This window comes from Mobula birostris, chromosome 12 (assembly GCF_030028105.1).
Source record: "Mobula birostris isolate sMobBir1 chromosome 12, sMobBir1.hap1, whole genome shotgun sequence".
Classification (NCBI taxonomy): Eukaryota; Metazoa; Chordata; class Chondrichthyes; order Myliobatiformes; family Myliobatidae; genus Mobula; species Mobula birostris.
Genome location: NC_092381.1, coordinates 17820197 through 17892285, shown reverse-complemented (window position 1 = coordinate 17892285; position 72089 = coordinate 17820197).

Sequence of the window (72089 nt, the reverse complement as noted above, 5' to 3'; positions counted from 1 at the left end):
CATTTTGAGCCGAGAGCCTTCATCAGGACTCAGGGAGGAGGTACAGGAGCCTGAAGACATACACTCAACGATTCAGGAACAGCTGCTTCCCCTCCACTCTCAGACTTCTGAACTTCCCATGAATCTATGAACACTATCTGACCATTCCATTTTTTGCACCATTTATTTATTTTTCAATTATTGCAATCTTATGTCTTTACGTTGTACTGATGCTACAGAACATCAAGTTTCTCAATGTGGAAGATGTGGCATTAAACCTAGTGCTGATTCTAAGGGTTAGTAATGTGGTCAGTAACCCTCTGACCAAAAGTGGAGGGGGGAGGGGGAGAGGGGGAGAGAATCATTCATATGATCACATACAAAATCCTGATGAAGGGTTTCAGCTCAAAATGTTGACTGTTTATTGCTCTCCATAGAAGCTGCCTGACCGGTGAGTTCCTCCAGGATTTTGTGTGTGTTAGCCTGCATTTCCAGCACCTGCAGAATCTCTTGTGTTTACAATCACTTACTAAATGTCTTCTAAAAGAAAGCTTCCTAACATCACCACAATTAAGGTCTTCTGCTACCTTTATACAAAATCAAAAATTCAAAAAATTCATAAGCACAAGCATAAGGTTTGTGTCCTGATAAAGGGTCTCAGCCTAAAAGGTGGACTGTTGATTCCCCTCCATAGATGGTGCCTGCCCAGCTGAGTTCCTCCCAGCATTTTGTGTGTGTTATTGCAATAAACTGAAATGTTATTTTACTTGCACCAGGAGTTAATTTATGTATTGCCTGCTCATGTTATTTCCTGGTGGTGCGCAGAGAATAATTTCAGCAATCCTGAAGCCTAAACCAACTTGTTTTTTCTAGCTCCTAGAATGTAGAAGAGACAAAAGGGAATGAGCAGGGTGGCAGGTATATCTTGATTACACATTTTACTTCCTGTTCCAAGGAAGATTCAAATCTCACCGAAGTATTAGGATTTAGGATATTGGCCTGGCAGGGTAATAATTGGCAGAAGCATTAACCTTTTCTTTGAAAACACAATATTAGCAACTTTCTTTCTTTGCCAGGGCAGAAATTATGCCATACGGTGCTCGGCAGGTTAGCAGTAGGCACACACGTGGTCAATAAGATCTTCGGGAGTAGTTTTTAATCATTAGAAGAATTTCAACATTCAAGGTTCAAGATGGTTTTATTCATCCTTCAGTGCACCAGTATAAAGGAGAACAAAATGATTGATATTCCCAATTTGATGCAGCATAAAAAACACAATAAGCATAAAAAAACAATTAAAAATACAAAAAATATTGAAGAAGTCCCTTAAAACATCATGTACAAGTAACTATATTGTATGTACATTAATTGACGCTAGGTGATGGATACAGTAAGTAGTGATGGTGGGAGTGGGTTAATGGGTAGAGGTGATCATCAGCCTGATGCTTGGGGAAAGTAAGTATTTCTGAATCTAGTGGTGCTGGCCTCTTCTCTGTTGGGAGAGGGACAAACAGTGGGAGGGATCCTTCATGATATTGCTGGCTTTTCCTGGCATCTTTCTGTATATGCTCTATGTCCTTGATAGCAGATAGACTGGCGTCCATTTGGAGTGGAAAGTCCCTAGGATATTTTTCATTGCCCATTTGTGTGTGTGTGTGTGTGTGTGTGTGCAAGTGTGAGGGGTGGGGATGCAGGGGCTAAGTTTGTGATTAAGAAATCTTAGCTCATAATGCAACAGGCATCACAAGTGTGTTGTAGATTTGGATCAGTTTGTCCTTTTCTAGCCTGACATTTCAGTATGTCTGTGACTCGATTAAAATCTTTTGGCAATGTCTTTTCTGTCTTATTTATAGGAATGCACAGTCAGGCAAGGGAACCCATAAGCAAAGATATTTCTCATTTACTCTATTTCAGATTCAGATCCAGATTTATTCATCAAATCTATATCTCGAAACATACAGTGAAATGCATCATTTGCATTAATAACCAACACACCCGAGGGATGTGCAAGGAGCAGACCTCAAGTGTTGGCATACGTTTCAGCACCAGCATATCATGCCCACAGTATTCAACAATAAGCAACCAAACATCAACAAAAAAAACAAGCCCCTTTCCTCCCTCCCAACCACCCACACAGGCAGACAGTCATAGAAACATAGAAAATCTCCAACACAATACAGACCCTTTGGCCCACAAAGCTGTGCCGAACATGTCCTTGACTTAGAAAATACCTAGGCACACCCATAGCCCCCTATTTTTCTAAGCTCCATGTATCTATCCAAGGGTCTCTTAAAAGACCCCATTGTATCTATCTCCACCGTCGCCGGTGGCCCATTCCACATACTCACCACTCTGTGCGTAAAAAACTTACCCCTGACATCTCCTCTGTATCTGCTTCCAAGCACCTGAAAACTGAGCCCTCTCGTGCTAGCCATTTCAGCCCTGGGAAAAAGCATTAGACTATCCACACGATCAATGCCTCTCGTCATCTTATACACCTCTATCAGATCACCTCTCATCCTCCGTCACTCCAAGGAGAAAAGGCCGAGTTCACTCAACCTATTCTCCTAAGGCATACTCCGCATTCCAAGCAACATCCTTGTGAATCTCCTCTGCACCCTTACTATGGTTTCCATATCCTTCCTATAATGAGGCGACCAGAACTGAGCACAGTACTCCAAGTGGGGTCTGACCAGGGTTCTATAGAGCTGCAACATTACCTCTCAGCTCCTAAAGGTCCTCCAGTCCCAGGACAGGCCTCTAGGCCTCAGCCATTGGGCTTCAACGTCTGGACTGCCAATTAGCCTTCGGGCTCTAATCTTTAGTATTCACTCCCAGACAGGACAATGACAGTATCCCTGACTCCAGGCTCGAACTCCGGGTGTGCTGACTGACCAATCCTTGTGCCTCCTTCTTGCATGGATATCCGGTCCTGGGCACACTGACTGGGACAGTCCAACGTCAACGTGCTTATTCTGCCGTCCAAGATAAAGGCGTTAATGGAAACGCCGGTATTTACTGTCCATCTCTAATTGCTTCTGAACGGAGGAGGCAGTTCAAGTTCAACTACATTTTTCACTAGAGATTTTTTTTCATATCACACAGTCCTGCAGACTACAAAAGTCAATGAACAGCGGCCCAGTACATCACACCTACAGGCTAAGAGTGCAAATTTTATATTAAATAGCAGCAGTAATATTTAACTCAGTCGCCACTTTGTTAGGAACAGGAGTGGAACTCATAGCTGTAGCCCATCCACTTTGTGATTCAACGTGTTGTGTGTTCAGAGATGTTATTCTACACACTGCTGTTGTAACATGTGGTTATTTCAGTTCCTTGTCAGCTTGAACCAGTGTGGCCTTTCTCATCTGACCTCTCTCAGTAACAAGGAGTTTGCACCCACAGAACTGCCACTCACTGGATTTCCTTTTTGTTTCTCGCTCAGTTCTCGGTAGCTGTGAAAATTCCAGGAGATCAGCTGTTTCTAAGATACTCAGACCATTCCGTCTGGCACCTCCAATCATTCCACAGTCACACTTCCTCCCCATTCATATGCTTGGTGAGAACAAGAATCGGACCTCTTGACCATGCCCGCATGCTTTTATACATTGAGTTTCTGGCACAAGATTAGACAATAGACAATAGGTGCAGGAGTAGGCCATTCGGCCCTTTGAGCCAGCACCGCCAGTCACTGTGATCATGGCTGATCATCCACAATCAGTATCTAGTTCCTGCCTTATCCCCATAACCCTTTGATTCCGCTATCTTTAAGAGCTCTATCCATCTCTTTTTTGAAACCATCCAGAGATTTGGCCTCCACAGCCTTCTGAGGCAGAGCATTTCATATATCCACCACTCTCTGGGTGAAAAAGCTTTTCCTCAACTCCGTTCTAAATGGCCTACCCCTAATTCTTAAACTGTTGCCCCTGGTTCTGGACTCACCCATCAGCGGGAACATTCTTCCTGCCTCCAGCGTGTCCAATCCCTTAATAATCTTATATGTTTCAATAAGATCCCCTCTTAGCCCTCTAAATTCCAGAGTATACAAGCCCAGTCGCTCCAATCTTTCGACATATGACAGTCCCGCCATCCGGGAATTAACCTTGTGATCCTATGCTGCACTCCCTCAATAGCAAGAATGTCCTTCCTCAAATTTGGAGACCAAAACTGCACACAGTACTCCAGGTGTGGTCTCACCAGGGCCCTGTACAGCTACAGAAGGAGCTGCAGAAAGATTGGCTAATTAGAAATTTGTGTTAGTGAGCAGGTGTACAGATGCATCTAACAAAGTAGTCACTGAAAAATATTTCATGTTCGCATGAAGCTCACAATATAAACAGTATACATGCTAATAATAAAAACAACAAACACCAAAACAACGGATTGGTGCAATGTATAGTAACACCAACTAATGTCACCATCAAAGCTTCCAGTTCTGGGTGAACCTCTCGCATTTCCCACCAGGAACTGAAGTTCTTTATTATGCACACATAATAATACAGTGATATAATAGACAAAGTGACATTAGAGGTTCAAGGACAGGGCAACTCCAGTGGAAGTAGGGTTGAAAGTGATGATTAGTTCAGGTGTCTGATAGCAGTGGAGAAGAAGCTGTTCTTGAGTTTGGTCATCTGGGCTTTCAAGCTCCTGTATCTTCCAGAATGTACATGGGAAATGGGCAGAGTGGTAGGTATCCTTGATTATACCATGACCATTTCTGAAGCAATACACTGTGAAGGAGGAGTGAATGATGGAAGGTGGTGACGAGACTCTGATCGACAGGGCAGTGCAGGTTCTGATGGTCCAGAGCAGAGCAATTGCCACGCCAGACTGCGATGCAATCTGTCAAGATGTTTTCTATGAGTACCAGTTCAACAGAATCCTCGTGGACATGCTGAATCTTTTCAAAGTTCAAAGTTCAAAGTAAAATTTATTATCAAAATATATATATATCACCATATACAATCCTGAGATTCATTTTCTTGCGGGCAATCATAGTAAATGTAAGAAGTGCAACAGAATCAATGAAAGATCACACCCAGCAAGACCAACAATGGCCAATGTGCGAAAAAAACCCAATCTGTACAAATAAAAAAAGAAAGAAAAAAGAAACAATAAAAAATAAGCAATAAATATCGAAAACATGAGATGAAGAGTTCTTGAAAGTGAGTCCAGTTCAATGGTAGGACGGGTGAGGCTGACTGAAATTATTTCCTCTGATTCAAGAGTCTGATGGTTTACGGATGATAACTGTTCCTGAACCCGGCTGTGTGGGCCCTGAGCCTTTTATACCTTCTTCCTCATGGCAGCAGTGAGAAGAGAGCATGATGGCTCAGAGAGCAAATGGACTGACATGCTTCCTTGATTGCCACAGAGATATGGAAGGAGAAAATTGATGATGATACAGGTGCCAAGGAACTTGAAGCTGTTGATCACCTCCACATTAGTTTCATTGAGGAGGACAGGGTTGTGGTCCCACACATTCCCACCCCACTCCTCCACCCCCCCCCCAACCACCAACTCTGGTTCCTTAGGTCAATAACGTTTTTATCTTTAGTCATTGTTCATAAGACCATAAGATATAGGAGCAAAATTAGGCCATTTGGCCCTGCAAATTTGCTCTGCCACTCAATCATGGCTAATTTACTTTCCCTCTCAATCCTATGCTTCTGCATTATTCTCTTAACCTTTGATGGGCTTACTTATCAACTTCTGCTTTTAAAATCCTTTATAACTTGAGCTCCACAGCTACCTATACAATGAATTCCACAAATACACCACCATCTGGCTAAAGAAATTCCTCCTCACCTCTGTCCTTCTATTTTGTGGCTTTGTCCTTTGTGGCTTCTATTTGGATCCCAGACTCTTCCATTATTGGAAGCAGCCTCTCCGAATCCACTTTATCTATGTCTTTCAATGTTTGATATCCCCCCTCTACTCCCATGCCCTATTCTTCTTAACTCCAGCAAATACAAGACCAAAGCCATCACATGCTACTCATAAATTAACCCTTTCATTCCCATGATCATTCTTGTAGACCTCATCTGGACCTTCTTCAGTGCCAGCACACCCTTTCTTAAATATTGTCCTGACGTGATGAGTCAAGGTTTGCAGTCTCCTTCTAGTATGCAAGAGACTGCAGATGCTAGAATCTGCAGAAAAATCCACAAACTTGGCTCGTTGACTAGCATTTGTGGGGTTGGATAGGAATTGCAGATATTTTATATTGAGATATATACCAATTAAAGCAGCATTCGTTCTCGCATCAGGGCACAAAAAGTAGAAGGCATGTACCACCGGACAGCTTCTATCTCATTGTCATCAGATTTTTGAACGTTCTCCCCATATGCTGAAGAACAACTCTTCCTCTCCCAGTCCACCTCCTCGTGGCCCTTGCACTTGTCTATCAGTACTGCACTTTTTCTGTAACTGTACCACTCCCCTGCATTCTGTTTTTTCTTTCTGTACTACCTCTACTTAAAAGTAGGGCATGATCTCAGAACCATAGAGTGATACAGCATAGAAACAGGGCCTTCGGCCCAATTCTTTCATGCTGACCGTGGTGCCCAGCAAGCTGGTCCCATTTGCCAAAGTTCGGCCCATATACCTCTAAGCCCCTCCTATCTATATACTTTTCCAAATGTCTTTTTAAGTGTTTCATCAGGTTGTACAATATATAGTTCCATACAAATTCAAATTAATATTTATTATCTTTATTCATCCATTGTATTTATTTGCCATCCAATTCATTGTTAAAGTGGAAAAAAAATCATATTAATCTGGAAAGTAATTGAAAAGCAGAACAATACAGATTGCAGAAGTCTGAAATAAAGCAGAAAAAACTGGGAATACACAACAGGTCAGGCAGCATCAATGGAGTGTTAAACAAAGTCAACATTTTAGTTCACAGAGTACCTGAGAAACAAAGAATCAGAATCAGGTTTAATATCACTGGCATATGTCATGAAATTTGTTGTTATGCAGCAGCAGTACAATGCAATACATAATAATTAAAAACTGTGAATAACAGCAAATACATGCATATACAGTATTTTAAAAAGTTAAATTAAATGAATCGTGCAAAAAGAGAAAAATGAAGTCGTGAGGTAGTGTTCATGGATTTAATATCCATTCCGAAATCTGATGGCAGAGGGGAAAAATCTGTTCCTGAGTCATTGATTGAGTGCCTTCAGGCTTCTGTACCTCCACCCTGATAGTAGGAATGAGAGGAGGGCCTGTTCTGGGTGATGGGGGTCCTTACTGATGGATGCCACATCTTTGAGGCATTGCTCCTTGAAGACATCCTGGATGCTGGGGAGGCTACTGTCAATGATGAAGTTGACTGGTTGAGAGAATTTGTAACAACTACCTTCCGTAGTTCATAGGCGCACTGGTTATTCCCATTCTAAGCATAAGCTATCGAAGAGAAGCACAGTCAGGAGCTGCATACCAATGCAAGGTTAATTTCTGCTGCAACCACCCACCCCACCCTTCATTCTAAGCTTCCCTCTCCAACCACCCATTCAACATGAACTGCGTATTGTACACTTACACTTGAGGATCAATGTCATATAGTAGTGCACCAATAATCTGCCAACCCTTCTAGCCCACCACCCTACCACTATTCCCTATAATTATTGCCAAGCTCTGACAGTGGACAGCTGTACATTGTTTATCATCCACTCCTACCTGCCCCACCAATCTTATGGGTACAATCTTTGACCATGTTGACAGACCTTAAAAGCTGTGGAGTATGGGGGGGGAGGGGTCAAAGCAAATATTAAGTTACTGAGATTGGGAAATAACTTTGGCGTGTCACTGCATTGAGGTCTGAAACCAAAATGGGTAAAGGGTGCTCATATTGGCCATCCACCATTGGCAGGATGGTTTTCAGTGGATATCATTGGCAAGGGTTGGACCAGTATTTGAGAATAAATAATAAGATAATCAAGGAAAATGCAATTGGGCATAACTATTCTCAAAGCTAGCATCTTCTTGACTGACTCAAAATTCTGATCTGCAAGTTTCTACAATTTTAGACCATAAGACCATAAAATATAGGAGCAGAACTTGGCCATTTGGCCCACTGAGTCTGCTCCGCTATTTCATCATGGCTGATCCACTTCGCTCTCAGCCCCTATTTCCTGCTTCTGCCCTTATCCATGTCTAATCAAGAATCTATCAACCACTGTCTTAAACATACCCAATGACTTGGCCTCTACAGCTATCTGTGGCAATAAATTCCACAGATTCATTGTTCTCTGGCAAAAGAAATTCCTCCTCATCTCCGTTCTAAATGGACGTCCCTCTATTCTGAGGCTGTATCCTCTGGTCTTAGAGTCTCCCACCAGAGGGAACATCCTCTCTGCATCCACTTTGTCAAGGCCTTTCAACATTCAAAAGTTTGGTCAAAAACCATTCATCTTGGAGTCATTGTACTACAGCGTGGAAACTGGCCCTTGGGCATGGGCCTAACTTATCCATATCGACCAAGATGCCCATTTAAGCAAGTTTTTCCCATATCCCTTTAAGTCCTTCCTATCCACGTACTGTCCAAGAGTCTTTTGAATGTTGTTATTGTACCTGCCTCAACCACTTCCTCTGGCAGCTCATTTAGTGAAAGTCTTAAGCAAATCCAAACTCAACAACCACACTTGTTGTCCAGAAGATCTTGACTCTCTGAGAAAGGAAATATTCACATCTGTGGCTTGTTTAAAATGCTACACAGGGGAAGAGATTTCCATTTTGATTCCCTACACAAACAAAAGTACATTTGTGTTGTATTTTGCTCTCAGAATCACACACTGGCGCCAATTAAAGGAGAAATTCTGCCCTGCTCGGTCCCCAAGAAGAATTTAATTAATCAAGCCAACTCCCTTACTGATTTGAACTGTCAGTGGGAAAAAAATTTTAATAATTGACTAGTCTTTGGAGCTTAATCAATGTTCTTTTTTTCCCCTTGAACCTGCTTCGTGTGTACAGCGAACTGTGTGGGAAAAATAGCTGCAAGTAAAGACTAATATTGTAAAAGTAATTAAAAAGCAACAGGGTGAAGCAGTAATGAGAATGTTATATTTACAGGTTAATTAACCAGCACAATCTGATCAAAAAAATAACATGATTTATAGGAAGTATATGAGCTGGAAATGAAAAGCATTGTTTGTGATTAGTTTGATTTTAATTTACAATGCCTGTAATTATTTATTCAGGTTTTATAATATCCCTGTGTTTCCTTCAAGCACTGTGCTAATTTTCTCTTTTTGAAACATACTTCATGATCATCGTGATTGTATTAACAATAAATACGATGAGTGCAACCAAGATTGTCAACAACAACTTCTCTGTCTATGGAGCTTATCGTGCATACATAAATAACTCAATGCACTCTGTGTTAGGAAGAAAAGCTATGGGTATTCCATTTTGGAACAGGATTAACCTCTCATAGTCCCAGAACATATCCAACATAGTTAAGAGAGCTCACCTCTACTTTATGAAGAAGCTTAAGAGAGTTGGAAATAAGGTCAAGGTGGGCTGACTGTCCTCCTTCCGTGTAGTTAGCTTCAATAAAACTTTCCTCTACTTCTGAAGTTCTTCTTCCTTCATCCTTGGGAGTTGTTGTTCCTTGGAAGATTCTTCTTTCTGGGAGTCCATAACCGTAGCTGTTCACTTTACAATTTCAGGACAACTCACACCATTCACACCCCTCTTTATATCGGCAGTACACCCTTGGAAACTGCGAGTGGTTTCAAACTCCTGAGAGTGCACATCTCACACAACCTCCCAAGGTCCCAGAACACATCCTACACAATCAGGTCCACCCTCCTTGTTACTTCCTCGAAGAACACTAACAGATTTGTCAGGCAAGATTTCCCTTTATAGAAACCTTGCTGACTTTGACTTATTTTATCATTAATCTCCAACCTTCACCCACTAACACACGCCATCACCACTACTTTATCATTTCCAGTCATTGTCGCTTTATTACAGACACTCCTGTGCCTAGTGTCACTTTATGTATATACAACAAGTCTACATATCTTACATATTTATATTTATTGTGTGTTTCAAGGTATTCTTTATGTTTATTGGGTGCTTCTTTTTTGGTTCAATTTGTTCAATAGGTTCAATAGGTACATTTAATGTCAGAGAAATATATACAATATACATTCTGAAATTCTTTTTCTTTGCAGACATCCACGAAAACAGAAAAGTGCCCCAAAGGATGAATGCCAGTTAAAATGTTAGAACTCCAAAGACGCCCCCCCAACTTCCCCTCCCACGCACAAGCAGCACCAAGGCAATGACCCCATCCACACCCCAACCAGCAAAAAAAGCATCAGCACTCTCTACCAAGCACTCAGGCATGCAGCAAAGCATCAATAGAGACACAGACTTGCAGTACCCTTCAATTACTTGTTCACCCGGTAATTTGACATACCACAGGCTCTCTCTCTCTCTCTCCCCAATAAGTGAAAAAGAGGTGTCCCCATTTCACAGCGAGAGGGGAGACATAACAAACAACTCGCTGATTTATGACATTAAACGTCTGTTGTGTCACTTTTTCCGAGCTCTGCACCCGGAGAGTTGGCACCAATAATACACAGCTCTCCGGGCGCACAATTCCCGGCAGCTAACCCACTGCTCTTGGTGTTCTGTGATCTCTCGCAACGTTTCAGTCAGGGGCTCCAGCCTAGAATCAGCACATTTCCCGAGACACAAAAACACGGAACCCTAAGGGCGCATTCATCCTCCAGGCAGTGAGATATCAAAAAGCGGCCGGTTGTGAGGCCCCGAGTGCAAGTCCCATTCCCGCAAAAAACCGAAGTCAGAATGTAACTCCAGGTCAGCGTCTTCAAGAGAACCTCCCACACTCTGAAAAGGGGAAAAAAAGAGATATCAAAGATAGAAACAGAGCTGTTCTGAAGACGCAAGCAAAGGAGTTGCTGTTTAGCGCCATCTTGACTTTGCTCACCCTCAGATCAGTGCATTGGACCCAGAGTAACAATCACTTTGTTCTCCTTTACATTCAAGTACTGGCAAATGACATTAAACAATCTTGAATCTTGAACCAGAATAGTTATCTTTTTTTTTGAAGTTTGCTTTTCAGGACATGATTGTCACAAGCATTCATTGTCATACCTGATGGCCTGAAAGTGGTGGTGAGCTACCTTCATGAGCAGTTGCAAACTCCACTGCAGAGTGCACTAAGGTAGGGAGTTCCAGGACTTAGACCGAAGTTTGCTAGCTGATGTTAGAGGGCAGGTAATTATCAACCATACTGAAAATCACCAATTGCAGAGGACAACATTTTATGGTGAGAGGAAAGAGGCTTAAAGCAAACAGAGTCATAGAAGAGTCAATAATGTAAAAAGAGAGCAAAATAGTCTGGTAGCGGTCATGCATTTATGGACCATCTTGAAATATGATGGTGGAGGGGAAGAGTCTGTCTCTAAAACATTGAGAGTGCATCTGGAAAAAATATAGTTATGAAAAGTGATTGATATGGGTTGAGGTTGTTTTCTTAGGAACATGAGAGACTCTGGGCTACAACATTGAGAGACCTCAGAAGGAATCATTTCCCATAGCAGGATGGTTGATAGCTAAGAGACAGCATTTCTAAATTAACATCAAAGTTGCTAGTGAACGCAGCAGGCCAAGCAGCATCTGTAGGAAGAAGTGCAGTCGACGTTTCAGGCCGAGACCCTTCGTCAGGATGTCCTGACGAAGGGTCTCGGCCTGAAACGTCGACTGCACCTCTTCCTACAGATGCTGCTTGGCCTGCTGCGTTCACCAGCAACTTTGATGTGTGTTGCTTGAATTTCCAGCATCTGCAGAATTCCTGTTGTTTGCATTTCTAAATTAATTAGAGGAGATGAGGAAAATTATTTTTTAAACCTGATGAGTAATGGGGGCTTGAAACTCACTGGGATGGAGACAGAAATTTTCTCATCATGTTTACAAAAACCCAGGTAGGTGTGTGATAAGCCACAGTCTACAAGGGTACTAAATGACTGGGAAATTGGGAGCAACCTACATATCTGTATTAAATAAGTAAATACTAGAGGTTCCATGGTGAGGAGATATCGTGATTTCCTGTGTTCATTACAAACAAAATTAACTGGTTATTGAGGACTCTGCTGTTTGCAAAATCAAACTGTGTGCAAATTAATTGCTGCATTTGCTTACATAACAGTTATTTTATCATCATTAATTATAAACTCATGTATTTCTGAGCATGGTGATGAGGCATTGCCTAATTACACTTCAGCAATATAACTGGCTTAAAAATCCACAGCTTAGGATATGTTGGGATTGCACACTGTTGACAGAGCAGGAAGGGGCCCGGGTAACCAGAAGGTTTCAGACTGCTGTTATTCAGATTCCCAGATGTAGACAGCGATATCAATCAGGCTGATAGAGTCTGAAGCACACAGCAATCCTCACTGAAGGGACCAGTAGTGGAAAGGGTGAGCAGTTTCAAGTTCCTGGGTGAACATCTCAGAGGACCTATCTTGGGCCCACCATATTGAAGTGATCATGATGAAGGCACAACAGCAGCTATACTTCATCAGGGGTATGCCACTAAAGACTCTAGCAAATACCTACGGGTGTACCACGGAGAACATCCTGAGAGGTTACATCACCATCTCATGTGGAGGCGCCAGTACACAAGGTTCTGAGAGGCTTCAGAGGTTTGCAGACCCAGCTAGCTCCATCATGGTCTCAAGTTTGCTCACCATCAAGGACATCTTCCAAAGGCGGTGCATCATGAAGTTGGCTTGAAGGACTGTTGCCATATGGGACTTGCCCTCTTCACAGAGAGGAGGTACAAGAATCGAACGACTCTCAGCTTCTTCCCCTCTGCCATTAGATTTCTGAATAGTCCATGAACCCATGAACACTACTCACTATTCCTCTTTTGTACTATTTATTTGTAATTATGAATGATAGTAATTTGCAATGAATGTACTGTACTGCTGCCACAAACAACGAATGCTCCTGACAAATATGTTGGTGATGATAAACTTGGTGCTGATTCCATTTCTTCTCAATTTTAATGTCTGTTTTGGTTTGGAGGTTGGTGTGGTTATTGGTTTCTGATAAAGGTTACACCAATGGGAAAGAGAACCTGAGAGCCACCTTAGACAGCGTAGTCCATGAGAATCATAAATCTGATTTTGCCAGGTCCATGGGTTGGCACCTGGCTGGTAAGGTTGGTAGATCCATATGCTGCAAAGGCTTAGCACTCACACTTTATTGGTCAGAATGCATAAGCGAACTCCTGGACTTGAAGAAGGATCTTGGCCCAAAAAAATCGACTATTTTGTGCTTTCCATAGATGCTGCCTGCCCTGCTGATCTCCTCCAGCATTTTGTATATGCTGCTTTGGACTTCCTTGTGAAATCAGATTCTTGTCTCTGAACTTATAAATAATAAAATACCAGCAGAACGCCATAATATCTCACAAAAAATCCTGTCATAGAAATTCAGTTCATCACCATCTGTTCATAGGAAGGCTTGTAAACATAGAACATTCAATTGTTAATCTGTTTCTTACTTTACAATATTTAATTTATAGAAACATGGAAACATAGAAAACATACAGTACAATACAAGTCCTTCGGCCCACAAAGCTGTGCAGAACACATCCTTACCTTCGAACTACCTAGGCTTACCCATAGCCCTCTATTTTTCTGAGCTCCATGTATCCATCCAGGAGTCTCTTAAAAGACCCTATCGTTTCTGCCTCCACCACCGCCGCCAGCAGCCCATTCCACGCACTCACCACTCTCTGTATAAAAAACTTACCCCTGGCATCTCCTCTGTACCTACTTCCAAGAACCTTAAAACTATGCCCTCTTGTGCGAGCCATTTCAGCCCTGGGAAAAAGCCTTTGACTATCCACACGATCAATGCCTCTCAATATCTTGTATACCTCTCTCAAGTCACTTCCATCCTCTGTCACTCCAAGGAGAAAAGGCTGAGTTCACTCAACCTATTCTCATAAGGCATTCTCCCCAATCCAGGCAACATCCTTGCAAATATCCTCTGCACCCTTTCTATGGTTTCCACATCCTTCCTGTTGTGAGGCGATTAGAATTGAACACAGTACTCCAAGTGGGATCTGACCAGGGTCCTATATAGCTGAAACATTACCTCTTGGGTCTTAAACTCAATCCCATGATTGATGAAAGCCAATACACCGTATGCTTTCTTAACCACAGAGTCAACCTGCGTAGCAGCTTTGAGTGTCTTATGGACTCGGACCCCAAGATCTCACTGATCCTCCAAACTGCCAAGAGTCTTGCCATTAATGCTATATTCTGTCATCATATTTGACCTACCAAAATGAGCCACCTCACATTTATCTGAGTTAAACTCCTTCTGCCACTTCTTAGCCCAGTTTTGCATCCTATCAATGTCCTGCTGTAACCTCTGACGGCCCTCTACACTATCCAGAATACCCCCAACTATTGTGTGATCAGCAAATTTCTTAACCCATCCCTTCACTTCCTCATCCAGGTCATTTATAAAAATCACAAAGAGTAGGGGTCCCAGAACAGATCTCTGAGGCACACCACTGGTGACTGACCTCCATGCAAAATATGACCCATCTACAACCACTCTTTGCCTTCTGTGGGCAAGCCAGTTCTGGATCCACAAAGCAATGTCCCCTTGGATCCCATGCCTTCTTGCTTTCTCAATAAGCCTGGTATGGGGTACCTTATCAAATGCCTTGCTAAAATCCATCTACACTACATCTACTGCTCTACCTTCGTCAATGTGTTTAGTCACATCCTCAAAAAATTCAATCAGGCTCGTAAGGCACGACCTGCCTTTGACAAAACCGTGCTGACTATTCCTAATCATATTATGCCTCTCCAAATATTCATAAATCCTGCCTCCCAGGATCTTCTCCATCAACTTACCAACCACTTTTTATGCACTTCAGTTTGTTATTTATATATCATTCATCTGTAGATTTTACCTTTATCTTCCTAAGTTATTGCATGTAATACGTGTTATATGTACTACTGTGCATTATACCCTGGTTCAGAGAATCGTTGTCTCATTTCTATTTTCATTATATGGTTATATACATTAAATACATGTATATAGTTAAATGAGAGTAAACTTGTCTTGACTTGTTACTTTTTCTCTGCTGATGCTGCCTGACATGCTGAGGTTTTGCAGCATTGTGTTTTAAATTCAGGTTTCCGTCATTTGGAGATTTTTGATCATTACACTACCCCTGGTGCGGTAGCATAGTGGTTAGCACAATTCTTTGCAGTGTCAGCAATTACTGATTAGAGGTTCAATGCCCATAGCTGTCTGTAAGGAGTTCTTCCCATGACTTCGTGGGTTTCCACCAGGTGATCCCATTTCCTCCCACTTTCCAGATATGTGGGTTAGGGTTAGGGTTAGTAAGTTGTGGGTATGCTATGTTGGTGCTGGAAGCATGTGATATTTGTGGGCTGCCCCCAGCACATTCACGGATTATGTTGGTCGTTGATGCAAAGCAGCACAATTCACTGCACATTTCAATGGTTTGATGTACTTGTAACAAATAAAGCTAATCCTTTTTTTTATCCTTGGTCATGTTAACCAGTGAAGTCTTGTAATCATGTAGAATTTATTTTAAAGGCAGTTCCAATATCTGCCACTCTAAATATTTATTTATAGTTTAATCAGAAGAAATGCTCTCAGTGAACACTTTATTGGTTAAAGGAGGTACTTAATGAAGTGGTCTTCTGCTGCTGTAGCCTATCCACTTACTGTTCGACATATTGTGCATTCAGAGCTGCTCTACTGCACAACACTGTTGTAATGTGTGGAAATTTGAGGTACTGTCACCTTCTTGTCAGATTGAACCAGTCTGGCCATTTTCCTCTGACCTCTCTCATTAACAAGGCATTTTTGCCCACACAACTGGATGATTTTTGTTTCTCGCACCAGAATGTCAACTCTAGAGACTGTTGGGCATGAAAATCCCAGGAGATCAGCAGATTTTGACATACTCAAACTACCCTGTCTGGCACCAACAATCATTCCACAGTCAAGGCCACTTGGAACACATTTCTCGATCCACATGATCGTGTGGATAGTCAGAGGCTTTTCCCCAGGGCTGAAATGGCTGCCACAAGAGGGCACAGGTTTAAGGTGCTTGGGAGTAGGTACAGAGGAGATGTCAGGGGTAAGTTTTTTTACGCAGAGAGTGGTGAGTGTGTGGAATGGGCTGCTGGCAACGGTGGTGGAGGTAGATATAATAGGGTCTTTTAAGAGACTTTTGGATAGGTAAATTAGAAAAATAGATGGTTATGGGTAACCCTGGTAATTTCTAAGGTAGGGACATGTTTGGCACAACTTTGTGGGCTGAAGGGCCTGTATTATGCTCTAGGTTTTCTATATTTCAATGTTTCTTCACCATGCTGATATTTGGCCTGAACAACAACTGAACCTCTTGACCACATCTGTATGCTATTATGCATTGAGTTCTTGCCATGTGATTAGATATTTGAATTAATGAACCAGCGTACAGGTGTACCTAATTAAGTGGCCACTGTGTGCATTTTCAAGAGAAAAATCTCGAGGAACTTATCTGAAAGAAAATTAAGACAGAGAGAAAAAAATATCAAAATTAAGCCCTTTGACCAGAGGTGGTTTTATTCGGGTATGATCACTGTCCCCACCTGATCCTCCGAGCTTATGGTCCCCAAATCAGAATCAGAATCAGGTTTAATATCGCCAGCATATATCATGAAATTTGTTACCTTTATGATAGCAGTACAATGCAATACATGATAAATAAGTATAGAGAAAAATAACTGAATTACAGTAAGTATATACACAGTATGCCTATTAAATTGTTAAGTTAAACTAAGTAGTGCAAAAAAAAAGAAATAAAGAAGTAGTGAGGTAGCGATAATAAATCCAAATTACTATAATATTAACAGCAAACGTGAACAGGTCATATAGCGTCTGCAGAAAGAAAAATAATGTTAATATTTCAGGAGAATATTCCTTTGTCAAAAATTTCTGACTAAGGATCCTCCACTTAAAATGTTAACTTTGTTTCTCCTTCTCCAGATGCTGATCTGATGGGCTGATTGTTTTATTTCAGATTTCCAGCTTTATTTCAGATCTGCAGTATTTTGGCTTTGGCTTGGTGAGCAGTTTAAAGTGCTGGTCTGGGAGAACACTCACACATGGGAGTTTAGACCAGCCCAGAGTTAATCTACTTACTGTGGGCACTCATTATCCTGTGAAGAAAGGAAGTCCACTAATTTCCTCATCATCTGTAAATTCACATTTGGTGCTGATTACATCTGAGAGCTATTCTGTCACATTCCTCCAGTAAAGAAACAAGAGAAGGTGGAAAGTTAAGAAATTAGAAGTGAGAAAACTTTATTTCCCCAAGGGGTTAAATGAAGTTTTCGGCCTCTGTATGCTCTGACACAGTCTGCTATTCCTGTCTGCCTCTGGGAATGTGATTGACTGTGGCCTGGAATCTCCTGATTACAGGTGCCTGCAGGCAATAGCTTCCCAGTCATGCTGGTAAGGATCATTACCTGATATTATTAGAACATTAAAGGCAATCAATAGGTTTTTAATTTTTTTTTCTGTGACACAATTCCCTCAGCAGAATTATAGCAATGTATTCATGAGACTGCAATAATGAGTATATTGACTCTGGTTTTATATAAATCACTGAACACAGTATCTAGTTAGAACAAGCCATACCGATATGCTGACCTGAATATGCACTCAGTTAAAATATGCTGAATAGGTCCATAATCCATCCAATATTAAAACACCATTATATTTTCTTACACATGGAGGTTTGTCTTTATCACTGTAAAAGGAATTTCCCTTGTGCTCAGTGCAATCCTCCAAGTCATTGTTACCTTGAGACCTGACCAGTCCAGTGTAGTACTGGCTGTTATTCCTTGCTTCTCCCTTCATCAACTTAAACATCTTCTGTGGACTCTACTGTCCAGATTCCAATGACTCTAGTTGCATTCACTCATTACCTCGCATTTGTGGATCTGCGCTAACTCTTGGTTTAGCAACGCACTGATTTTGTAAGTGATAGCTTGAATCTCCTTGCACTGAATGCCATGAGAGATACTATGATGTTCCATAGAACTTAGAAGAGTACAGCACAGTACAGGACCTTTAGTCCACAAGGTTGTGCTGACTGTTTAACCTATTCCATGATCATAAGACCATAAGTCCATAAGATATTGGAGCTGAATTGGGCCATTTGGCTCATCGAGTCTGCTCTACCATTTCATCATGGCTGATCCATTTTCCCTCTCAGCCCCAATCTTCTGCCTTCTGCCGATATCCCTTCATGCCTTGACCAATCAAGAGTCTATCAACCTTTGCTTTAAATATGCATAAAGGCTTGACCTCCACAGCTAGCCCGTGGCAAAGAATTCCACAGAGTCGCCACTCTCTGGCTAAAGAAATTCCTCCTCATCTCTGTACTATAAAGACATCTCTCTATTCTGAGGCTGTGCCCTCTTGTCTTAGACTCCACCACAGGAAACATCCTCTCCACATCCACTCTATCAAGGCCTTTCAACATTCAATAAGTTTCAATGAGGTCACCCTCATTCTTCTGAATTCCAGTGAGTAAAGGCCCAGAGCCATCAAATGTTCTTGATATGACAAACCTTTCAATCCCAGAATCATTTTTGTGAACCTTCTTTGAACCTTCTCCGATGTCAGCACACCCTTTCTTAAATAAGGGGTTCAAAACTTCTCATAATACTCCAAGTGAGGCCTCACCAGTTAGATCAATCTACCTCCTTTCTAAATAGCCCTCCATTTTTCTATCAACCATGGGCCCACCTAGGAATCTCTTAAATGTCCCTGTTGCATCTGCCTCTACCAACTATCTCTGTTAGCATGCTCCATGCAGCCACCATCCTCTCTGTAAAAAAATAACTGTTTCTGACTTCCCCCTATACTTACCTCCCATCACCTTAAAATCATGCTCCTTTGTATTAGCTATTTATACCCCGCGAAAAATTCTCTGGCTGTCCACTCTATCTATGCCTCTTATCATATAATGCTCTACGAAGTCATCTCTTATCCTCCTTCACACCAAAATGAAGAGACCTAGCTCACTCAACTTATCCTCATAAGACATGTTAATCCAAGCAGCATCATGGTAAATCTCCTATACACCCTCTCTAAAGGTTCCACATCTTTCCTATAATGATGGGCTCCTCCGTGTATTTATCAACTGGAAGTCTACTACTGGGAAAAAGATGGTGTCATCACCTTATAAATGATATCACAAAGGAAAATAGACAAGAATCTGGGGGAATGTTTCACATTGGTCACTTATGCCTGTTGACCAATGAAATATGGGTGGCAGGTTTTTTGGCAACATTATAAGCAAAGATCTGTGGCTCTACCAGCTTCACTAACGTCCTTTTCCGCAACTCTCTCCATATATTCTTGTCTCCTCTATAGTCCTGTAAACCCTCCAAACCATTCAGTCATCCAGTTAAAGCCTCTTTCTTCTCCCCAAAGGTCATAATTGCACCATTAGTGGGTGTCCCTTCAATTTCCCAGGCCCTAAGCTCTGCAATGCCTCACTGCCATGATACATTTTCACATGACTTGGTGTGACATTCCTTATCGTTAGAAGCTTGTAAAACTGAGAGGCATCAACAGAGTAGACAGCCAGATTTGTTTTCTCTGATTAGAACCCTTGATATGATAGGGAAAGTTTAAAAGGCATTTTATCTTACACAGAAGATGGTAGGTGCCTGAAATGGTCTGCCAGAGGTAGTAGTGGAAGCAGATACAATAGTGGTTGTCAAGAGGCTTTTAAAGACAGGCACATGAATATGCAGAGAACAGAGGGATGTAGATCACATACGGGCTAAGAGGAGTCATCTAACTTGACACCATGGTTGACAGGCATTGTGGGCCGAAGGGACTTTTCTAGTGCTGTACTGCTCTGTGTTCTATGTGACTCACCATGCAGTGACTTATGGCTGGAGTGTTGCTATACTGATCACTGACCACCTCAGAAAGCAGGGTCTCCTGGTCGCTTCCTATTTCAATTCAACCTCCCATTCCAACATGTCATTCCATGGCCTCCTCTACTGCCACGATGAGGCCAATCTTAAGTCGGAGGAGCAAAACTTCATATTCTGTTTGGGTGGCCTCCAACCTGATGATATGAACATCAATCTTTCCAACTTCCGGTAATTTCTCCCCCACTCCCCCTTTCTTTTTCCATTCCCCATTTTTAGTTACCCACTCACCCCTTCTCTTCTTACCTGCCAATCACCTCCCTCTGGTTCCCCTCATTCTTCCCTTTTGCCCATGGTCCATTGTCCTCCCCTATCAAATTCCTTCTTCTTCAACCCTTTACCTTATCTACCTATCGAATAGGTTACATGGTTGGCACAACATTGTGGGCCGAAGAACCTGTAATATGCTGTAGGTTTCTATGTTCTATCAGCTCCCAGCTTCTTACTTTATTCCCACGCACCTTCCCCCTCATTAAGTCTCGCCCATCTCCTGCCAGCTTGTACTCCTTCCCATCCCTCACCTTCTGATCCTGGCCTCTGCCCCCCTTCCTTTCCAATTCTGATGAAGGGTCTCAGGCTGAAGCATCAGCTGTTTTTGCTTGCCTATAGATGCTGCCTGACCTGCTGAGTTCCTCTATCATTTTGTATGTGTTGTATGAGAATCTCCAATGTGTAAAATCACAATATTTACACAGGATTGCTCAGGACTGGCAAACGGTATATTATAGCATGCCACTTGTGTATTGAAACATCCCATGGTATCACAAAGTATGACAGTGCACCTTTCTGTATGGTCAGTGCTGATGTCAATAATTGTGCAATGGCACCTGCCCTAATAAATTTGTACACACTGTGGAGTGTGGGCGTGAAAACAGGTCTACACAACAGGAAGAGTGCTTATGCCAGAGATATTTAAAGGGCCAGTGAATTGAGATAAGGAAGGAATTGGACTGATTCCAAGAGACTGAATTTTTGAAGTGGCAGCAGCTGGGGAAACTTACAGAACATAGAACACTATGGGCCTATTCGACCTTTAACCTACTGTACTATCAATCTCTTGTTTTCCTTTCATTCATGCGCCTACCTGAGTCTTTTAAATGTCCCCTCTACCACTACCTTCAGCACTGCATTCTAGACACTTGAGGATGTGTATATAAAAAAAATCCATCTCTGGCATCTCCCTTAAACTTTCCTCCACTCACCTTAAAAGGATGTCCTGTGGTATTAGCGATTGTCACTCTGGGAAAAGGGTGCCGGCTGTCCATCCTCCTCAATTAGAGGCTGCCTGATCCCATGAGTTCCTCCAGCATTATATGTCTGTTGCTCAAGATTTCCAGCAACTGCAGAATCTCTTCAATAGGTCAATGGTTCAATTTAACAGCAGAGAAGTGCATACAATATACATCCTGAAATTCTTGTTCTTCACAGACATCTACAAAAACAGAGGAGTGCTCCAAAGAACGAGTGACTGTAAAACGTTAGAATCCCAAAGCCCCCCCAGTCTTCCTCTCCCACATACAAGCAGCCTCAAAGCAATGACCTTCCCCCACAAAAAAATGAGCAGCACCCTCCACCCGCCAAGCAAGCAATAGCAAAGCCCCCAAAAATCTCCCAGAATCTCTTGTGTGTATGTCTGGCTCTTGTTGCTGTTGCCTGAGCATTGCATTGTCAAAATAAGAATATCATCAGACACTTCTGTCTCTGAGTTAGGCTTCACTAATATCGTTTTTATTCAGCATACTGGAGGAGGCCAACAAGAACAGCATCTCCACCACGATAACCAACACCAGCTCCTATAGATAGGTGATGTCACCCGAATGCCTAACTTACCTCTCCTCAAACAAATCCTCTACTCCCAGTAGAAGGAAGGTCAGTGGGCAAAGGTAATACTTCAAAGATAACATCAAAATCTGTCTGAAGAAGCTCAAGATTGCATCCAAAAACTGGAAAGACATTGCACACCTGGAGGAAACCTGTTCAAGAAGGTACTGAAAAAAGAGAGACTGAATAACCAAAAGACCCAACTACTAACCATAGACACCATTTAGCTCTTGGATACACTGCACCTGCATATCTGGGTCCTGGATCAGTTTCTACAGCCAGCTGAGGACCCACCAATTGACAACCCTTTAGGAGAACATCATACTCAACTCCAGTGATCACTCTACTATTATTCAGAGTAATTCTGCCATGGATTTTATGAGTGGTTTTGTGTCATGCTACTGGACACCCACCTCCTTGGTTCCAGTCATTTTTACACATCAGTTTGAAAAGTAAAGGCAGCCTGTACAGGAATGTAACACTATAGAATTAGACGGCATATTCCTTCAGGATTTTGTTGTATTTTCAATCTTTCTTTCATTACATCTGTCCCCTATTATTTTAAAAATGAGTTTTCTGCCAAGTTGCCACATCGTTATTTTAAATACAATCAACATAAAAAAGAAATCAATTAAAATACAATCACATGTGAACTTTTTTTTATCTCCCTTGGCTGTTTTAATTTAAAAGGTTCTGCTCTTACAAGGTCACTGACTTTAAATTTAATTTCTTTTTTTCACAGATGTGTTATCAAGCACACAGCGGGGAATAATTATCTTACAACATCATTAGAGACTGCAAAGAATCACCCATCCAGAATGATGAAGACTAAGGCAAATGCCTTTAAATACACCTAATATATAGCCCCATTTAGACTGGAGCAGGTCTGATAAAGTGTACGGCAAAGATCAGGATCTGAATAGCTCCGTTTAAAACAACACTCAACACTGCACTTTCGACAAGGTGTTCTAAACACAGCTTCAAGATGTATTTGTTATAGTAGCTAGCTGAGGAGATCTAATTTCAAGTTCAAATTTCAAAGTAAACTTATTATCCCACTGTATACCACCCTGAGACACATTTTCTTAGAACCATAGAACCATAGAAACTACAGCACAGAAACAGGCCTTTTGGCCCTTCTTGGCTGTGCCGAACCATTTTCTGCCTAGTCCCACTGACCTGCACACGGACCATATCCCTCCATACACCTCCCATCCATGTATCTGTCCAATTTATTCTTAAATGTTAAAAAAGAACCCGCATTTACAACCTCATCTGGCAGCTCATTCCATACTCCCACCACTCTCTGTGTGAAGAAGCCCCCACTAATGTTCCCTTTAAACATTCCCCCTCCACCCTTAACCCATGTCCTCTGGTTTTTTTCTCCCCTTGCCTCAGTGGAAAAAGCCTGCTTGCATTCACTCTATCAATAACCATCATAATTTTATATACCTCTGTCAAATCTCCCCTCATTCTTCTACGCTCCAGGGAATAAAGTCCTAACCTATTCAACCTTTCTCTGTAACTGAGTTTTTCAAGTCCCGGCAAAATCCTTGTAAACCTTCTCTGCACTCTTTCAACCTTATTTATATCCTTCCTGTAATTTGGTGACCAAAACTGAACACAATACTCCAGATTCGGCCTCACCAATGCCTTATACAACCTCATCATAACATTCCAGCTCTTATACTCAATACTTCGATTAATAAAGGCCAATGTACCAAAAGCTCTCTTTACGACCCTACCTACCTGTGACGCCACTTTCAGGGAATTTTGTATCTGTATTCCCAGATCCCTCTGTTCCATTGCACTCCTCAGTGCCTTACCATTAACCCTGTATGTTCTACCTTGGTTTGTCCTTCCAACATGCAATACCTCACACTTGTCTGTATTAAACTCCATCTGCCATTTTTCAGCCCATTTTTCCAGCTGGTCCAAGTCCCTCTGCAGGCTTTGAAAACCTTCCTCACTGTCTACTACACCTCCAATTTTTGTATCATCAGCAAATTTGCTGATCCAATTTACCACATTATCATCCAGATCATTGATATAGATGACAAATAACAATGGACCCAGCACTGATCCCTGTGGCACACCACTAGTCACAGGCCTCCACTCGGAGAAGCAATTCTCTACTACCACTCTTTGGCTTCTTCCATTGAACCAATATCTAATCCAATTTACCACCTCCCCATATATACCTAGCGACTGAATTTTCCTAACTAACCTCCCATGCGGGACCTTGTCAAAGGCCTTACTGAAGTCCGTGTAGACAATATCCACTGCCTTCCCTTCATCCACTTTCCTGGTAACCTCCTCGAAAAACTCCAATAGATTGGTCAAACATGACCTACCACGCACGTGTTGACTCTCCCTAATAAGTCCCTGTCTATCCAAATGCTTGTAGATTCTGTCTCTTAGTACTCCCTCCAATAACTTACCTACTACCGACGTTAAATTTACTGGCCTATAATTTCCCGGATTACTTTTCGATCCTTTTTTAAACAACGGAACAACATGAGCCACTCTCCAATCCTCCGGCATCTCACCTGTAGACAGCGACATTTTAAATATTTCTGCCAGGGCCCCTGCAATTTCAACACTAGTCTCATTCAAGGTCCGAGGGAACACCCTGTCAGATCCCGGGGATTTATCCACTTTAATTTTCCTCAAGACAGCAAGGACCTCCTCCTTTTCGATCTGTACAGTTTCCATGATCTCACTACTTGTTTCCCGTAACTCCATAGACTTCATGCCAGTTTCCTTAGTAAATACAGACACAAAAAACCTATTTAAGATCTCCCCCATTTCCTTTGGTTCCGCACATAGCCGACCACTCTGATCTTCAAGAGGACCAATTTTATCCCTTACAATCCTTTTGCTCTTAATATACCTGTAAAAGCTCTTTGGATTATCCTTCACTTTGACTGCCAAGGCAACCTCATGTCTTCTTTTAGTCCTCCTGATTTCTTTCTTAAGTATTTTCTTGCACTTCTTATACTCCTCAAGCACCTTATTTACTCCCTGCTTCTTATACATGTCACACAACTCTCTCTTCTTCTTTATCAGAGTTGCAATATCCCTTGAGAACCAAGGTTCCTTATTCCTATTCACTTTGCCTTTAATCCTGACAGGAACATACAAATTCTGCACTCTCAAAATTTCTTCTTTGAAGGCTTCCCACCTACCGATCATATCCTTGCCAGAGAACAACCTGTCCCAATCCACTCTTTTTAGATCCTTTCTCATTTCTTCAGATTTGGCCTTCTTCCAGTTAAGAATCTCAGCCCTAGGACCAGATCTATCCTTGTCCATGATCAAGTTGAAACTAATGGTGTTATGATCACTGGAACCAAAGTGCTCCCCTACACAGACTTCTGTCACTTGTCCTAACTCGTTTCCTAACAGGAGATCCAATATTGCATCCCCTCTAGTTGGTCCCTCTATATATTGATTTAGAAAACTTTCCTGAACATATTTTACAAACTCTAAACCATCTAGACCCCTAACAGTATGGGAGACCCAATCAATATATGGAAAATTAAAATCCCCTACCACCACAACTTTATGTTTCCTGCAATGCCTGCTATCTCTCTGCAGATTTGCTCTTCCAATTCTCGTTGACTATTGGGTGGTCTGTAATACAATCCCACTAATGTGGCCATACCTTTCCTGTTTCTCAGCTCCACCCATTAGGACTCAGTAGACAAGGCCTCTAATCTGTCCTGCCTGAGCACAGCTGTAATATTTTCCCTAACAAGCAATGCTACTCCCCCACCTTTCATTCCTCTGCCTCGATCACATCTGAAACATCGGAACCCTGGAATATTAAGCTGCCAGTCCTGCCCCTCCTGTAGCCAAGTTTCACTAATTGCTATAACGTCATAATTCCACGTGTCAATCCATGCCCTCAACTCATCCGCCTTCCCCGCAGTACTCCTAGCATTGAAATATATACACCGCAGAAGATTTTTACCACCACTCACAACCTTTCTATTAGCGGATTTGCTTGAACTTTTAACATTATTTATTTTCACCCCAGCCACACTGTCAGCTCTGGCACTCTGGTTCCCATCCCCCTGCAAATCTAGTTTAAAGCCTCCCCAATAGCACTAACAAACCTCCCTGAAAGGATATTGGTCCCCCTGTAGTTCAAGTGTAACCTGTCTCTCTTGTACAGGTCCCACCTGAGCCAGAAGAGGTCCCAATTATCCTGAATAATTGAAACCCTGCTCCCTACACCAGTTCCTCAGCCACTTGTTCATCCTCCAGAGCATTCAAGTTATAACAAAGAAATACAATAGAATGAATGAAAAAAACACACACAAATGAAGACTGACAAACAACTAACACTTGAAAAATGCTGGAGGTACTCAGCAGGTCAAACAGCATCTATGGAAGAGAACAAACAGTCGACATTTTAGGCCAAGACAAAAATTCAGGACTTACCCCTTCCTTCTCAGTCCTGAAGAACGGTCTTGGGCTAAAATGTTGACTGTTTGTTTCTTCCATAGATGCTGTCTGACCCGCTGAATTCCTCCAGCATTTTACATGCATTGCTTGGGATTTCCAGCACCTGCAGATCTTCTTGCGTTTATGTTAGCAAACAACCAATGTGTAAAGCTGTGCAAATACAAAAATAATATTGAGAATATGAGTTGTAGAGCCTTGAAAATGAGCTTGTTTGGGGTGGAATCAGTTCCGTGCCGGCAACTCTGACATCAGTTTGATGGGACGCATCTGCTGAGGATTAATTGGCAGCACTCTGAAAGGTGAGGGTTTGAGGAAGGGTCCTAGGTCTGAAGTATTTCTCCATTGACAGATGCTGCCTGACTAATAGCTCCTATTTTTATTTCAGGTTTTGAGTAACTGCAGGTTTTTAATTTTCATTCTAAGTTGATGGGATGGGTCTATCGATGCACAGCTGGCAGACTGATCAGAGTGATTCATATTCAGGTGCCTCTTGGAAGGGATAAAAATTGGGCAGCACAATTCTGTACTGGTTAGTTTAATAGTATTGCAGTGCCATCTTTACTTATTCACTTACTACCTATTAAGCCATTGGTGCTTTGGGCAGCAAGGAAGATCCTTCACCTTTGTCTGTCTTTGGCCATCTTCATACCGCCTCAGACAAATACAGAAGGATTCTTCATTGTTGTTTCTGGAACTATTTTGTTTGACCAGTCTGGGTTGTTAGCCTTGAGCAGAAGCCCTGAACCTGGAGGACTGGTGGACCACTCTTAGTCTGGCCTCTACCGTTTGACCTGGTTGGCATGGGTGATCCTATCAAGAGTCAAATCACAAGGCCCTGATTCCAGCCAACGTGGCTCGCTGGGTCATTGAGGCACGCAGTCCTCCAAACCCAACAAGGTTGTGGTCCTCTTGGAGGACAGTGCCAGAAACTCAGGTTTAATTCCCACCACTACCAGTCAGGAGTTCATACGTTCTTCCCGCGAACGTGTGGGCTTCCTCCAGTTGTCCTGGCTTGACTCCACATTCCAAAGATGTACTGGTTAGTAGGTTTAATGGGTGTAATTGGGCAGTACGGGCTCATTGGAGCAAAAGGACCTGTTACCATGCTGTATCTCTAAAAAAATTTATTCGTGGCACTCTTCAAAGAGATCATTGGAGATCTCCAGTGTCCCTGCCTGTGGTTATTCCTCAGCCACAGTGATAAGTTGCTTAATGAAGAGTCATGTCCCAGAACAATGTCTGTTTATTATTCTCCATGGATATTGCCTGACCTGCTGAGTTCCTCCAGAAATTTGGGTACTCCTCTGGATTTCCAGCATCTGCAGACTCTCTTGCATTTGTGAATAAGATGCCCTTATACATTCATTGTCCCAGTTATAGATAGGAAAGGTTAAGAGGGTTGGGTCAAATGCAGGGATATGGGACTTAGGTGGGCATCTTAGAGACTCAGAATAGTCATAGAACATTACAGCACAGAAACAGCCCTTTGTCCTTTCTAGTCCATGCCAAACTATTGTTCTACCTTGTCCCATCAACCTCCATCCAGCCCATAGTCCTCCATACCCCTCTCATCCAGGTACCTATTCAAAACGTTTTTAAATGCTGAAATCAAACCCTCATCCAACAGATCCACTGGCAGTTTGTTCCACACCCTCACCATCCTCTGCATCAAGAAGTACCTCCCCAGGTTCCCCTTAAACATTTCACTTTTCACTCTTTACCTGTGATTTCTAGTTCCAGTCTCACCCAACCTCAGTGTAAGAAGTCTGTTTGCAATTACCCTATATATACCTCTCGGGAATAAAGTGCCAAACTAATCAGCCTTTCCTTATAACTTGGGTCCTCAAGTCCCGAAAACATCCTTCTAAATTTTCTCTGCGCCCTTTCAAACTTATTGATTGATATTTTGGTCAGCAAGGATAAGTTGGGCCAAAGGGATTACTTCCATGCTGTATACATAATTCTTTAACTGCATGTTGTTGAGAGACATATATATGTGTGTGCAGAATAGTTCCTTCTTAAAGCCATTGACTACACTTCAAAAGCATCGTTTGTGAGGTACTTGTCAGAATGCTAGGCTTATAAAATTTCATTCAATTGTCTTCCTTCCTTGTCATTGTAGAATAACACAAGTTCAGAAACAATTCATGGCATGGGACAAACATAATTGTCTTCATTAGAATGGAGACTTATGACATTGAGGGTCCGGTGGAGGTGGGGAACTAGTTTAGAAAGGCTTTTTCAGAAACTGCAGATAACCCAGCTCTTTGAATCTTTTAACAATTAAGCTCTGATGCAGCTGTTAGGACTGTGACAATTTCCCCAGGATATTAAATTTGATTAGGTTCTCTGAATTGCTCCCGAATTTAAATCGAACCTTTCTTGCATAACGATAATGAGATTTCTCTGCTCATAGGGAAGAGAGGCACATTGTTTAAAAGTTCTGGGCAATTTCTGACTTTGGAGCTGTTAAAGCAAAACAAAGGCTTGATCCAACTTAGAAAAACCAGAAACTTCACATCAATTGCAGCAAAAAAAAGCAACCACTGAATCTATCCTCGGCCCTGTTATGAGCCACATCACACCTCGCTGAAAAGTTCAGGCATTTACCTCTGCACTGTTGTGTACAGTATTTGGGTGGGCTGAGAAAGATCGTACCGGAAAAGGATAAACATATGGGGATCAAGCACTTTATCTGACTCGATGTGAATGTGTAAATGGAACTTGCGCTCTGCATGTCATTGGCTGTGGCATTCCAAAGTGCTTTACAACCACTGATGTGCTTTTATTGTGGTCACTGCCATAGATAGTAAAACACTGCAGCCAGTTTATAGAAAGCAAAAAAAGAGCCAAAAAGGAAACTAAAATAGTCATTTGTGTACATGGGTTCATTGTCCATTCAGATGGCAGTGGGGAAGAAGCTGTTCCTAAAATGTTGAGTGTGTGATAAGGCCTAGATAACCTTTTAATGCTGATTGAGGAATAAATATTGGCCAAAGTGTAAGCAAGAACCTTTTCTTCACAGAACTACAGAATAGTTATATGATACCTCCTTCTGTTAATTATTTTCCCTCCTCCTCCCCTCTTCTTCTTTTTCTTACTCTAGCCCCTGGGTCCCATGCTCTTTCCTTTTCTCCAATGGTCCACTCTTCTCTCCTCTCAGCTTCCTTTTTTCCAGTCCTCTACCTTTCCCACCCTCCTGGCTTCACCTGTCACCTTTTAGCTATCCACTTTCCCTTACCCCCAACTTTTTATTCTAGCTTCTTCTCCCTTCCACTTCAGACTTGAAGAAGGTCGTGGCCTGAAACGTCGACTGTTTATTTATTTCCATTGATGCTGCCTGAGCTGCTGAGCTCTCCCAGCATTTTGTGTGTGTTGATTTCCAGCATCAGCAGGTTTTCTCAGGTTTAGAGCTATAACCTGTATCAGATTCCATCATCTGCAGTCATTTATTGCCTTCCCCTACAACATTCAAGCCTTTGTCACTAGTTCTGCTCCTCCCTTCTCCATCTGTCCATCACCCCTCTTCACCTGAATCCACCCATCACTTGCCCACTCTTACTCTACCCCTTCCCCTCCCCTCTTTTTACCAGCTACAAGTATCTGTGTGTCTCAGTCCAGAGGAAAAGTCCTGATCTAAAACCTCAAATCTGTATTTCCCTCCACAGATGCTGCCTGACCTGCTGAGATCTTACTGTTTCTTGTTATTCTAGATTCCAGCACCTACAGTCTCTTATGTCTCCAAGGCTGCTTGAGGCCACGCCTTGAACTGAATACAAGACCAAAATTCACAGATTCCAGGGGATAAGAAGGTAGACAGATTTTGCAAAGTTTTTATACTTTATGGGAAGAAAATAATAGAAAGGGGTGTGATAGTTTGAAAAATTAGCTACCTTCATTGAGCTGTGGAAATGTTTGCAGTTTGTATGCATGCAAATAGATGTTGGATGAAATACTTCAACTGGAAATGTTTGTAAACAAAGATGTGGAGATGCATAGTATCATAGAGCAAAATATCATGGACACAGACCCTTCAGCCCAATGAGTCCATGCCGACCTTACTGTCCATCCAGCTAGCCCTAATTTCCTGCATTTGGCCCATATTCCTCCAGACCCCTCCCCTCCATGTGCCTATCCAAGTCCTTCTAAAATTATGTTTTTGTACCTTCCCCGCCCACTCCCAGTAGCAGCTCATTCCATGTACTCAGAAACCTTGGAATGAAAAGGTTGCCCATAAAGTACCTTTTAAACCCTCCTTCTCTCCTCTTAAATTTAAACACAAGAGCTATAGTGTCACAGAGTCATAAAAAAGTACAGCACAGAAACAGGTCCTTGGCCCATCTAGTCGATGACAGACCACTTAAACTACCTACTTCCATTGACCTACACGGGAACATAGCCCTTCATATCCCGACCATCCATGAACCTATCCAAACTTCTCTTGAACATTGAAATTGAGCTCACATTCACCACTTGTGCCAGCAGCTCATTCCACACTTCCACAACCCTCTGAGTGAAGAAGTTTTCCCTCATATTCCCCTTAAACTTTTCACCATTCATTCTTAACCCATGACCTCTGCTTATAATCCCACCCAACCTCAGCAGAAAAAGCTTGCTTGCATTTACCCTATCTATATTCCTCATAACTTTGTATACCTCTATCAAATTTCCTCTCAATCTTCTATGTTCCAAGGAATGAAGTCCTAACCTATTTAATCTTCTCAGGTCCTCCAGTTCTGGCAACTTTCTTGTAAATTTTCTCTGTACTGTTTCAACCTTATTTACATCTTTCCTGTAGAAAGGTGACCAAAACTGCACACAATACTCCAAATTAGGCCTCTCCAATGTCTTATACAACTTCGACGTAACATCCCATCTCCTGTATTCAGTACTTTGTTTTATGAAGGCCAACATGCCAAAAGTTTTCTTTACAACTCTATCAACCTGTGATGCCATTTTCAATGAATTATGGACCTGTATTCCCAGATCCCATTGCTCTACCACACTCCTCAGAGCAGTGCCATTCACTGTGTAAAACCTATCCTGTTGGTCCTCCCAACGTGCAACACCTCCCACTTGTCTGCATTAAATTCCATCTGCCATTTTTCAGCCCATTTTTCCAGCAACTCCAGATCCCGCTGCAAGCCATGATACCCTCCCTTGCTGTCCACTACACCCCCAATCTTGGTGTTGTCCACAAATTTGCTGCTCCGGTTAACCACATTATCATCCTGGTCATTGATGTAGATGACAAACAAGGACTCAGAGAATATGCAGATTGTGGAAATCCAGAGCAACACACACAAAATGCTGGAGGAACACAGCAGTCAAGGCAGCATCAAGGAGGCAATGTTTTGGGCCAAGACTCTTCATCAAGACTGGGAAGGAAGGGGGAAGAAGCTAAAATAAGAAGATAGGGGAAGAAAAGAAGCACAGACTAGACAGTGATAGTTGAAGCCAGGTGAAGGGGAACGTAGGCAGATGGGGGGAGGATGATTATGTGAGAAGCTGGGAGGTGAGAACCTGGACAACACAAACACCTATGTCAGGATATTGTTCATCGACAAAGCTCAGCATTTAATACCATCATTCCCACAATCCTAATTGAGAAGTTGCTGAACCTAGGCCTCTGTACCTTCCACTGCAGTTGGATCCTTGACTTACTAACCAGAAGACCACAATCTGTGCCAATTGATGATAACATATCCTCCTCGCTGACGGTCAACACTGATAATCCTCAGGGGTGTGTGCTTAGCCCACTGCTCTACTCTCTATATACACATGACTGTGTGGCTAGGCATAGTTCAAATACTAACTATAAATTTGCTGATGATACAACCATTGTTGGTAGAGTCTCAGGTGGTGATGAGAGGGCGTACAGGAGTGAGATATGCCAACTAGTGGAGTGGTGTCACAGCAACAAACTGGCACTCAACATCAGTAAGATGAAACAGCTGATTGTGGACTTCAGGAAAGGTAAGACGAGGAAACACATACCAATTCTCATCAGAGGGATCAGAAGTGGAGATAGTAAGCAGTTTCACGTTCCTGGGTGTCAAGATCTCTGAGGATCTAACCTGGTCCCAACATAACGATGTAGTTATAAAGAAGGAGACAGTGGCTATACTTCATTAGGCGTTTGAAGAGATTTGGTATTTCAACAAATATACTCAAAAAAGTTTATAGATGTACCATGGAGAGCATTCTGACCGGCTGCATCCCTGTCTGGTGTGGTGGTGGGGGCACGACTGCACAGGACAGAAAGAAGCTGCAGAGTGTCGTAAATTTAGTCGGCTCCATCTTGGGTTCTACCCTATAAAGTACCCAGGACATCTTCAAGGAGCGGTGTCACAGAAAGGCAGCGTCCATTATTAAGGAGCTCCAGCACCCAGGGCATGCCCTTTTCTCACTGTTACCATCAGGTAGGAGGTACAGAAGCCTGAAGGCACACACTCAGTGATTCAGGAACAGCTTCTCCCCTCTCCCATCCGATTCCTAAGTGGACATTGAACCTTTACACACTACCTCACATGTTTTAGTATATAGTATTACTGTTTTTTGTGTGATTTAATCCATTCTATATATATATATACTGTAATTGATTGATTTATTTATTATTATTTTATTTTGTGTTTTTTTCTCTTCTACGTTATGCATTGCATTGAACTGCTGCTGCTAAGTTACCAAATTTGAAGTCACATGCCGGTGATAATAAACCTGATTCTGATAGATGGAAAAGGTAAAAGGCTGAAGAGAAAGGAATCTGATAAGAGAGGAGAGTGGACCATGGGAGAAAAAGGAGGGGTGACAGAGGGAGGTGAAAAGCGGAGGTGCAAAGAGACTTAGGAGTCCTTATGCAGGACTCCCAGTAGGTTATTTCACAGGTTGAGTCAGTGGTAAAGAAGTCAAATGCAACGTTGGCGTATTGTCAAAAGTTTATCTCAGAAATGATGTAAGGATGTATTGTCATTGGAGAGAGTGCAGAGGAGGTTCACGAGGATTACTCTGGGAATGAAGGGGTTAACATATGAGTATTTGTCAGCTTTGAGCCTGTATTCACTGGAATTTAGAAGAATGCATGGGGATCTCATTGAAACCTACTGAATGTTGAAAGGACTAGATAAGGTGCGTGTGGAGAGGATGTTTCATATGGTGGGGGTATTCAGAACTAGAGGGCAAAGCCTCAAATTTGAAGGCTGACCTTTTGGAACAGAGGTAAGGAGGAATGTTTTTAGCCAAAGAGTGCTGAATCTGTGCAATGTTCTTCCACAGACTACGGTGGAGGCCAAATCTGTGGGTATTTTTAAGACGGAAGTTGATGGATTTCTGATTGGTCGGGGCATCAAACAATATGGTGAGAGGGCAGGTATATGTGGTTGAATGGGATCCGGGATCAGCCATGATGAAATAGTGGAGCAGACTTGATGGGCTGAATGGCCTATTTCTGCCCCTGTGTCTTATGGTCTTACGGAGGCCACAGACTGAGATGTCAGGATTGGAATTTAAATGGTTGGCCGCTAGGAAATTCTGCTTGCTGCAGACGGTACAAAATCTATACGTCCTCAATGGTTCATACTGCTTTCTCTTCCCTATGCAAATGTACACCAGTGGGAATTCAGAAGTTAACTGAGTGACTGTGTCAGGAGCTCGAGGGAACCGTTTAGAGGGTGGGTTCTCTGTTATGCTGGGTGGGCTTTGGCTATGTTTAAAATTAAACTATAGCATGCCTGACCCCGAAGTTAAGTTAATCAAGAGCCTCACTAATACTGAGTACGTTTCCAAATAGGATTAGGTTAATTGGTTTTCTAGTTTGGTTTGGCAAAACAATTCATCATTTAAACAGGGAAAAGCCAGTAATAATAACTACTTCCACGGGCTGAATGAACATATGAAGCCAGAATCTGTTAGAGTGCCGATTGTACCATTACTGGCCTGACCTGGAATACTTGGCAACAGCCCAGGGCCTTTATCCTGTCGTAGCAGTTTCTAGTACAACCTTGGCTGATAAGCTGGATGTTTCAATAGGAACAAGACCAGTTCATTTGTGCTTTTGTGAGATATACTGCTATTGAATTACATCATGGTTGATCCATACCCTGGCTCCTCTATCCTGCCTTTGTTCCATTTTCTTTAATTCCAAAGCATCTGATACTTTCAGCAATAAGTAGTTTGCTGGACAAACTCGATGGGTCAAGCAGCATCTCTCGGAAGAAAAAAAAGTTGAGAGTTTGAACATAGAACATAGTACAGTAGAGCATAGGAAACAGGCCCCTTTTGGCCCACAGTCCTGTGCAGAACAGTTGGAACCCTCCATCAGTCCTGGGGAACTGATCCTTAACAGTGGTAAAGTGTGTCACAGCATTCCATTCAGTGGGAATGGGAGCCAGGAATGTAAAATATGACTGCGGAATCATGAGTACCACATTGTGGTATCAATGTTAAACACCTACAGGCTCACTGTTGTTACTCAAGCCAAAAATTAATTTCCCCTATTTTAACTCCAACTAGCTTGTTGGCTGTGCCTTTTGGTAATGTCCTCCAGAAACTAACACACACGTGATGGAGTTGCAGAGTGCTACAAAACAGAAGCAGGTAATTCAGCCCATCTAGTCTGTGCCAAACTGTTATTCTGCCTAGTCGCATCGACCTGCACCTGGATTGTAGCCCTCCATACCTCTCCCATCCATGTATTCATCCAAATTTCTCTTAAATTTTGCAATTGAACTCCAATCCACCATTTCCCCTGGCAGGTTGCTTGATATTCGCACCATCCTTTGAGTGAAAATGTTTCTCCTTAGGTGCCCCTTATATGTTTCACTTTTCCCACTAGTCCTATAACCTCTAGTTCTAGTCTCAATCAACCTCAGTGGAAAAATTTGTCAAAAGCCATTTCCATTTCATAAACTATGTTGCCTCTGTTTCAATGTCCTGTAATGACCTTTTGATTAATGGATCTTGATGACAGATAATAGGCAAACTGGTCTACAGGTTCCTGTCCTCTGCCTCTTCACATTCATGAATCCAGGGAATCTTGGTAAATGAGAGTCACAGAGTCAGTCGCAGAGTATTATAGCAAAGAAAGAAGTTTTTAGGTCCATCCATTCCATGCCACCCTGATCTTCAGTCTAGTCCCATCCACCTGTACCCAGACCATATCCCTCCATACCCCTCTCATCCATGTATCTAACCAAACCTCTCTTAAATGTTTCAATTGAACCTACATCTACCTCTTCCACTAGACACTCAAATTACACTCACACCACCCTCCGACTGAAGAGGTTCGCCTCAAATATTTCAACTTTCACCTTTAACCTATGAGTCTCACCCAACCTCAGTGGAAACGGCTTGCTTGCATTTACCCAATCTATACCCACCATAATTTTGTGTACCTCAATCAAATCTCCTCCTTTCTCTTATGTTCCAGGAAATAAAGTCCTAACCTACTCAACCTTTCTCTATACTTCAGGTCCTCGTGTCCTGGCAATATCATTGTCAGTTTTTATGATGATTAGTAACTCCACTGTTAACCCAAAATTCTCGGTTATTTGTTTATAAGTAGCAGGTCTTACATGGAACAGTTGTTATTGTTCGTCCATCGTTGACGTCGATGAGGACCTCGACACCATTATGATGGTGTCGAGACTAGCGCGTGATTTGGATTTAAGTGAGGGAGAGTTGCGCAGCGTCAGCCTCACTCTCTCTTCCCAATTCCCATCTGGGTCCAGTGGCAAGACAGAGTCTAGACGGCTGGAGATGGGACTAGGCGCAGTGGATGACCAGGACGTCTTCTGTGTCTTGTCCTGCTCGACACGTTCCACGACGCTTACAGAGACCGCCTTCTTGACCGTTGGACCTTCCATTGGTCTCGTCTGCTCAATCCGCCGGAGTCTGTCTTCACATGCTGGGATAGACAACTCCCTATCACATCGAGGGTTTGAGACCCGTCGGCTACCTTCACCTGGTTTAGCCGGCTTGTCAAAGCCGTTGTCCGGGGTGTGGCCGCTGTCGCATGCAAACAGCTATGGGGAGCCACAGGTGAGAGCTGAGTGCCAGGTGGGGACCAAAGGTAGACTAACCGCCCTGAAAAGGACGTGACATGTTCCCCCACCAGAGGTGCTACCCTTCCCTGACACCCCATATACCCCACATGGAACAGTACCAGTACAGAAACTGGCCCCTTAGACCACAGTATCTGTGCTGATCTTATCACTTTTAACTAATGCCATCTGCTTGGTCTATATCTATCAATTCCCTGTCTATTCATGTGCCTGTCTATATGCCTTTTAAATATTACTATTGTATTCTCACTTTCCACCCCACAAGCCTCTGCGTCCAGCACATAATTCTCTGAAACTTCTGCTGTCTCCAACAGGATCCCACCACTAAGCACATCTTCCCCTCCCCCTATCACTTTCTGCTTTCTGCAGGGATCACTCCCGACATGACTCCCTTATCCATTTGTCCCCCCCCCACTGATCTCAGTCCTGGCACTTACCCTTGCAAGTGGAACGGGTGCTACACCTGCCCCTACACCTCCTCCCTCACTACCATTCACGGTCTTAAACAGTCCTTCCAGTGAAGTGACACCTCACCCATGAGCCTGTTGGGGTCATATATTATGTCCAGTGCTCCCGGTGTGGTCTCCTGTTTGTTGGTAAGACCGGACGTAGATTGGGAGACTGCTTCTCTGAGCACCTACGCTCGATCCGCCAGTAAAAGTAGGATCACCCAGTGGCCACCCATTTTAATTCCACTTCCCATTTCCATTCCACTACGTCTATCCATGGCCTCCTCCTCTGTCATGATGAGGCCACACTTAGGTTCATGATGAGGAACAACACCTTATATTCTGTTTGTGTAGCTTCCAATCTGATGGCACGAACATTGATTTCTCGAACTTCCGGTAATGCCCCCCTCCCCTTCGCCATTTCCTATCCCCTTGTCCCCTCTCACCTTATCTCCTTGCCTGTCCATAGCCTTCCTCTGGTGCTCCTTCCCCCCTTTTATTTCTTCCATGGCCTTCTGTCTCTTTCACCAATTTACTTCCCTGCTCTTTACTTCATCCCTCCCCCTCCAGGTTTCATCTATCACCTGGTGTTTCTCTCTCCTCCCCCCACCCCACCTCTTATATCTACTCAAACAACAGGAACTCTGCAGATGCTGGAAATTCAAGCAACACACATCAAAGTTGCTGGTGAACGCAGCAGGCCAGGCAGCATCTGTAGGAAGAGGTGCGGTCAACGTTTCAGGCCTGACGAAGGGTCTCGGCCTGAAACGTCGACTGCACCTCTTCCTACAGATGCTGCCTGGCCTGCTGCGTTCACCAGCAACTTTCTTATATCTACTCCTCAGCTTTTTTCTCTCTAGTCCTGCCAAAGACTTTCAGCCAGAAACATTGACTGTACTCTTTCCGTAGATGCTGCCTGGCCTGCTGAGTTCCTCCAGTATTTTGTGCATGTTGCTCAGACTGCTGCTTTTCTCTTGTTTCTGATTGTATTTGCCTCCATCACTTCCTTTGGCTGACCTTTCCATTGACTTAGCACTCTGTATATAATACAAAATTGCCTCAGATATCTCCTTTAATCTTTCCCTCCCCCTCACCTTAAAGCTATGCCTTGAGTATTGAACATTTCCACCTCATAAAAAAGACTTTGACTGTCTACTCGATCTAGTTCTTGCCCAATCTATTGCCAATTAACACAGTGTATGGAATAGACCTTGATAAGAAATATCCAGAACATGTGAACTTTTGCAAATCCAATACATTTTTTGAACATTTAAAGCAGCTTCAACATCAAGTATGTTTCAAAGAATTCAGTTGTAATTATAATATTTGAAATTATGAGGAGTATTTTCTTCAGATACTCAGCAAGTTACCTTTGAATAAAGCCTCAGAATAACGAGATGTTCATTTGGAACTGAGATGGGGAGAATTTCTTCAGCCAGAGGGTGGTGAATCTGTAGAAATTGTTGCAACAGTGGGCGGAGGAGTCCAGGTAATGGGGTTCACGTGAAGCAGAGGTCAATAGGTTCTTGAGTGGTAAGGGGCTTCAGGGTTACAGGACGAAGGTGGGAGAATGGGGTTGAAAAAATACCTGTCGTGATTAAATGATGGTGCTTCCATTTAAGTTACTTCCAGTATTCTAGCTACCATAACCCTTCATGGTAGAGGATTCCAAAGGTTCACCATCCTCTGTGACAGGGGTTTCCCAACCTTTTTTATGCCATGGACCAATACCATTAAACAACAGGTCCATGGACCCCAGGTTAGGAACCTCTGCTCTATGAGGAGAAATGTCTATGCACCTGAGTTTTAAATAACCAATCCCTTGTCTTGTAACTACGTCCTCTTCTTCAGGACCCTCACACTAGTGAAAACATCTTCACATTTTCATTTATCATTCCCCCGCCCCCGACTTTTAGATCTTACATACATTAGTTCCCTTTAGGCTAATATGTCCTCTGTCTTTTTGATTGTGTTTTATACCTGCATGCTAACTGCTTGTTAGCTTTTCTTCATGTGCCTAAATCAGTGGTCCCCAACCACCGGGCCGCGGACCGATACCGAGCCACGAAGCATGCAGGGGTGCAGTGGTAGCCGGAGCGCACACAGCACATCGTTAAGAAAAAAGCCAAAATAAACAAGCTAATTAATTAGGTGCCACCCAGAAGCCAGTCTTCATTAGAGGGACTGAGGTGGAGAGGGTCAATAACTTTAAATTCTTCGGCATTTAGGATCGACATTTCTCCCTCTGAAAAGTGTCAGAGGATCTGTCCCGGGACCAGCCTGTAACTGTCATTACAAAGAAAGCACGGCAGCACCTATACTTTATTAGAGGTTTGTGTAGATTCAACATGTCACCTCAATCCTGACAGTCCTGTCTTTTCAGCCTGCCTGGGCTGGCGTTTAAATTGACCAAACAATGGAACAGCTAAAGGCTCCAGCACCCTGGAAAGAGGAGTGAACATCACTTAGAGCAAGTGAAATCGGCAATCATCTCTGATCTGGGCCGACATTTACGTGCCGGGCGGCACCTAATTAATTATCTTGTTTATTTCGGCTTTTCTCTTAAAGATGTGCTGGGTGCGCTCTGGCTACCGCTGCAGCCCTGCATGCTTCGCATTTAGACCACTGGCCTAAATCACTCTTCACTCCTTTGAAGTCTCACTGTTTAGATAATAGTCCATATTTTGATTCCTAGTGCCAAAATGCATGAACACAGACAACTCCATTTGCCATACTTCTGCTCATTCACTTGGTCTATATCCCGTTGCCCAGCTAATTCAAATGTCCTCATTGCACCATTCTGTCCCATCTATTTTCATTACCAGCAAACTTGGATACCTCACACTCTTCCCTGTTCTCCAAGTGGTTAATGGAGTTGGAAAATAATTGAAAGTCAAGGTTTGGCCCTTGGAACATTCCAAAGAGGGGGACAGTAATGGTAGCATAGCGGTCAGTGTAATGCTAGCAACCCTGGTTCCATTCTGCTGCTGTTTGTAAGGAGTTTGTATGTTTTCCCCATTGCCTCATGGGCTTCTTCCAGGTTTTCCAGTTTCCTGTCACATTCCAAAGACGTAGGGGTTTGAAGGTTAATTGATCACATGGGTGACGCAGATTCTTTGGGCTGGAAAGGCCTGTTACTATTCAGCATCTCTAAATAAAAGAAAAACAAATAAAATTCCACTAATTGTTCCTTTGTGAGATCCATGTTAGCACACTTCCTCCAACACTATGAGCTCTTAAATGCATTAGCTTTAAATGTGGCACTTTTTCAAATGCCTTTTGTGTATCCAAATATACTACATCGCCAAGAACCTCTCTATTGAGTCTGCCTGTTGTATCCTTGAAGAATTCTAGCAAATCTGTTAAATATAGTTTCAATGCCGCACCGTCTCAGTGCTGGCCCACAAGTACTTTTGTTTTAATATTTCATTCAGTTTTATGTTCTCAGATTAATCACAACATAACTGCTGGATAATATTTCAATATGAGTTTCCTAAACAGCCTCTTTTTGAAAGCAGAAGAAACATTTATCTTGGAGTTCCTAGTTTCCTGCAATAACAGAACTCATTTCCTGGCTTGTCTTTAATGCTATCGGGAGAGACATATGTTTACATTTGACATGCTAATGCACTGAGAGCGATGACAGTGGCTGATATTGTAATCAACAGGAAGAAAAGAACCATGTTGGAGAGGGAGATGCAGAAAGGGAGACCCATTGTCGCTTCGCCTACGCACACATCTTCGAACCATGCCACCAGCGTGTCTGTCAGCTACCATCAGGTCACTTCCCCAACTTGCTGCTCTGACCAGCAACAATGATTAGTTTATCTTGAAACTTTCCACCACAATTTGCTGCTCAAAGCTTGCTTTCGTTAGAATGTCTTTGGTTGAGGTTATTTGCTGAAGGAGGGAACCTGGGCTTTCCTGATTTTCCAAGTCCGTTATCCCAAGGAGTGGCTGAAAGACCTGTTTACTCATGTAGGGTAGAAGTAGCAGTGAGTGCGTTCTCCTCAGTCCTCCTAAAGCAGTGAATGTCAAAAACTGCCTTAAGATGGTCCAGTATAAGACTGCCAAAAGAAATGCAGATAAAATTAGGTCATTCATCCTATGAAGTCTGCTCCACCTTTCCATCATGTCTGATTTATTATTCCTCACAACCCCATTCTCCTACCTTTTACCCTGTAACCTTTGACACTGTTATTAATCAGGAACCTATCAGACCCTGCTTTAAATATAGTCAGTGGCTCTCCACAGCTGTCTGTGACAATGAATTCCACAAATTCACCAATCTTTGGCTGAAAAAGTACTCCTCATCTCTGTTCTAAAGGCTTCTATTCTGAGGCTGTGCACTCTGGTTCTAAACTGCCCTACTATAGGAAACATCAACTTCACACCCATTCTATCTAGGCTTTCCAATATTCAATAGGTTTCCATGAGATCTCCCCTCATTCTTCTAAACATCAGAAGTACTGGCCCAGAGCCATCAAAAGCTACTTATACATTTAATCCTTTCATTCTCAAGAATTTTCTCTGGCAATGCTCCAACAGCAGCACATCTTTTCTTAGACAAGGGGTCCAAAACTGCTCATGATAATCCAAGGGTATCAAAGGTCAAAGGGCCTGATAGGGTATGACTGAGGATAGGATATGATTTTGGTTTCTATGCACCCCACCTCTTCCCTCGACATCCCTTGCAGTGAATAGTATCTTAACAACTAATGACGAAGAGAAAACTTGCAAATCTCACTTAGTCATAGAAGCATCTGCTTTAAAATATAGCAGTTCAATTAAAACAGACCAGACATATTTGAGAAAAAGCAAATAATGGAAATAGGCCACAGAAAAAAAATCTACACCTGTAAAGGATTATAAGACCATAAGACCATAAGACATAGGAGCAGAATTAGGCCATCTGGCCCATCGAGTCTGCTCCGCCTTTCATTCATGGCTGATCCTTTTTCTTAACTCCTCCTGAACTCTAGTTCCTGGACTTCTCCCCGTAACCTTTGATGCCATGTCCAATCAAGAACCTATCAATCTCTGCCTTAAATACACCCAGTGACCTGGCCTCCACAGCTGCATGTAGCAACAAATTCCACAAATTCACCACCTTTTGGCAAAAGAAATTTCCCTGCATCTCTGTTTTGAAAGGACGCTCCTCTATCTTGAGGCTTCAGCCTCTTGTCCTAGACTCTCCCCCCATGGGAAACATCCTTTCCACATCTACTCTGTCTAGGCCTTTCAACATTCGAAAGATTTCAATGAGATCCCCCCTCATCCTTCAGAATTCCAGCGAGTACAGACCCAGAGCTACCAAATGTTCCTCATATGATAACCATTTCATTCTTGGATTCATCCTTGTGAACCTCCTCTGGACACTCCCCAATGCCAGCACATATTTTCTAAGATGAGGGGCCCAAAACTGTTCACAATACTCAAGGTGAGGCCTCACCAGTGACTGCCTTGAATGTAAGTGAAATTAAGTTCCACATTCAATTTCTACCTCAAAAACAAAATCTACAGCTTTCTTTATTTTGCTTTTGACATCACTTGCATTTTCATTTCATGGTTCTTGCCATCTGTTTTGTCATTATTTATTACCCTTTATACCTGTCAGAAGTGTTAGGTTGTGCGTGATATTGGTCTTTTTGTATGCAGTTTCTTCTAATTTTCTGCTTTTCCTTATCTCTTTAATCATTCATCCCTTATTTTTTGCAACGTGAAACTCTTGTTCTTTTAAACTTGTTCTACATGCCAGCATCATCATCATAACATGGGCATTCATGGTCTTATCCATGACCATGATTGATCTTGGCAGATTTTTCTACAGAAGTGGTTTGCCATTGCCTACTTCTGGGGAAGGCGGGTGACCTCAATCATTATCAATCATTATCAATACTCTTCAAAGACTGGCTGTCTGGTGTCAGTGGTCACGTTAACCAGGACTTGTGATGTGCACTGGCTACTCATATGACCACCAACCACCTGTTCCCATGGTTTCACATGACCCTGATCTGGGGGCTAAGCAGGTGCTACACCTTGCCCAAGGGTGACCTCATAGTCATAGTCATACTTTATTGATCCCGGGGGAAATTGGTTTTCGTTACAGTTGCACCATCAATAATTAAATAGTAATAAAATCATAAATAGTTAAATAATAATATGTAAATTATGCCAGGAAATAAGTCCAGGACCAGCCTATTGGCTCAGGGTGTCTGACCCTCCAAGGGAGGAGTTGTAAAGTTTGATGGCCACAGGCAGGAATGACTTCCTATGACGCTCTGTGTTGCATCTCAGTGGAATGAGTCTCTGGCTGAATGTACTCCTGTGCCCACCCAGTACATTATGTAGTGCAGGCTAGTGGAGGGAAGAAGCACCTTACACCTCCTTTAGTAGAGACGGATCCCCACCCTGCCACCCGAAACATGACACTCATTTATATATTTATTTAGCGATACACTGGGCAGCAACCCTCCTATTTAACCCTAGCCTAATTATGGAAAAATTTATAATGACCAATTAACCTACTAACTGGTACATCTTTGGACTGTGGGAGGAAACCAGAGAACCTGGAGGAAACCCACGCAGTTCATGGAGAGAATGTACAAACTTTTTAAAGACAATGTCTGAACTGAATGCCCAAACTCTGATGCCCTAAGGTGTAATAGTGTCATGCTAACCACATCAGCTACTTTGCTTCAATCGCTATTTCTCAACACGTTACTATCAGACTTGGCCTGATCAAACAGAATCAGAATCGGGTTGAATATCACTGGCATATGTTGTGAAATTTGCTTTGATGTGAGAGCAATACACTGCAATACATAATACAAACTATAACTTACAATAAACAATACAGTTATAATAAAAGTGAGGTCGTGTGTATGGATTCATTGTCATTCAGAAATCTGATGGTGCATGGGAAGAAGCTGTTTCTAAAATGTTGAGTGTGTGTCTTCAGGCTTCTGTACCTCCTCCTTGATGGTAGTCATGAGAAGAGGGTGATGGGAGTGATAGGATGTGCTGGCATTTGAGAGGGTCCTGAGGAGGTTCATGAGAACAATCCTGGGAACGAAAAGGTTTAATGTATGAGGAGCAGATGGCTCTGGGCCTGTAGTCACTGAAGTTCAGAAGAATGAGATAAGTCAGGTGACGGAGGTTTGTGTTGGAGAGCACTTTGGGTCCAGTGATCACAATGCCATTAGCTTCAATATAATTATGGAGAAGGATAGGTTTGGAGCCAGGGCTGAGATTTTTGATTGGAGAAAGGCTAACATTAAGGAGGTGCAAAAGGATTTAGGAGTGGATTGGGACAATTTGTTTAATGGGAAGGATGTAATAAAGAAATGGAGGTCATTTAAAGGTGAAGTTTTGAGGGTACAAAATCTTTATGTTCCTGTTAGGTTGAAAGGAAAGGTTAAAAGTTTGAGAGAGCCATGGTTTTCAAGGGATGTTGGAAACTTGGTTCGGAGAAAGAGAGATATCTACAATAAATATAGGTAGCATGGAGTAAATGAGGTGCTCGAGGAATATAAAGAATGTAAAAAGAATCTTAAGAAAGAAATTAGAAAAGCTAAAAGAAGATATAAGGTTCCTTTGGCAAGTATGGTGAAAATAAATCCAAAGGGTTTCTACAGTTATATTAATAGCAAAAGGATAGTGAGGGATAAAATTGGTCTCTTAGAGAATCAGAGTGGACAGCTATGTGTGGAGCCAAAAGAGATGGGGGAGATTCTGAACAATTTCTTTTCTTCAGTATTCACTGAGGAGAAGGATATTGAATTGTGTAAGATAAGGGAAACAGGTAGGGAAGTTATGGAAACTATGATGATTAAAGAAGAGAAAGTACTGGCGCTTTTAAGGAATATAAAAGTGGATAAGTTTCTGGGTCCTGACAGGATATTCCTTAGGACTTTGAGGGAAGTTAGTGTGGAAATAGCAGGGGCTCTAACAGAAATATTTCAAATGTTATTAGAAACAGGGATAGTGCCGAAGGATTGGCCTATTGCTCATGTTGTTCCATTGTTTAAAAAAGGGTTCTAAGAGTAAACCTAGCAGTTATCGGCCTGTGAGTCTGACGTCAGTGGTGGGTAGATTGATGGAAAGTATTCTTAGAGATGGTATACATAATTATCTGGATAGACAGGGTCTGATTAGGAACAGTCAACATGGATTTGTGTGTGGAAGGTCATGTTTGACAAATCTTATTGAATTTTTTGAAGAGGTTACTAAGAAAGTTGACGAGGGTAAAGCGGTGGATATTGTTTATCTGGACTTCAGTAAAGCCTTTGACAATGTTTCACATGGAAATTTAGTTAGGAAGGTTCAATCAATAGGTATTAATATTGAAGTAGTAAAATGGATTCAGCAGTGGCTGGATGGGAGACGCCAGAGAGTCTGGTGGATAACTGTTTGTCAGATTGGAGGCCGGTGACTAGTGGTGTGCCTCAGGGATCTGTACTGGGTCCAGTGTTGTTTGTCATATACATTAATGATCTGGATGATGGGGGGGTAAATTGGATTAGTAAGTATGCAGATGATACTAAGATAGGTGGAGTTGTGGATAATGAAGTAGGTTTTCAAAGCTTGCAGAGAGATTTAGGCCAGTTAGAAGAGTGGGCTGAAAGATGGCAGATGGAGTTTAATGGTGATAAACGTGAGGTGCTACATTTTGGCAGGATTAATCAAAATAGGACATACATGGTAAATGGTAGGGCATTGAAGAATGCAGTAGAACAGAGGGATCTAGGAATAATGGTGTATAGCTCCCTGAAGGTGGAGTCTCATGTGGATAGGGTGGTGAAGAAAGCTTTTGGTATGCTGGCCTTTATAAATCAGAGCATTGCGTATAGGAGTTGGGATGTAATGTTGAAATTGTACAAGGCATTGGTAAGGCCAAATTTGTAGTATTGTGTACAGTTCTGGTCACTGAATTATAGGAAAGATGTCAACAAAATAGTAAGAGTACGGAGAAGATTTACTAGAATGTTACCTGGGGTTCATCACCTAAGTTACAGAGAAAGGTTGAATAAGTTGGGTCTTTATTCTTAGGAGTGTAGGAGGTTGAAGGGGGACTTGATAGAAGTATTTAAAATTATGAGGGGAATAGATAGAGTTGACATGGATAGGCTTTTTCCATTGAGAGTGGGGAAGGTTCAAACAAGAGGACATGAGCTGAGAGTTAAAGGGCGAAAGTTTAGGGGTAACATGAGGGGGAACTTCTTTACTCAGAGAATGGTAGCTGTGTGGAACGAGCTTCCAGCAGAAGTGGTTGGGGCAGGTTTGATGTTGTCGTTTAAAGTTAAATTGGATAGCTATATGGACAGGAATGGAATGGAGGGTTATGGGCTGAGTGCAGGTCGGTGGGACTAAGTGAGAGTAAGAACTCAGCATGGTCTAGAAGGGCCGAGATGGCCTGTTTCCGTGCTGTAATTGTTATATGTTTATACGGTTATATGGTTAATGAGGGAGGATCTCAATGAAACCTATCGAATATTGAAAGGTCTAGATAGAGTGATTGTTTCCTATGGTGAAGGAATCCAGGACCAAATGGCACAGCCTCAGAATAGGACATCCTTTTAGAACAGGTATGTGGAGGAACTTTTTGTCCTGGGTGCTAAGGATTCTTAATGTCTTTTTTGAGGCATTGCCTTTCTGAAGATGTCCTTGATGCTGAGGAAGCTGATGCCCATGACCTTTATGTAATTTAGTCACAGCATAAAAAAAATCAGGTTCTGGAAATCTGAGTTGAAAGAAAGGAATCCTGGAAAGTCTCAACAAGCAAGGCAGCATCAGTGGAGATGTTTCACTTATCACTTGACCCATTCAAATGAAGGATGCTTGAACAGAAACAACTTCTGTGTCTTTCCAGGATGATACTGCCTGGCCTGCTAAATAGTTCCAATACCCTGGAGAATGGGGCGGAACGGTAGCATAGTGGTTAGCACAATGCTTTATTAGTACAGGTTCAATTCCCATCGCTGCCTGCAAGGAGTTTGTATGTTCTCCCCGTGACCGCAAGGGTTTCCTCTGGGTGCTCTGGTTTCCTCCCACAGTCCAAAGACATACCGATTGGTAGGTTTATAGGTCATTGTGAATTGTCCCATGACTAGGCTAGGATTCAATCGGGAATTGTTGGGTGGAGTGGCTCGAAGGGCCGAAAGGGCCTATTCCATGTTGTGTCCCAACAAATAAAAAATAAGTAAGTGTATGAAGTTGCTTTCTACTCTTTATTATTGAACTTCATTATAATGTGATCGCTATTAGTAAAATCTTCGCACAACCATTAAAACCTGGCTTGTTAGTCATGTTGGGAATCAAATATGAATTCTGGTATCTAGGTGAACTTTCTACTCACCTTCAAAGCAATGCTGCAGCATCTTATGTCCTCCTGGGAGATCCTGGATTAAGGTTATCATTTGTGGTCCAGGTGTGGGTCAATGGAACTAGGCAGAAGAACAGTTTGTCATGGGCTAGATGGGCTGAAGGGCCGGCTTCTGTGCCTTAGTACTCTATGTTCAATGTGGTACTTTCTGATTCTTTCTAAAAGACAGTATAGTATTGATGCTATAGTACTCCTATAGAACAGCAATGAAATTTTAACCCGTCATTGTTTAGAACTTACACCAACTATGTCATGGATCGCTAAAAGTGTTACTCACAAGTCAAAATGTTCAAAAGTGTATTGCAGCCAATTGAATCTACATTTACATGAAATATTTGTGCTTTGGTAACTGATATACATTATACATGCCTATGAATGAGAAAACCCTGGGGAAATTAGCATTTCAAAGAGATTTTTTTAACAATGCAAATAAATTGCTGTAACTTCTCTTTTAAAATGAAATTTATATGACACCAAAAATAAATCACGACACATGTGCAGCCAGTTAAAACGTATGAAACTGCCCTTCAGCAGCCCAGTCTGAGTCCCAAAACTCTGCACATTCATAATTCAAAACAGGAATGCAGGTTGGAATGTTCTCTGGTACCTGCTCTTGTTGGGCACAGGTTGAGGCTTGCAAGTGTAAGTATCACGATATCCTCGTCTTCCGTGCCCCTACAAAACAATGCTGGCCTTTCACAACAGCAGTAGAAACCGACAGGTTTGGAGATTGGACTGTTTTTACAGGAACAGGGAATGTCATCACTTGGAATGCTTGGATCAGTGGAGACAAATGCAAGGACTTGTTACAACAGTGGTAATTAGAAGAAATGTAGGAAGAATAGACAGTCAGTATCTTTATCCCAGTTTTTAATGCCTAACATCAGAGGCATGCATTTAAGATGAGAGGATGAGGTGCCAAGGAGATAAGTGGGTCAAGTTTTTTTATGGAGTGGGGTGGGTGCCAGAAATTTTATGACAGGGTTGGTGGTGAAGGAAAATATGACAGGGGCACTTAAGAGTCTCTTAGGCACGTGAATGTAAAGCAAATGGAATGATTATGGACATTGTAAAAATAGAAGGGATTAAGTTAGCTGGGCATTTCAAAGTTCAAAGTACATTTATTTTCAAAGCACATATACTATTTACAATCTTGAGATTTGTCTCCTTACAGGCAGCCACAAAATAAAGAAACTCAGTTGAACTTATTAAAAAAATAAAGACCATCAAACACTCAATGTGCAGAAAAAAAACAGATCGTGCAAATAATAAAAGTGAGCAAATAACATTCAGAACTGAAGTTCACGAAAGTGAGTCCACAACAATGAAGCCAGACAGAGCAGGTCCAGGAGACTGTTAGTAGCAGGCTACAGCTTCCGTTCAGTGCAGAGACGAGTAAACCTCACCAAGCAGCGAACTGAACACTGGCCCATCTGTTGCCTCGGGCCCCGACACCCTGACTTTTTCAGTCTGGCCTAGCGCTTAAATCAGCCAAACAGCTTCTCATTCCTCACTTCCGGGCCCCGGCCATGCTTCAAAACACTCTTAGGCCTGGGACATTGCACTTCGATTCAGCCCATATGTGACCTTTCTGATCGGGCCCAGGCCCTGCTGCCTCAATTGGGCCCATGTACACCACACTGCAACTTTCCTGCACCTTCAAGGAGCAAAGATTAGCATTATGTGTAACAGGTACAGCAAAACATGCAGAGAAATACGTTGTTTTGTGATAAATCAGTGAGAATTGTGCTGGGCAGACTGCAAGTGGTGCCAACATATCATGCCTACAGCACACTAACCCCAACAATACATCTTTGGAATGTGGGAGGAAACCAGAGCACCAAGAGGAAGCCCACACAACCACAGCGAGATCATACAAGCTCTTTACAGAGAGTGGCGGGAATCAATCCCTAATCTTACAGAGGGCTACTATAAAGCATTGCACTAACTGCTATGCCACCGTACTGCTCCATATAAGTAAGCATTTAATAACTTAATAATTAGTTCATCACAACACTCTGGGCGGAAGGGCCTGTTCCTTTCCTTTACTGTTCTATGTTCTAAGTATGAGGCAAAGTGAAACTTTTGATCTTGAACATTACAGTAGGTAAAACATTTCTATTTTGACCATTACAACATCTTTGATGATGGATCTGGATGTCTATCTGAGGAAAACCAAACTTAGAAGGACAGAAAAATGGGGCCAGGACGGATACTTTAAATAGTAGTTAATGGGTCAATTGACCACTAGGAATTGCTGTTAGTATGTAGGTAAGTGGTAGATACTTGAAGTGCAGGTACATAAAATGTAGAAGAGTATAACTCAATACAGGCCATGATGTTGTGCTGATCTATATAAACCTATTCCATGATCAATCTATTCCTTCCCTCCTACACAGCCCATAATCCTTCATTTTCCTTACATCCTTATACCTATCGAAGAATATTTTCAATGTCACTATTCTATCAGCTGGGTGGCATGGTGGAGATACGCCTCTACCAAAGGCGCTCATTTCCTCTGCTAGCCTGCAGGTCACCCTTTGGGCAAGGTGTAGCTTAGCCGCACCCTGCCCCTGATCATGAAGGTATGTGAGCAGGTGGTGGATGGCTGAATGAGCAGCCGGTGCACGTCACAAGTCAAGTCCTGGTTATGTGACCACCATCACCAGGCAATCCCTGAAGAGTAATGATAATGACTGGGGTCATCCATCTTGTAGAGGCACTACTCAGAAGAAGAAAATGGCAAACCACTTCTGTAGAAAAATTTGCCAAGAATAATCGTGGTTACAGAAAGACCAACAGAAGGCAACTAAAAACATCATTAAGGCAAAGATGACATGCAAAAGTAAGCTAGACAGCAATATTAAAGAGGATACCAAAAGTTTCTTCAGAAAGTATAAGAGAGGCGAGAGTGGATATCCCACTGCTGGAAAACAATGGTGGAGAGGTCATAATGGGAGACATGGAAATGGCAGATGAACTGAGTGAGTATTTTGCATCAATCTACACTTTGGAAGACACTAGCAGTATGGTGGAAGTTCCTGGTGTCAGGGGTCATGAAGTGTGTGAAGTTACCATAACTGGACAGAAGGTTATTTGGAAACTGAAAGGTCTGAAGGTAGATAAATCACCTGGACCGGATGGTGTACACCCCAGATTTCTGAAAGGGGTGGCTGAAAAGATTGTGGATGCTTTAGTAAGGATCTTTCTAGAATCACTAGCTTCTGGAATGGTTCCAGAAGACTGGAAAATTGCAAATATCACTCCACTCTTCACAAAGAGAGAGAGGCAGAAGAAAGGAAATTATAGGCCAGTTAGTCTGAACTTAGTGGTTGGGAAGACGTTAGAGTCAATTGTTAAGGGTATGGTTTCGGGGTACTTGGAGACACATAATAAAATAGGCCATAGCCAGCATGGTTTCCTCAAGGAAAAAATCCTGCCTGACAAATCTGTTAAAATTCTTTGAAGAAATGGCAAGCAGGATAGACAAAGGAGAATTGGTTGATGTTGTGTTACTTGGATTTTGAAGGCCTTTGACAAGGTGCCGCACACGACGCTGCTTATCAAGCTATGAGCCAATGGTATTACAGGAAAGATTCTATTAATATGTATATTTAAGGCAGAGGTTGATTGATTCTTGATTGGTCAGGGCATGAAGGGGTATGGGGGGAGGGGAAAGGCAGGAGATTGGGGCTGAGAGGAATAAAGGATCAGCCATGAAGTGGCAGAGCAGACTCAATGGCCAAATGACTTAATTCTGCTTCTATGTCTGTCGGTCTTATTACATAGGGAAGTTTTACTGGGTTTTAATAAAGGATGATGCCTAAAATACAGCATACAGAGGAAAATGGAATTGGTTACTATTGTTCCCTGTATCGATAGTGAAAAGCTTTTGCTTACATACTTTCCAAACAGATCAGTGTTATCATAAGTACATTGAAGTAGTAAAAAGGAAAACAGAATGCAGAAAATAGTGTTACGTTCACAGAGAAATTGCACGCAGGTAGACGAATGAAATGTTAGCAGTAGTCCTGGTCTTATTTTAAGAAAGGACATCTGTGACTAGTGAAGCATAAATCAGAATCAGTTTTAACATCACTGGCATATATCATGTAATTTGTTGTTGTGAGGCAGCAGTAAATTGCACTACATATTGATAAAAACAGTAAATTACAGTAAGTGTGTACATACGTATATAAAATAAGAAGTGTAAAAAGAGGTAAAAAAAAAGTAGTGCGATAGTGTTCATGTCATAAGGTGGTGGTTGGGAACGGACCCAAGTGCAAGACACAGACAGTGAAGTACTAGGGACAGGACTAGGATACAGGGTGATGGCAAGGACATGGACAGAAAAACCAGGAACCAGGAACAGGACTGGACAAGAGAGCTAGGAGCTCGGGCTTGAACTCCAAGCCAGAGACTGGACAAGGACCCAGTACCTGGGTCTTGCCTCTGGCTCAGACCCCAGAACTAGGTAAAGACGAGTCTTGGCTGGCAGACGGGACGAGGCTGGAGTCTTAAAGACTTGAGGCGAGGCTAGGCAGGAGGCTGGAGTCTTCAGGTTTGAGGCTTGGCAGGAGGCTGGAGTCTTCAGGCTAGAGGCTAGGCAGGCTCCACCTGGGCAGGGCGCAGTACACCTGGGCAGGGCGCGGTACACCACCCGACAGAGGCAAGGGACAGGAAGGGACAGAACCAACCACAGGTAATGGCAAGACGGCCTGGCCTACCTGGGCGGAGGCAAGGGACAGGAAGGGAGCTAGGTACAGGGTGGCTCCAGGTCAAGACTGCAGGCAAGACAAGGCAAGGCTTCAGGCAATGCAAGGCAGACGAGAACTTCAGGTGAGGCGAAATTTACCGGCAAGACAAGGCAGGGCTTCAGGCGAGGAAACAGAAGGCAGAGCAAGGGATACAAGGAGTAAGGACAAGAACAATCCAGCAACCATGCCCTGGTCTCTGAAGGTATTTATGCAGCCAGCCCCAACAAGCATCAGCCTCGTCAATTAGAGCTCAACAAGAACAGAAACAGGGTAAACAGGAAAACCTGGAGCAAAGGTTGATGGACCGGACCGTGAACCGGAATACGGGCTTCACGGACCGGACCATGACAGTTCATGGTTTCAATGCCCATTCAGAAATCTGATGGCTGATGGGAAGAAGATGTTTCTGAATCTTTGAGTGTGTGTCTTCAGGCTCCTGTACTCCTTCCCTGATGATATCAATGAGAAGAGCGTAGGTTCTGGGTGATGGGGGTCCTTAATAATGGATGGTCTTTTTAAGGCATCACTTCTTTAAGATATACTGTATGCTATGGAGACTAATGCCCATGATGGAGCTAACTGAGGTTACAACTTTCTGCAGCTTATTTCAATGCTGTGCAATGATTCCCTCTCTCCATACCAGACAGTGATGCAGCTGGTTAGAATGCTCTCCACAGTATATCTGTAAAAATTTGAAAGTGTCTTTGGTAACATACCAAATCTCCTAATGAAGTCTAGCTCCTGTCTTGTCTTCTTTGTAATTGCATCAATATGTTGGGCCCAGGATAGAACCTCAGTGATGCTGACACTCAGGAACTTGAAATTCCTCACCCTATCCACTTGTGAATACTATATGAGGACTGGCGTGTGTCATCTCGTCTTACCCTGTTTGAAGTCTACAATCAATTCTTTGGTCTTAGTGATGTTGAGTGCAAGGTTGTAGCTGTGACACCACTCAACTAGCTGATATATCTCATGCCTGTATACCTTCTTCAGAAATTCAGCAGATTGATTCTTGGGTAGAGTGGAGTGGGTTGTCCTATAAGAAAAGATTGACCACATAGGACTATATTCTCTGGAGTTGAGAAGGATGAGATGTACTTTTATTAAAACATATAAACTTCCATGTGGGCTTCACTGTGTAGATGGTGGAAGACCTTCTTCTTGTGGAGGGATCCAGAACCAGAATAAGACATTGCCCCTTTAAAACTGAGTTGAACAGGAATTTCTTTTCTGAAGGAGCTATGGATGCTGAGTGATTGAGAATATCAAAGTCTGTGACAGCTATTTACATAGTGGGGAAAATAGAGGTTGACGTGGTCTTGGCAGAAAAGTAGAGTTGAGGCCAAGATCTCATCTGGCATTTATAGAGAGAAGGCTCAGGGGGCCATGTGGATGACTCCTCTTCATGTTTCTTACTTTCCTAAGCTGTTTTGCTCGATACACTAATTAAATTGAGGTAGGAAGAGATTCTGCTTGAATTTCAAACTGCCAAAATCTTTTTATTTGTCTCCTTTCCATCCTTCTCTCTTAATCCAAATGTCATTTCCCCTTTCTGTTCATTGTAAGGGACCTGGATTACGGGGTTTTTACTATTTATTATTTAGAGATATGTTTTAGTACCAGGCCTTTCCAGCCCAAAGAACCACACTACCCAGTTATACCCATGTGACCAATTAATGTAATAACTCACATGTCTTTTGAATGTGAGTAGAATCTCATTTAGTCATGGGGATAAAGTACAAACTTCTTACAGACTGTGCTGGAATTGAACCTGGGTCATTGATGGTGTAACAATGTTATGCTAACTGCTACACTACCATGCTGTCCCAAATGAACACCTTCAAAACATCCAGCCCATTGCTAATTGCTCTCAATGCCACCATTTTGGATTGCAGAACTATGAGTATTGAAGGATAATTGAATTGTACTTTTAAAACATTGCAATTCCTGGACTTTAACCCAGTGATAATGCATATAGGGTGTTGGGGTAGAGATACATCTCTACCAAAGGAGGTGTATGGCACTGCTTCCCTCTGCTAGCCTGCAGGTCACCTTTGTGCAAGGGGTAGTACCTGCTTCTCCCCTGGGTCAGGGTCACGTGAAGCCATGGGAGCAGGTGGTGGATGGTTGTATGAGTAGCTGGTGCATATCACAGTCCTGGTTATGTGACCGTTGATGCCAGGCAGACAATCTCTGAGGAGTATTGATAATGACTTGAGTCACCTGTCTTGAAATTACTCTGCCCAGAAGAAGGCAATGGCAGAACACTTTTGCAGAACATCTTGCCAAGAACAATCATGTCATGGAAAGACCAAGATCACCTACATCATAGGTCATGGTACATAACAAAATGAACAATAATGAAAAATCTGTAATATACTTCCAAAGCATGAGATCCCGCAAATGCAGGAAATCTTGAGCCATACACGGAAAATAGTGGACAAACTCAGCAAATTAGGCAGCATCTACAGAGGGACCTGAGTCCCAAGTCCTGATGAAGGGTGTCAGCCCAAAATGCGGAGTGTCATTGCCCTCCATACATGCTGTCTGACCTGCTGAGTTTCTCTAGAATTCTGTGTGTATGTTACTCAATGTATTTCCAACTCAAGATAGGGTGTGAATTGTGAAGCAATTTTCAGAGGGTGACATTTCCATACACCTGTATCCAAGTAAAGGCCACCAACTTGGTCAGGACTATCAAAAGAAGCCTTGAGAGGTACATCATGTAGAGAGTATGTGGTGATGTGGAGGTATTGGATGTTAATACATTTAATGTCTCTTTTCAAGGTCTATTCAGCCAAAATCATCATTAATTTAATTTTGGTAAATATCAACAGGCTGTTGATGTTTTCAGATGAACTAAGGCCTCTTATTTGTTTATTTTAGAGATACAGAACAGTAACAGGCTTGTCTATTCCAATGAGCCTGCCCCACCCACTTTCATTCATGTGACCAATTAACCTATTAACATATACGACTTTGGAATGTGGAAGGAAACTGGAGAACAAGGAGGAAACACACTCGGTCACAGGGAAAATGTACAAACAATTACGGGGAGAATGCTACCGTGCCACCTCGAGTACTGGAAGTACAGATTTTAGATTTGGACAAAAAACAGCAGTCAGGAACAGAATGGCAATGATCTAGAACTCAGTGGAAGATTGGACCAGGAACAGTTTTCAAAATGGAATCTCCAGATGAATAAATTGCAGGGCTACAGTGAAGGCGTGGAAAAAATGGGAGTGATGTGATTGCTCTGGCTGAGACTGACAGAGACTTGATGGACTGAATGGTCTCACTTTGTCCCGTAACAATTCTATGATTTCAAGATTCTTTTTGTGCTCAACACTGTGACTTTCCGAAATCCAGTGTTGAAGCAGTAGGGTAATATAACACAGAAACAAACCCTTCAGCCCGACTTGCCCATGCCACCCAAGATGCCCACCCAATCTTGCCCCACTTGGCCATGTTTAGCCTATACCTCTCCACCATATACTGTACATGTCCAAATGTCTATATTATACCTGCATCAGATACCTTTTCCACCAACTTGTTCCATGTATGTTCCACCCCTTTCATCAAGAAGTTGCCCCTCTGATCCCTTTTAAATCTTTCCCTCTATACCTTAAACATATCCTGATTATACTTTATACTTTATTGTCACCAAACAATTGATAGTAGAACGTACAATCATCACAGCGATATTTGATTCTGCGCTTCCCGCTCCCTGGATTACAAATCGATAGTAAGTATTAAAAATTTAAATTATAAATCATAAATAGAAAATAGAAAAAATGAAAAGTAAAGTAGTGCAAAAAAAACCGAGAGGCAGGTCCGGATATTTGGAGGGTACGGCCCAGATCCAGGTCAGGATCCGTTCAGCAGTCTTATCACAGTTGGAAAGAAGCTGTTCCCAATCTGGCTGTATGAGTCTTCAAGCTCCTGAGCCTTCTCCCGGAGGGAAGAGGGATGAAAAGTGTGTTGACTGGGTGGGTCGTGTCCTTGATTATCCTGGCAGCACTGCTGCAACAGCGTGCGGTGTAAAGTGAGTCCAAGGATGGAAAATTGTTTTGTGTGATGTGCTGTGCCGTGTTCACGATCTTCCGCAGCTTCTTCCGGTCTTGGACAGGACAACTTCCATACCAGGTTGTGATGCGCCCTAGAGGAATGCTTTCTACTAGTTTTAGATTAGTTTTTGATTTTTTATCTAGGGGAAAAGACTGCATGCATTGGACATTATCTATTCTCCTCATGATTTTTAACACCTCTGTAAAGCATCTTTCAGCCTCCTGTATTCGCAGGAATTAAATCATAGCCTGCCCATCCTCTCCTTGTAACTCAGGGCCCTGAGTCCAGGCAAAATTCCAATAAATCTTTTCACTCTTTCCAGCTTAATGACATCTTCCCTATAATAGTGGACCAAATCTTTGCACCATACACTAAATGCAATCTCGTCAATGTCCTGTTTATCTCGATTTTCCCACCTGCAGACCCCAGTCAGTTCTGATTGGCAACAACATCTCCACAATCTCCACTAGCACGGGTGCACCACAAGGTCGTGTGCTTAGCCCCTGCTCTACTTGCTTTGCACCTATGAACGTGTGGCTAAGCACAGCTCCAATGCTGTATTTCAGTTTGCTGATGATACCACTGTCATGGGCCAAACCAAAGGTGGTGATGAATCAGCCTGTAGGAGAGAGACTGAAAATCTGGCTGAGTGGTGGCACAACAGCAGCATACCACTCAATGTCTGCAAGCCTAAGGTTATTGACTTCAGGAGGAGGAAATCGGAGGTCCATGAGCCAGTCCTCAGCCCCTGGATCAGAGGTGGAGAGGGTCAGTAACTTTAAAATCATCAGTATTATCATTTCGGAGGATCTGTCCTGGGTCCAGTAGGTAAGTGCAGATATGAAGAAAGCGAGGCAGTGCATTTACTTCCTTAGAAGTTTGCAAAGGTTCAGCATGACATCCATAACTTTGATAAACTTCCATAGATGTGTAGTGGGGAGTATATTGACTGGTTGCATCACAGCCTGGTATGGAAACACCAATGTCCTTGAATGGAAAAATGCTACAAAAAGCAGTGGATATATGGCCCAGTTCATTGAGAGTAGAGCCCTCTCCACCATTGAGCACAGCTACACGGAGCACTGTTGCAGGAAAGCTGCATCCATCATCAGAGCCCCCACCACCCAAGTCATGCTCTCTTCTCACTGCTGCCATCGGGAAGAAAGTACAAGAGCCTCAGGTCCCACACTACCAGGTTCAGGAACAGACATTGCCCCTTAACCATCAGGCTCCTGAACCAAAGGCGATAACTTCACTTGCCCAATCACTGAACTGTTCCCACAACCAACTGACTCACTTTCAAAGACTCTTCATCTTATGTTTTCAAATTTGATTGCTTATTTATTTATTTATATTTCTTATTTCTTTTGCATTTTTGCAGTTTGTTGTCTTTTCTAAATTGATTGTTTACCTGCCCTGTTGGATGCAGTCTTTCATTGATTCTATTATGGTTCTTGGATTTAATGAGATCTCAGAGTTGCATTGTAAATGGTGACATACACGGTATGCATGCGACAGCCGCCACACCCCGGGCAACGGCTTCGACAAGCCGGCTAAACCAGGTGAGGGTAGCCGACAGGTCTCAAACCCTTGGTGAGATAGGGAGTTGTCTATCCCAGCATGTGAAGACAGACTCCGGCAGATTGAGCGGATGAGACCAATGGAAGATCCAACGGTCAAGAAGGCGGTCTCTGCAAGCGTCGTGGAACGCGTAGAGCAGGACAAGACACAGAAGATGTCCTGGTCATCCACTGCGCCTAGTCCCATCTCCAGCCGTCTAGACTCTGTCTTGCCACTGGATCCAGATGGGAATTGGGAAGAGGGAGTGAGGCTGACGCTGCGCAGCTCTCCCTCACTTAAATCCAAATCATGCGCTAGTCTCGACACCATCATAATGGTGTCGAGGTCCTCATCGACGTCAACGATGGACGAACAACAACAACAACATGTTGATAATAAATTTACTGTGAACTTTGAAAATAACATTCCAGCTCTTATACTCAATGTCCTGACTGCTAAAGATCAGAATGCCGACCACCTTCCTCACATCAATATAACAGTGGTTATCTGTCATGCTCGACAATGACAGGAGACCTGTGAGGAAAGCTTTTAAAATGGAAAAACCATTGCACTGGGACAACTCCAATCTCTCGACCTCAGAAGTCTGGGACTAGTGATAAGAACGAGCATCACAAACTGGGGTCTTCCATGTGGATGACATCTTCTGTGCCTTGTCATGTCCTTCACTCTCCATGTAGCACTGCAGAACCACCTGCCTCGCCATTGGCTCTCACTGTAGATATTATCCACCCAGTCTGTCAGAGATGACTTTGCATGTCCCTATCTCACCAGGGCTTAGCCTGCTTGATGAAGTGGTGTACCAGGGTGTGGCCGCTGTCGCATGCAAACAGCTACTTGGAGCCACAGGTGAGAGCTGAGTTTCCAGTGGGGACCAAAGGTGAGTGAGCTGCCCCAGCGTGGACATGACAAGCCCCTTCTCCAGTGGTGCTACCCTTCCCTAGACACCCATACACCTCCAACAACCACTGATAACCTCTGTAAGTTCTCATGGTGATTGGTCTGAGAACATAAAACTGAATGAAATACAAAAACAAAAGCTCTCGTGGGCTAGCACTGGGACAGTGTGACATTGAAATTATTTTTAATAAATTTGCTTGAATTTTTCATGAATAAAACAAGAGACACAATAACAGTGATCTTGTAGATGTAGTACAGGTCGACCTTCACTAATCCAGCACCATTGGGACCTGAGGAGTGCCAGGTTAGTGAAAATGCCGAATTACAGAAGGATCACATTAAACATAATCAGTGCCGGATTGTCGAAGGAACTGGATTACAGGTAGTCGGATTAGTGAAGGTCGACCTGGATATGCATTTGGATACACAAAGGGCATTTGATAAGCTACCAAATAAAAAGCTGGTGAATATAGAGCACATGGTGTTGGAGGAAGTATACTAACCTGGATTAAATGCTGCTTCTCATTGCTCTTGCTGCATTATTACCCACTATAGCACACAAAAACAGGGGAAGTGTGTACATAGAATATAGAACATTATCGGACAGTACCGGCCCTTGTACTAAACTTATAACATACTCTAAGATTAATCTAATTCTTCCCTCCGACATAGCCCTCTAATTTTTGATCATCCTTGTTTCAACATATCTGCCTGTTTCACACACCCAACACTTTCTGTTTAAAATAGCTTACCTCTGACATCCAAACCTATACTCTCCTCCAATCACCTTAAAATTACCTGTTTTCATATTAGTAATTCCTGCATTGGGAGAAAAGCTTTGGATATCTACTTGAACTATGCCTCTTACCATCTCTTACACCACTATAAAGTCACCTTTGCTCCAAAGAGAAAAGCCCTCACATACTCAATCTATCCTAAGAAGACATGTTCTCCAATCCAGGCAACATCATAGCCAAAGGGAAATGTTTAACAAAAATTCCACATCATAAGATAGCCAATTGCATGTGCATAGTACCCATTACTTCCTCATTTCCATTTAATTCCTTCCATGCCTCTAATGCTGCATTTAATGCATATGGCCTGGTATGGTGGTAGAAGCAAATATATTAGAGGCTTTTAAGAGATGTTTGGATAGGATGTAAGGAAGATGGAAGAATATGGACATGATGTAGGTAGGAAGGATTAACATTTCTGTGTTCGCTTTCTCTGTGATTTGCTTTTTTAGCTGCTTCAGCACAACATTGTGGGTTGAATATCCTGTTCTGTACTCTTCTATTTCCTATGGCATTATATTGGTACAGTTTTATTTCACATGGCATACCTCTTTTGTTTTCAACAGTGAAGTAGAATTAGGCCATTCGGCCCAACAAGTCTTCTCTGCCATTCCATCACGGCTGATTTGATTTATTATTCCTCTCAACCCCATTCTCCTGCCTTCTCCCCATAACTTTTGACATGCTGTCTAATCAAAAACCTACCAACCTCTGCTGTAAATACACAAATAACTTGGCCTCCACAGCCGCCTGTGGCAATGAATTCCACAGATTCACCACTCTCTGACTGAAGAAATTCCTCCTTATCTCTGTTCTACAGGGACACTTGTACTCTAAGACTGTGCTCTTTGGTGCTAGACTACCCCACTATGGGAAACATCTTCTCTACATTCACTCTACCTAGGACTATCAATATTTGATAGATTTTGATGATCTCCCCCCTTATGCTTCTAATCTCCAGTGAGTGTAGGCCCTGAACCATCAAATGCTCTTCTCTACATTGCCCTATCTGTCTTTTTCTGATCACTACATTTCCATTCTTCTTGGCCTGACTTGCTTGCTCTTTTTTTTCCAAGAGAAGGCAACCAATTGCCCTGAAACAATCCATTTTACAGGTTCCTACAGATTGGCCTGATTTCTACTCTGCTAACAACCACCCCCATGGTGCAGAGTTTCCAGCCTTTTAAATGGGAAAATTGGATTCCACAGTCCTGTGGTTAGCCCTAAATAGGCCAGCGGACAATCAATCAGCCCCCCTATTGGTTGTTATCAACAGGTAACTAAAGGGCCACAGCTTAATGATCCACCCAAGCACATATTTTATCTCTTGCCTGCTCCAAACAATCATCCTTAACTGTGTTATGTGAAAGCAAAGACGATGGAAACCAATTTTCATTTCTAGTTTAACTCCATTAAGGATGAATTGTAGGCAGGAAGCAACAGACAGGGGTTAATATGGATGTCCAAAGTAATTAACATCGAACAGATAAAAGCATAAAATATACAAAATGAAAAATGTCCACAAGCACAGTGTGATTAGGGAAAGCATTCAGTATGATTAGCATTCACTGTAAGCAACAAGCTAACTCATTTGAAGGGTGGGCGGGAGACAAAGATTTCAGTCTTGTCGATGGAGGCATTTGCAGTTCTGGCTTACAAAGAAACTCTCAGTACCAATGTAATGGAGAGGACAAGAGCGTAGCAGAGAGGTGTGGCCATAAGACCATAAGCCACGGGATCAGAATTAGGCCATTTGCTCCATTGAGTCTAGTCTGCTGTTCCATTATAGCTGATTTATTATCCCTCTCAACCCCATTCTCCTGTCTTCTCTCTGTAATCTTTGATACTAAATAAACAAGAACCTATCAGCTTCCACTACCATCAAATCGAATCAGTGAGGAATGTGCTGGGCAGCCCACAAATGTTGCAATGTTTCCGTCGCCAACATCGCATGCCCACAACTCACTGACCCATTTGGAATGTGGGAGAAAACTGGAGCATTTGGAGGAATCCCACATGAGAGAACGTGCAAACTCATAAGAAGGTCACAACCTCATGGAAAGAGATCCATCATTTAAGATTGAAATGAGAATTCTCTTCTCCAGCACAGTAGGTGTTGGAGCACAATTACATGCAACTCAGGTCTGAAGGATCATTTATACAAATCAACTGAGATGACTGGGGCTGGCATGAGCACATGGATCAGCAGTGGCCTCAGTGCGTATGGAAAACATGAGGATCTGGGTGGCCAATCTCTGGTCCCATTTCTTAAGTTCTTATCAGAATGAATCATTGTCACAACCAGATAATCAGCAGCACATCAGATTCGGCAATTGCGCTTGTGAATATGCAAATGTAAGCTAATTATTACTTCATTGTGGTAGTATTTAACTCCATTCATTCTTTCATAGTATTTGTCGAGACTTGGACATGGATATAACCACGCTTTTTTATCTCCATTCCGCCTTGCCTGAGAAATTGGATTGTCGAGTTAACTGACTGTGAAGACTGGTGGTATTCGTTTTATTCTTAGTTATTTACTGCAGGCTTTGTTTTTCATTTGAGTGTTTCGGTTAACGGCCCTGTTTGGCTCAGTGTTTATTGTTTACTTTCCCCATAACACTGTTCGTATTAAAGTCTGTGAAATATCGACCTCCTTCAGTGTCTCTCACTCCGCACTTGGGCCATGTCTGCACCTGGTGACAGTCATGGGTAACACTATAATAACCATGGAAACATTCCTCCTCCATTAAAGACTCGAATGAGCTGCTGATATCTTTGATATTGCATGACATCTCCAGACAGTTGGAAAGGAAAGGGGATCCCATCATTGGCTAGTTCAGGGCTTGCTATCAAAGGTTGATTAAAATGCTGAGAGTAGAAGTTTCAGGGCCTGATATCTGGAGGCAGGAGGCCTGGAGGCCTAATCTGGGATGGGAGGACTCTCCGTGTATGTAGGTGGGTGGTTGGAAGGGAGGAACGGGACTTGTTTTGCTGTTGTTTTCTTGCTTGTTGTGTTCTGAATTTGTTTTGCCAAATGTGTGTTGTGGGCATACTATGTTGGCACTGGAATGAGTGGCAACACTTGCAGGCTGTCCCAGCACATTCTTAGGTTGTGTTGGCTGTTAACGCAAACAAGGCATTTCGCTGTATGTTTCCGTGTACATGTGGCAAATAAATGAATCTGAATCTGAAGCAGAGACAAGTGAGTTTCAACATTCCAAAAACAGATGTATCTTTGTAAGAAAGGTTAATGGTTACTGGATCAATTCCTCCCCAAAATGGCTTTGTGGCTAAGTTTGCTGATGATACAAAGATAGGTGGAGGGGCCGGTAGTGCTGAGGAAATGGAGAGTCTGCAGAGAGACTTGGATAGATTGGAAGAATGGGCAAAGAAATGGCAAATGAAATACAATGTTGGAAAGTGTATGGTTATGCACTTTGGCAGAAGAAATAAACGGGCAGACTATTATTTAAATGGAGAAAGAATTCAAAGTTCTGAGATGCAACGGGACTTGGGAGTCCTCATACAGGATACCCTTAAGGTTAACCTCCATGTTGAGTCGGTAGTGAAGAAGGCGAATACAATGTTGGCATTCATTTCTAGAGGAATAGAGTATAGGAGCAGGGATGTGATGTTGAGGCTCTATAAGGCGCTGGTGAGACCTCACTTGGAGTACTGTGGGCAGTTTTGGTCTCCTTATTTAAGAAGGGATGTGCTGACGTTGGAGAGGGTACAGAGAAGATTTACTAGAATGATTCCAGGAATGAGAGGTTTAACATATGAGGAATGTTTGTCCGCTCTTGGACTGTATTCCTTGGAGTTTAGAAGAATGAGGGGAGACCTCATAGAAACATTTTGAATGTTGAAAGGCATGGGCAGAGTGGATATGGCAAAGTTGTTTCACATGATGGGGAAGTCTAGTACGAGAGGGCTTGACTTAAGGATTGAAGGGCGTGCATTCAGAACAGAAATGCGAAGAAATTTTTTTAGTCAGAGCGTGGTGAATCTATGGAATTTGTTGCCACGGGCAGCAGTGGAGGCCAAGTCATTGGGTGTATTTAAGGGAGAGATTGATATGTATCTGAGTAGCCAGGGCATCAAAGGATTTGGGAGAAGGTGGGGGAGTGGGACTAAATGGGAGAATGGATCAGCTCATGATAAAATGGCGGAGCAGACTCGATGGGCCAAACGGCCGACTTCTGCTCCTTTGTCTTATGGTCTTATGGTCTTAAAATCCATATTCACTTTCTAATACCGATGGAAAAAGCAGCTCCATTTGCCCATCTCCCACCAACGTGCACACTCACTGCCCTCTGAAGGTGACAGAACAGAAAATAATACCACTTCTACTCCATTAACTCCAGAAACGAGTTAATCCAGACCCAGACCAATGCCAAAAGCTAATCTTTGCTTTTAATCTTCAATTTGACTGGGAGATAGACCTTGAAAGTAAATCTGATAAACCAGAAATGGATGGGAATGAAAGTACTTAATGGACAAGATATCAGTGGTGAGGGGGAGTGAGACAAGCTTTCCCTTTTTATTACATCTGTGAAAGCTGACATTTGGAAATAATTAAATGAATCAATCTACTGATGAACATATGTGACTTTAAATTGGTCTCATCAGATTTGTCCTGTAATATTTAGCAAGATGGTAACATAATGCTGGACTCCGAAACTTAATTTGAATGCACTTGGCAACTTGCGACAGAAGTACTTGGGGAATGGTTACAGAGTTACTTGGAGAGGCTCAGAGGAATATTAACTCAACAAGATGCCTCACACTTGGGTCGTCAAGGTAACTGAGTGGTTAACATAACCATCAGCACAGGTACACCACAAGACTGTGTGCGTAGCCCCCTGCTCTACTCACTTTATACTTATGACTTTGAGGCTAAGTACAGGTCCAATGCCATGTTTAAGTTTGCTGATGATACCACTGTTGTTGGCCAAAGCAAAGGTGGTGATGAAGCAGCATATAGGAGGGAGATTGAAAATCTGGCTGAGTGGTACCACTACAACAACCTTTTACTCAATGTCAGCAAGACAAAGGAGCTGATTATTGATGCAAACACGAGAAAATCTGCAGATGCTGGAAATTCGAGCAACACACACAAAATGCTGGTGGAATGCAGCAGGCCAGGCAGCATCTATAGGAAGAAGTACAGTCGACGTTTCGGGCTGAGACCCTTCATCAGGACTAACTGAAAGAAGAGACAGTAAGAGATTTGAAAGTGGGAGGGGGAGGGGGAGATCTGAAATGATAGGAGAAGACAGGAGGGGAAGGGAAGAAGCTAAGAGCTGGAAAGTTGATTGGCAAAAGGGATACAGAGTTGGAGAAGGGGGAGGATCATAGGATAGGAGGCCTAGGGAGAAAGAAGGGGGGAGGGGAGCCCAGAGTAAGATGGAGAGCAGGCAAGGAGTGATTGTGAGAGGGACAAAGAAAGAAGAAAAAAAAGAAAGAGGAGGAATAGAAATAAATAAAGGATGGGGTAAGAAGGGGAGGAAGGGCATGAACAGAAGTTAGAGAAATCAATGTTCATGCCATCAAGTTGGAGCCTAACCAGATGGAATATAATATGTTGTTCCTCCAACCTGAGTGTGGCTTCATCCTTACAGTAGAGGAGGCCATGGATAGACATATCAGAATGGGAATGGGACGTGGAATTAAAATGTGTGGCCACCGGGAGATCCTGCTTTCTCTGGTGGACAGAGCGTAGATGTTCAGCGAAATGGTCTCCCAGTCTGCGTCGGGTCTCGCCAATATATAGAAGGCCACATCGGGAGCACCAGACGCAGTATATCACCGCAGCCGACTCACAGGTGAAGTATCACCTCACCTGGAAGGACTGTCTGGGGCCCTGAATGGTGGTAAGGGAGGAAGTGTAAGGGCATGTGTAGCACTTGTTCCACTTACAAGGATAAGTGCCGGGAGGAAGATTGGTGGGAAGGGGTGGGGGGGGACAAATGGACAAGGGAGTCGTGTAGGGAACAATCCCTGCAGAAAGCAGAAAGGAGGTGGGGGGATCCCGTTAGAGGTGGCGGAAGTTATGGAGAATTACATGTTGGACCCGGAGGCTGGTGGGATGGTAGGTGAGGACAAGGGGAACCCTATCCCTAGTGGAGTGGCAGGAGGATGGGGTGAGAGCAGATGTGTGTGAAATGGGAGAGATGCGTTTAAGAGCAGAGTTGATGGTGGAGGAAGGGAAGCCCCTTTCTTTAAAAAAGGAGGACATCCCCTTCGTCCTGGAATAAAAAGCCTCATCCTGAGAGCAGATGCGGTGGAGATGGAGGAATTGTGAGAAGGGGATAGCATTTTTGCAAGAGACAGGGTGGGAAAAGGAATAGTCCAGGTAGCTGTGAGAGTCCATAAGCTTATAGTAGACATCAGTAGACAAGCTGTCTCCAGAGATACAGGCAGAAAGATCTAGAAAGGGGAGGGAGGTGTCGGAAATGGACAAGGTAAATTTGAGGGCAGGGTGAAAGTTGGAGGCAAAGTTAATGAAGTCAACGAGCTCAGCGTGCGTGCAGGAAGCAGCGCCAATGCAGTCGTCGATGCAGCAAAGGAAAAGTGGGGGACGGATACCAGTATAGGCTTGGAACATGGACTGTTCCACAAAGCCAACAAAAAGGCAGGCATAGCTGGTGCCCGTACGGGTGCCCATGGCTACACCTTTAGTTTGGAGGATGTGGGAGGAGCCAAAGGAAAAATGTTTAAGAGTAAGGACTAATTCTGCTAGATGGAGGAGAGTAACTATTGACTCCAGGAGGAGGAAACAGGAGGTGTATGAGCCAGTCCTCATTGGACAATCAGAGGTAGGCAGGATCAGCAACATTGAATTCCTCAGTGTTATCATTTCAAAGGACCTGTCCTGGGCCCAGCACATAAGTGCAATTATGAAGAAAGCACGCCAGTGCCTCTACTTCCTTAGGAGTTTGTGATGATTTGGCATGACATCCAAAACCTTGACAAATTTCTATAGACATGGGGTGAAGAGCATGTTGTCTGGCTGCATCACAGCCTGGTATAGAAACATCAGTACCCTTGAATGGAATATCCTCCAAAAAGTCGTGGATACGCCCCAGTCCACTGGTAAATCCCTCCTCTTCATTATGCACATCTACACAGAGCTCTGTCACGGGAAAGCAGCATCCATCATCAATGACCCTCACCATCATCTCTTCTTACTGCTGCCATCAGGGAGAAGGTACAGGAGCCTCAGAATTCACACCACTAGGTTCAGGAACAGCTATTGCCTCTCAACCATCAGGCTCTTGAGCCAAAAGGGGTAAGTTTACTCAACTTCACTTGCCCCATCACTGAACTGTTCCCACAATCTAAGGACTCATTTTCAAGGACACTTCATCTCATGTTCTCAATATTGATTGCTTATTTATTTATTATTATTGTTGTTTTTTTTCAACTTAAACTGGTAAAACCTGAGGTACGGGCATAGCCAAGCACACTCATTTCTCAATTGTTAGGAACCCTAGACTATTTTAGTGGTGTTTAGTATTGTGGCTTTATGGAGATTTACATAAATATTGCTGTGTAGGCTTAATTATTTAATGTTATTGTACATCCCTATTTGGATAAAATAGGGTCTTTTAAGAACCTCTTAGGTAGGTACATGGAGCTTAAAAAAATAGAGGTCTAGGCCCTAGGGAAATTCTAGGCTGTTTCTAGAGTAGGTTATATGGTCAACACAACATTGTGGGCCGAAGGGCCTGTAATTTGCTGTAGATTTCTATGTTCTACGTAGTGACTTCAAGATGATACCAGTTGTAGATATTACAATTGAGACAAGGAATACCCTGTTCATTAGAATCAGAATCAGGTTTATTATCACCAGCCTGTGTCATGAATTTTGTTAAGTTTTTAGTAGCAGTTCAATGCAATACATAATATAGAAAAATAATAATATTTAATAAATAAGTAAATCAATTACAGTATATGCATATTGGAGATTAAAAATCGCACAAACCCAGAAATAATATATATTGAAAAAGTGAGGTAGTCACTTTTATGGGTTCAATGTCCATTTAGGAATCGGGTGGCAGAGGGGAAGAAGCTGTTCCTGAATCACTGAGTGTGTGCATTCAGGTTTCTGTACCTCCTACCCGATGGCAACAGTGAGAAAATGGCATGCCCTGGGTGCTGGGGTTTTTAATAATGGACGTTGCCTTTCTGAGCCACTGTCCCTTGAATATGTCCTGGGTCCTTTTTGGCTAGTACCCAAGATGGAGCCGACTAAATTTATGACCCTCTGCAGCTTCTTTCAGTCCTCTGCAGTACAACCCCCCCCCCCCGCCCCATACCAGACAGTGATGCAGCCTGTCAGAATGCTCTCCATGATACATCTATAGAAGTTTTTGGGTGTTTTTGTTGACATACCAAATCTCTTCAAGCTCCTAATGAAGTGTAGAAGCTGTCTTGTCTTTTTTGGAGCAGCATCAATATGTTGGGACCAGGTTAGGTTCTCAGAGATCCTGATATCCAGGAACCCGAAACTGCTCACTCTCTCCACTTCTGAACCTTCTATGAGGATTGGTATGTGTTCCTTCATCTTACCCTCCCTGAAGCCCACAATCAAAATGTTCCATAGTCTTTCAATTTCCTCTTTTGATTCAGCACAATTCTGAAGTTTTGCATTGATTTCTGTAAGTTATGTGTGTGCGGAATTTGTATTTTAAGCAAGATATTTCTGAATGATGTTTGTCATTTGTATGTGCCTGTGTAAACAATCAGATTGAATAAGCAGTTGCAGGATCCTGTATGTGTTGAATTGTTTCTGGCTTCTCTTGGCATTTTCTGCATTTATCTTTTTGAATTTGTTGATATTTTTTGTGTGTTTTTGATAAGTTTTTGTGTTGATTACCTGGTCCTTTATTGCCACAGGGAAACTTTCTTTTTCTGGGAACAGGTCTCCAATTCTATTATTATTATTATTATTATATCTTTCTTTTTGTATTTGCACAGTTTACTGTCTTTTGCACACTAGTTGTCTGCCTTGTTGAAGGAGTCTTTCACTGAATCTATAATAGTTATTGGACTTATTGAGAATGCCTGAAAGAAAATGAATCTCAGGTTTGGATATGGTGATATATATATATATATATATATATATATATATACTTTGATAATAAATTTACTTTGAACTTTTAAATTTTGATCAGAGTGCCCATAACGAGGGTTCAATTCCCACCACTGACTGTCTGAAAGGAGTTTATACATTCTCTCTCAATGGTTTAGGAACAGTTTCTTCCCATCTTCCAAAGACGTCTGGCATTGTAGGTTAACTGGCCATATGGGTATAAGTGAGTGGTGCAGACTCAATGGGCCAGAAGGGCCTGTTACCATGCTATCTCTCCAAGGAACTAAATAAATATGATCTCTTCCCAGTTTCCAGAAACTCCATGGCCATGGAAGGTGTTCCTCCTGGGAACTTGTCAGTCCTGATGAAGGGTCACAGCTCAACACATTGACTGTTTATTCCCCTTCATAAAAGGATGTGCACTTGGGAGAACAGAGGATGGAATCTACACTGATCCAGTATTATGCCACCTAGCATCTCTACAGACCATGCACACCTGACTATCAAAATGAAGGAACATTTATCGCATTGGCATGGGAGACCAGTTGCAAGGAGCCTGCAACTATTTTTTCTATGGACGGATGGCATTGCTAACATCAGCCCTCCCCTTCCTTCCAACTTGACTTAGAGAACGTATTCAGTGCCAATGAATTTTGCTTGCACAAGATGGATTGAACAGATGTCTTGGTGTTAGACAGGGCCAGCGCTTGCTCTTTACGCCTTGGAAAGCAATAGTTGTATGGCAAAGCTGTCCAAGTTCCTCACACTGTTGGACTGTTCAAACTGAAGGGCATCACTGGTATCACAGACTAGACCATCTGGGTAGCAGTTGCTGCTGCTCCATTGACAGTTCCATCTGGTTCTTGATACTGGCTACATTGACACTTCTACAATGGTCTCCACACGTTCAACATGTACATCTCCCCATATGTGTCTGTTAACAGCACAGAGTCCTGCAAGGAGCTAGCCTGCTCAGGAGCCACCTGCTGACAGTTTGTTCATTCACTCTGTGCTCTGTTGTAGGACGTGAGTGATCGTGGTCTTTCCGTGATCATGATTGTTCTTGGCAAATTTTTCTCCAGAAGTGGCTTGAGCCATTGCCTTCTTCTGGAGGGTCTTTGCAAGACAGGTAAACACGGTCAGTATCAATACTATTCAGAGATTGTCTGCCTGGCGTCTGTGGTCGCACAACCAGGACTTGTGATATGCACTGGCTTATTGTACGACCATCCACCACCTGCTCCCATGTCTTCACGTGACCCGTATTGGGGAGGGGGGAGGGGTGGCGTCTAAGCAGGTGCTACACCTTGCCCAAGGATGACCTGCAGGATAGTAAAGGCAAAGAGCACCTTGCACCTCCTTTGATTGAGACGCATGTCCATCCCGTCTTCCAAACTGTCAGCAGTGGCATTGGTATTAGTTTATTATTGTCTCATATAGTGGAACACTTGTCTTGCTTACTGCTTGTACAGATCAAATCATTACACAGTATGTTGAGCTAGAACAAGGTAAAGTAATAACAATGCACGGTATCGTGCGAAAGCTACCGGAGAATGCATCGGAGGTAAACAATGAGGTGCAAGATCATCGTAATTTAGATTGTGTGGTCAGGTGTTCCTGAACCAGCATGGATAACTTCGCTCACCTCCACACTGGACTGATTCCACAACCTATGGACTCACTTTCAAGGAATCTACAACTCATGTTCTCAGTATTATTTTTTTATTTGTTTGTTTGTTTATTTATTTATTTATGTGCACAGTTTGTTTTCTTTGGCACGTTGGTTATTTATCAGTCTTTATGTGTAGTTTTTCACTGATTCCATTGTATTTATTTGTTCTACTGTGAACGTCTGCAGGAGAATGATTCTCAGGGTGCTATATGTACTTTGATAATAACTTCACTTTGAACTTTGATTTCATTGTAAGAGAGGTCCATTCGAGAGTCTGACAACAGTCTGATATCCCTGAGCCTGTGTTTTCAGACTTTTGTATCTTCTGCCTGTTGGGAGGGGAAAAGACAGAATGTCCAGCTTGGGAGGAGTCTTTGGTCATGCTCTCTGCTTTACTGAGACAGTGGGATGTATGGACAGAATCCAAGAAGGGGATGTTTGTTCCTGTGAGTTGAGCTGTACCTACAACTCTCTGTAGTTACTTGTGGCCACGTGCTGTTTCAGGCCCCTAAGAAACATTTTACTATGGCACAGTGAAATGATTTTATACGGATTGACTCTCATCGAGTTAAGAATGCCCAAATTGTGGACACTCCTACATATGAGAGTAATACCATAATAATATTGAATTGAAAAGTATTATGCTCATACATATATTTGTTCATACAGTCAGTAGAATGAGGTTCTTCACTCTCTCCACTTTTAGCAATAGTTCTTTCGTAATACATATAAGTTATCCATGATGGTTCAGGACACTTGACCACACAAGCTAACTTTTTTCATATACAGCGGGCAGTGTTTGGAGTGGGCAGTGCAGTGAGAGGGTAGCAGAGTGAGAGGACTTTGGCTCAAATGGGGCTTCAGTGAAGAACTGATTCGCAGAGACGCACAGATAACAGTCTTCGACTTTCCCAGCGGGCTCTTCCCTTTGTTCCCATGGTCCTTTCCCATGGTCCTTCCGCTAACATCCATTGCTCTGACATGGCAGGTGAGCTCAGACCCATGCCATGTGGGAACTCAGGGAGGCTGACAGTGTCCCTGAAGACTACGTTTGCAGGAAGTGTGTCCAGCTGCAGCTCCTGATAGACCGCATGACAGCACTGGAGCGGTGCATGGACTCACTTTGGAGCATCCGAGATGCTGAGAATGTTGTGGATAGCACATTGAGTGAGATGGTCACACCGCAGTTTAAAGATCTAAGGAAAGATAGGGAATGGGTCACCAACAGGAAGAGTAGTCGCAGGAAGGTAGTACAGAAGTCTCCTGTGGTCATCTCCCTCCAAAACAGATATACCGCTTTGGAGTTTGTCGGGGGAGATGGCTCACCAGGTGAAGGCAGCAGTAGCCAGGATCATGGCACCGTGGGTGACTGCTGTGCATGAGGGCAAGAAAAAGAGTGGCAGAGCTGTTGTGGTGGGGGATTCCATGGTAAGGGGAATAGAGAGGAGCTTCTGTGGCCGCAAATGAGACTCTGTATGGTGTATTGCCTCCTGGGTACAAGGGTCAGAGATGGCTTGGAGAGGCTGCAGGGCATTCTGAAAGGGGAGGGTGAGCAGCCAGCTGTCGTGGTGCATGTAGGTACTAACAATACAGGAAGAAAGCGGGATGAAGTCCTACAAGCTGGATTTAGGGAGCTAGGCGATAAATTAAAGAGTAGGACCTCAAAGGTAATCATCTCAGGATTATTACCAGTGCCACGTGCTAGCCAGAGTTGGAATAGCAGGATAGCTAGAACGAATATGTGGCTTGGGCGGTGGTGCAGGAGGGAGGGTTTCAGATTCTTGGGGCATTGGAACCGCTTCTGGGGGAGGTGGGACCAGCACCATTCAGACGGTCTACATCTGGGCAGGGCCGGGATCAATGTTCTAGGGAGATTGTTTGCTAGTGCTGTTAGGGAGGCTTTAAACTAATATGGCAGGGGGATGGGAACCCCCACAGAAAAGAAGAGGAAAGTGATGCAGAGACCAAAGCTAGAGTTAGTGAAGAAAAAAGT